This window comes from Sceloporus occidentalis, unplaced genomic scaffold (genome assembly GCF_023333645.1).
Source record: "Sceloporus occidentalis isolate IW3139 unplaced genomic scaffold, rSceOcc1.0.p SCAF_79, whole genome shotgun sequence".
NCBI classification, from domain to species: Eukaryota; Metazoa; Chordata; class Lepidosauria; order Squamata; family Phrynosomatidae; genus Sceloporus; species Sceloporus occidentalis.
The window spans coordinates 1,226,053-1,297,160 of NW_028317059.1; the positions used below are offsets into that span (position 1 = coordinate 1,226,053).

The 71,108-nt window shown below is 41.9% G+C and overlaps 5 protein-coding genes across 5 annotated transcripts; 2 read left to right on the forward strand and 3 right to left on the reverse strand.

Annotated features, from left to right (window-relative positions):
- Positions 1-7,209: 7,209 nt before the first annotated feature.
- Positions 7,210-22,282, reverse strand: LOC149285367 (acylamino-acid-releasing enzyme-like). The gene is made up of 22 exons (XM_089495327.1): positions 22,178-22,282; positions 17,656-17,785; positions 16,265-16,391; positions 15,867-15,957; positions 15,357-15,432; positions 14,533-14,693; positions 14,139-14,276; positions 13,753-13,844; positions 13,620-13,660; positions 13,407-13,528; positions 13,177-13,237; positions 12,521-12,618; positions 12,384-12,438; positions 12,060-12,152; positions 11,847-11,981; positions 9,564-9,647; positions 9,026-9,106; positions 8,854-8,942; positions 8,313-8,503; positions 8,093-8,195; positions 7,878-7,984; positions 7,210-7,315 (listed from the first exon to the last, which is right to left on the reverse strand). The coding sequence occupies exons 1-22, from the start codon at positions 22,280-22,282 to the stop codon at positions 7,210-7,212; spliced, it is 2,286 nt and encodes a 761-aa protein (XP_089351453.1).
- A 2,346-nt stretch (positions 22,283-24,628) lies between these two features.
- Positions 24,629-35,038, reverse strand: LOC149285368 (acylamino-acid-releasing enzyme-like). Its single transcript, XM_089495328.1, has 22 exons — positions 34,994-35,038; positions 33,945-34,074; positions 33,038-33,164; positions 32,656-32,746; positions 32,226-32,301; positions 31,665-31,804; positions 31,281-31,418; positions 31,099-31,190; positions 30,971-31,011; positions 30,732-30,853; positions 30,462-30,522; positions 30,092-30,189; positions 29,955-30,009; positions 29,608-29,696; positions 29,391-29,529; positions 28,812-28,895; positions 28,616-28,696; positions 28,443-28,531; positions 27,309-27,499; positions 27,121-27,223; positions 26,439-26,545; positions 24,629-24,734 (listed from the first exon to the last, which is right to left on the reverse strand). Exons 1-22 carry the CDS (start codon positions 35,036-35,038, stop codon positions 24,629-24,631), a joined length of 2,205 nt encoding a protein of 734 aa, XP_089351454.1.
- A 6,363-nt stretch (positions 35,039-41,401) lies between these two features.
- Positions 41,402-45,113, forward strand: LOC149285369 (nicolin-1-like). The gene is made up of 6 exons (XM_089495446.1): positions 41,402-41,536; positions 41,656-41,841; positions 42,391-42,504; positions 42,709-42,780; positions 43,527-43,631; positions 45,072-45,113. Exons 1-6 carry the CDS (start codon positions 41,405-41,407, stop codon positions 45,111-45,113), a joined length of 651 nt encoding a protein of 216 aa, XP_089351572.1. The 5' UTR covers positions 41,402-41,404.
- Positions 45,114-45,992: 879 nt separating this feature from the next.
- Positions 45,993-56,718, forward strand: LOC149285370 (aminomethyltransferase, mitochondrial-like). The gene is made up of 9 exons (XM_089495429.1): positions 45,993-46,082; positions 47,470-47,640; positions 49,198-49,278; positions 49,953-50,084; positions 51,852-51,930; positions 52,230-52,375; positions 53,033-53,213; positions 53,781-53,936; positions 56,540-56,718. The coding sequence occupies exons 1-9, from the start codon at positions 45,993-45,995 to the stop codon at positions 56,716-56,718; spliced, it is 1,215 nt and encodes a 404-aa protein (XP_089351555.1).
- Positions 56,719-60,252: 3,534 nt separating this feature from the next.
- LOC149285371 (T-cell leukemia translocation-altered gene protein homolog) lies at positions 60,253-63,376 on the reverse strand. Its single transcript, XM_089495453.1, has 3 exons — positions 63,166-63,376; positions 61,510-61,564; positions 60,253-60,295 (listed from the first exon to the last, which is right to left on the reverse strand). Exons 1-3 carry the CDS (start codon positions 63,374-63,376, stop codon positions 60,253-60,255), a joined length of 309 nt encoding a protein of 102 aa, XP_089351579.1.
- Between the last annotated feature and the right edge of the window lie 7,732 nt (positions 63,377-71,108).

Here is a 71,108-nt window from a genome sequence, read left to right on the forward strand (position 1 = left end):
CAACTTGTGTGCAGGACGGTGGGACCACTCCAGGGCCCGCAAGAGGTGGCAAGCCTGAAAGTACAGGCGGGGGTCCGGCAGACCCGCGCCTCCACCCAACTTAGGCCTGCACAAGGTCGCAAACTGGATTCGAGGGCGCCCGCGAGACCATATGAAACGCAAAAACATGGAACGTACCGAAGCGAAAAAGGCCCGGGGGATCTCTATCGGGAGAGACTGGAACAAAAACAAAAGCTTAGGCAGGATAGTCATTTTGAGCGTGTTAATCCTCCCAAACCATGAAATATGTTGAGGGGACCATGCGTCGAGGTCCTTCTGAATAGTAGACAACAAGGGAGGGAAATTATGGCGATAAAGCTCCGACAGGTCTCGCGTAAGCCAGACCCCCAAATACCTCAGCTTCTCCCCACACCATTTGAAGGGGAAGCTCGAACGCAAATGCAGAGCGTCATGCGTAGCCACATTAAGATTCAGGATCTCAGATTTCGAAGTATTAATTTTGAGATTAGCCAAGTCCCCGTAGTCCCTGAACTCACGGAGGATAACCGGGAGCGTGAGCCGCGGCTGCGTGATAACAAATAGTAAGTCATCGGCGTAACCCAGGACCTTGTGCATGACGTTACCAACTAATAGGCCCCGAATATCCCCGTTCTGCCGGACGGACTCCATGAAAGGTTCCAAAGAAAGAATAAACAGTAAGGGGGAGAGCGGACAGCCCTGCCTGGTCCCATTCGTGATAGAGAAGGAGTCAGTTAACACTCCATTAACGCGCACCCGGGCCGAGGGACGGGAATAAAGGGAGGAGACCCAGCGCTGCATATTCGGACCAAAACCCATATGATCCAAGACCGCAAACATAAAGGACCAATCCAACCTGTCAAAGGCTTTTTCAGCATCTGTTGACAGGAGGATGGTTTCAGTCCTGGAGGAGAGCGCGTAATGCATTAAATTCACCGCCCTAAGCGTACTATCTCGGGATTCGCGTCCCGGCGTGAAACCCGTCTGATCAGGATGGACCAGGCACGGGATAAACCGTTGCATACGCGTGGCCAAAATTTTGGAAAACAATTTGAGGTCTGCGTTAAGCAGGGAAATGGGGCGGAAACTACTGCATTGTTCCAAATCCTTGCCCTCTTTGGGGATCAGGGAGATGTTAGCCATCAAGGTGTGCGGATGAATATCCCTCCCCTCCAAGATAGAATTAAAGGAGCACACCATCTGTGGCCCCAGGACATCTAACAGCTTCCGGTAATAAAGCAAAGGGAGCCCGTCTGGGCCAGGACACTTCCCAAGCTTGGACGCCTTAACCGCCACCCCCAGTTCAGCTATAGTGATAGGGGCTTCTATACTATCCGCCTGTTCCGCCGACAACTTCCTCCTCAGCGTTCTAGAAAGATAAGCACGTATCGTATCAGACCGGGCAGCCTGATCAGCAGACGAACGGGAACCAGACAGATTGTAGAGATTAGAATAATAGTCCTTAAAGGCGGACATAATCTCATTGGGAAGCCTGCGGTGGGAACCGTCTGCCGAACGTATCTTAGGGACATAACATGGCCGGCAGCGAGCTTTCAGGGCTCTAGCCAAATATTTACCCGGTTTATCCCCGTGTTCATAATAAAGGGCCCTCAGCTTCAGAAAAGAGCGGCGTGCTTTAGAGACCAACAACGAAGAGAGGTCCCTTCGCAAAAGAACCAATTGCTGGAAGGCCTCATCAGTAAGAGAATCTTTATGGGCCTGTTCCAAAGTCGCAATGTCGCGGTAGAGCCTCCCCAGGTCCGACTCAGCAGCTTTCTTGCGCTCAGATCCGACCTTTATTAAATGACCGCGCACCACGCATTTATGAGCCTCCCACACAGTAAGAGGGGATACGTCCGGGGTAGCGTTTTCCGCAAAATAGTCAGTCAGGAGGGAACGCGTGTCAGTCTGTATTGTCGGGTCCGTAAAAAGTGATTCGTTAAGGCGCCACGTCGTCGCCGCAGGTCGGGTCAGCGCTGAGGACAGAGACAAGATCAACGGAGCATGATCCGACCAGGTAATCAGACCATAACGGGCAGACAGCAATTTGGGGAGATGGTAGTACGGCAGAAAGAGATAGTCAAGTCTAGTATAAAGTCTCCTGGCCGTGGAAAAAAAACTGTAGTCCCTATCGCATGGGTGAAGCGCTCTCCAACAATCTACAAGCTGAAGATCATGAAGCAGAGCCTTCATTTTGTGGGAGACATGCGGGGGAGTGCAGGAGTGCCCTTCGGAAGTATCCAATCTGGGTTCAAGAGCCACATTGAAATCGCCGCCCAGGATCAAGAGACCCTCTTGGAAGGAGCGTAATAGACGCAGAATCTTGGAAAGGCAACGGTGTTGCTGCCTATTAGGGAGATACACATTAGCAAAAGTATAAACAGAATCCGCGATAGTGCCCTTGACAAAAAGAAACCGACCATTAGGGTCAGATATATGAGCCTTCTCGAGAAATGGCGTGTGTTTATCAAAAAGAACCGCGACGCCTCTAGATTTAGACCCCTCGTAATTACTGAAAAACCCCATCGGATAATGGGCATTAAGTAAGGTAGGTGCATTGGGCGACCGAAAGTGAGTCTCCTGAAGATAGACAACAGAAGCCCTATGGTATTTCAGATCCCGCAACAAATGCGAGCGTTTTTCTGGAACGTTAAGGCCCTTCACGTTATAGGAGACGACAGTAAGGGCACGACGTACACAAGGGGGGCGCTGCGCCTGCACAGGAGCCATAGAGGAGGGCAGTATAAAATAGAGAGAGAATAACGGGAAGAAGAGAGAGAGAAAGGGAAAAGAGAGAAAAGGAAAAAGGAAAAAAAAAGGGGGGGGGGACGACGAAGGTTACAAGGAGAGGGGAAGGGGAGAAACGGGGGAAAAGAACAGACAACACTTGGAGTGAGTACCGGGCAGGAAACGGGCCACCCCACGGAATGTAGGACAGCGACCGCGACCACCCCAATAGTATGGGACACTCCCGATGCAGGGGGGAAGTACCAACCGCCCAAGAGAGGACCGAAGGAGTCAAAAGAACAATGAGCAGGGGGATCCCGCCGCCACCCATAACCTGCCGAGCGAGAATTAGATCCCGCATAGGGAGATGAAGAAACAAAAACAAAATAACACAACGTGAACAGCACATGACACAGTAGTATTTACTGGCAAGAGATAGGACACAACCCAGGTAACAAGGTAAATGAACATAGAACAGGAGGCGAGGCCTCATGGCGAATCACCTAACCGACCAAACGGATGACCAGAGAATTGCTTCACAGGAGCAGAGAGAGAGGGAGGAGAGGCAGGAAAAGGGGGGACAAAAAAAAAACCAAAAAACAAAAAACAAAAAAACAAACAAACAAACAAAACAAAAAAACAAACAAAACAAAAAAAAAACAAACAAACAAAAAAATAAATAAAAATAAAATAAAGGGGGAGGGGGGTGTGGGGGACAATAATCACTGAATGCACTCTCCACCGTCCCTCTCTCCCCAGGAGGAAAGAGGCAACCACACATGTGGTGTAGAAAACGGGAGCAAAGGCGACCAAAGGTCCCATGAACGTGAAAAAAGAAAAGAACCCCCCCCCCCAAAACAACCCCCTCCCAACCCCCCAATAAAATGTGTAAATGTAAGTGCGTAAACGTAGGGCCAGCAAGGCAGAACAGGCCAGCGTGGGGCAAAAGAAAATAATAAAAATGTGTGTAGACATGTGACAAAACGTAAGTACGCCGGCAGGGAAGTAAGGCAGTAAGCAAATTATCAGTAAGACGAAAAGCAGCCTCACAACAAGCCGGCCCCACAACCAGCAGAAAATGTATAGCGTAACAGTGGTACCCCGGCCAGAGGGGGATGCGAGAGCAAATAAGGAAGACAAATGTAGTGTTAATAAAAAAAATAAAAAAATAAAAAAAAAAAAGAAAAAACCCCAACCCCCCAAAACAACCCCCCCACCCCAAAACCACCCGCAACCCCCCCCCGGACTGCCCATAACCCATGTGTACAAGAGTGTAAAGTGCAAAAAGCCCGAAGGCGGGCCATGACAACGAACCAAAACGGCAAGAGCCGTGGCATACGTAAGGCGACCACAGCAAGGAAACGGCGCGAAATGCAGCACCACCACGAGGCCCACAGCGGGTCCCAGCGTGGGGAGACCCAGGAATGCAGAAAAACACGTGTACAGAAAAATAAATTAAAATAAAAAAACACATACATTGCAACACGTATCGTGGGATGCCTAAAAAAGTAAAAGAAAAAAAAAAGGCAAACATTGTCCCGAAATGTCAATCCGTAGGGCCAAAAAAAAAAAAGGGGAAAAAACCAAGAAACGGGGCCAAAGTCACTGTCACAAGGGTGCACTCACGGCGCCGGTCACCCGTTACTCCTCGCGCACGAAGGCCCCCGAGGTGGTTCCAGGGCCCGGAGGGGCAGAAGACAGATCTCGTTGTCCCGGAGGGCCTCGGAGTCTGGAAAGCTCGCGGCGACGGCGACGAGGCAAACGCTCCGAGGGACGGCCAGGTAAGTGCAGGTCCGGCAGCCCCCAATCGTCGACATGGAGATCCTCCAGGCCAAGCTCCTCCAAGAACTCGGGAAGCTCATGGTGGTAACGCAGCGTCACAACTCCATTGTTGGTCCGGACATTCAGGCTGAAAGGATAGCCCCAGCTGTAACGGTACCCGCGTCGTTGGAGCTCGCTCGTAAGCGGGCGAAGTATACGCCGAGTGCGCAAGGTAAGGTCGGAGAGGTCATGATAAAAGGATACGTTATGGCCGTCGAACTGCCAGGTGCCCACCTCCCGCGCCTTCCGCATGATGGCCTCCTTCAGCCTATAGTCCACCACGTGGCAAATAACATCCCGCGGCGGGGCCGATGCCGGGCCACGAGGGCGCAAAGCCCTGTGAGCCCTATCCATAGGGATCGCGGTGTCGTGGGGCCGATCGAGCAGTGAATTGAAGAGGGTAGTGAGCACATGAAACACATCTTCCTCCATCTGGGGGCCTACCTCAGGGAGGCCGCGAACCCTGATGTTATGTCGCCGACCTCTGTTATCCAAGTCCTCCAGGCGCCTCCGATAATCCGCCAGATAGAGGGTGTGTTGCGTCGCTATCCTCGCCACCTGGGAAATGTTGGTAGATAAGCGGGAGGTCTCACGTTCCTGGGAGTCGATCCGCTTCTCCAGGCCAAGTAAGTCGGCCTTGAGCGATGCCACCTCCTCCTTCACTGTAAGCTTCAGCTCCGCAATGAGAGTGGCAAAATCAGCCTTCCAGGGGGCCGAGGAAAATAAATATATTTCCCCACTGATGTCACCATCGGTATGATTTCATAGGGTAAATTGGATTGGTCGGGTTCAAAAATAGGGCATGGGCGCAGACTGACCAGATGTCCAAATTACAAAAAAAGTTACCTCCCAAATAGCTGAGGGTGTGTTGCGTCGCTATCCTCGCCACCTGGGAAATGTTGGTAGATAAGCGGGAGGTCTCACGTTCCTGGGAGTCGATCCGCTTCTCCAGGCCAAGTAAGTCGGCCTTGAGCGATGCCACCTCCTCCTTCACTGTAAGCTTCAGCTCCGCAATGAGAGTGGCAAAATCAGCCTTCCAGGGGGCCGAGGAAAATAAACGGAGAATCGTCTCCTGACCCGTAGGGTCCACTGGAGTGTCAGCACCACCGCTCAGCCTGCTGTCCTCAGTGCCCGCCGTGCTTTCAGGCGACGGTGCGTCAAGGCCTTCAGAGGGCCGCGTGGCGAGGTCGCGCGGCGTCTGGAAATATTCCCGTAACGAGGCAGAGGTCGACTTGGTTTTACCCCGTGGGGTCTCTGCGTCTTCCGGCATCTTTTTATTGCGTCCCATGGCGCGGGATGGCTATAGATTGCTAGGGCAAGTCAGGGCCGCGGCGGAGCTCTCCACTTAAGCGGCCATCATCTCCGACGGTCGGCCACGCCCCGCTGGCAACTTCTTATACTCTCTGAAAGTTGGTTTGTTTAGTTTTTTTTTTGTTCTAAGAAAAAAAATTCTGATCGTAGGGAGTGTTGCATGAAACGGGTAGCCTAATATGGCTGCGATCAAAGCAGTATAAGAATGATTTATTTATTTTTTGGATTTTTTTTTTGCCTCTCGTAAGATGGCAGGGTCCTTTTTAAAAAAAGTTTGCAAGAGGGTCTCTCCTCCTGCAGGTTGAATACAGGTACTCCAGGCAACCATGCAAGCCAATGGAGCTCAGCTTTATAATCACAATGGGATTACTAAAACAAGTTTAAAAAATGGTAACAAGTAAATATATTTCCCCACTGATGTCACCATCGGTATGATTTCATAGGGTAAATTGGATTGGTCGGGTTCAAAAATAGGGCATGGGCGCAGACTGACCAGATGTCCAAATTACAAAAAAAGTTACCTCCCAAATAGCTGAACAAAATTATAACATTTTGCGTTTATTGCTTTTTAAAGAACAGAATAGTACATTAGAGATGATGGGCATTAGACACATGGAAAGGTGAAGAAGCTCTTTGATAATCAGTAACAATCTGTCAAAGATGTAAACCATGTCTGTTATATGGGCATCATTTTTTATTTCCTTTACCTTGCAAGTACATGGAGGAATTCAGCAGAATTCTCACATATGCCTCTTTCCCTGATCCCCAGTTTATTGGCTATGCAAAACACATACCCTGGTTGCCATAGAGCATATGCACTATACTCCTCTCCAGCCAGCCCTGTCTCATGAGTGTAATGTCTGAGATTCTCCCCCCCTCCCGAGTATGTGTGCAGAAAGCACTGATTTCAATAAAGAAGCTTTCCAGCCATTGATTGGCTGATTCAAGCTGCCAAAAGTGGCACACACAAAAAACATGGAGGGGGGGTTGTACACTGCAGTTGGAGACCATAGCAGTGCAGGTAGTTATTTACAATTAATAAACCGAAAGCAATGTTTTACTCAAAGTCCTGTCTGTTAAATACAGCTCCAAAAGGCAATAGAAACAAGTATATTCTACCCCATAACAAATTAGACAATGTTAAGCCACAAAGCTACAATCACCAAGAAAACCGGTTAGTTTAAAGCTAACCAGACAAAGCAGATACCATTACTGCAGATTGGTCATATGGCAGATCATTCATTTTCAGTGTAATGAGCTCTTCTTATCCAATCAACGATGCTGAAAATTCTAATTCTTAGACCATTTTGGTTCATGGCACCGGCTGGTAAATCATTCTGTCAGATACTTTAGGATCCATAGAGCAATATTCATGAAACCATCAGATTCTGCATCCACCTTTGATAAGGAATGGTTGTTTCCAGGATACCACAGTAACCTACGGGAGGGTGAGAATGTCAACAATGGCAGATAAATTGGTTTCTAACACTATTATTCTATAAAACTCAGTGGTTCCTCAATCTCAATTTCCGTACCTCCTCAGCCAGCAGATCTTCCAGACTGCTTCTCCAACATCTACTTTTATGTGCATTCATGGAAAATTTGACTGTGTTGCTTGAACTCAGGGATAGGTTGAGAAGCAAGGGGTATCTACACTAGGGTATTTTTGTTTTCAAGACCAGTTCCTTCATTTCAACACAGTATTTCCAACAATGCATATTTTAAGGATTACATTTTATGAGCACAGATGGATCAATTGGCATCAGTGCCCAGGTAGAGTAGACCAGAAGTTTCCCTTCATCCCTGAGTTCTCAAAAGCAATGCATCGTCTAGGGATTTAAAATCTTGATGCAGACTCACCATGTGCACATTAAAGGATTTATTCTTCCACAATAAGATGCTAGCAGTTGCCTACCACTGTACCACACAGTAATTTGACTAGGTATTGTGATTGACCCCAATATGTGGTTCAGATATATATATAAAAAGAGAAAACACACCGTGCAGGTACATCATGGGCCCTCAGTGCTTTGTAATACTCCAGGCCCTGCTTGTTCGGGACTCGTCGGTCTTCTTCCCCTAGCATTAGCAGGACTGGGGTCTTCACCTGAGAACAGAATCCAGATAATGTCAGGGGAGCATTAGATTTATAAAATAATTAGCATCTGTCTTTTTCTTTTTGTGAACAGTAAGTTTTTTGAGGAAGAAGAAATACCTGAGACACAAATGTAATTGGGGATTTATTTAACATGTCACCCCACTGAGCAGCATCCGGAGCTGCCTGGTAAGAGTAGGGAATGCCAGATTCTACCAGACACCTGGGAAAGAGAGAGAAGACTGTCATCCAAGATGTTTTTTGACAAATAAAATATGACTTGACCACTATTGGCAAACATTGTGCAGTGTGGGAAAAGCCATGTAAGGAGCCGTCTTACCAGTCTGGTATATCAGTTGATCCAAACATGGCTGGCAGGTTTGTAACTGGGTTCCGGGCAACACAGGCTTTATAGTAACCTGGATACTGTCCAATCAAATGCAAAGACAGGAATCCACCATGGGACCCTCCACAAAGTACAATCTTCTCTGGGTCTAGAGGATCTTCCCGCAGAGCCTGCTCCACGGCTAACTGTGAAAAAGTTGGAGTGTATAAAGGCATTTATATGCAGGAGCATTCTGACAGATCGAGCAGGCGTTACTGTTACATGTCTCAGTAATAATATAGAGAGATTAGTCCAGCTTCAGTTCTCTGAGACACATTACACATATCGTTCCTACCTTTCAACACAAACCTAACTGTATGAAACAATGCAGAGTACATTAAATAATAGATACACATACATGCAGCTACCGCTAAATAAAAAATTGAAATGCAAAGAAAGGCTTGTTGTGACCTAATGCATAGGATACATAATAAAACAAAAAGACAGAAAAATGCAACAGGTTTATATAACCAGTCATATATTTATGGTAATTTACCTGGACATCTTTCACATCTTGCTCTCCAACATTCTTTGGCAGAGAGAGGATGCTATCCTGTCCAAATCCAATGGATCCCCTATAGTTAACTATAGAACAAATAAAGAGATTCAGCGAGAAATGCTCGTTTTTCTATCACTGGAACGCCTGAAGAACACTGAAACTCACTCACCTAGCAGCACAGCTAATCCCATTTTACACATCACAGCTGGGTAAAGCATCCACTCGCTCACAAAAGCAGAATGCGGACCCCCTATAGAAAAGAAACGGAATGATTCAGACAGATGAAATGGGGTGATGCATACCTAATGAATTAACAAAATGTACAGTGTTTAACATTACAATAGCCTAAAATGTACTATTCGGGAAAGATTTCAGAAACATTTTAAATAAGGATATTAAAAAAAAATACAGGGTTTTTTCAGAAAATTAACGGACATTCAAACTTTGAATCTGCAATTTTGTATTAGATTTGAATGATACAAGACCCCAGTGGACTCAGCGACGCTGGTGCAAAAGCTACGTAGTAGCAAAGACATAGATCAAAATTAAGACAGCAAGATTAAAAGAATAGTTAAATATAGGCAAGATAAAACATTCATTTCTGAAACAGTGATCTGCTCTACTCAACTTCAAAATAGTGCCACACACAAACTAATGTTTTGCCCACAACTAACAAACAAACATAAAAAAAAACAAAAAAAACAAACCATGTGGATATACAACTAGAGGAATTCTGTGCTCAGCAGGGATGTTCCGGGGCATAAGCAAGATAGATTCAAAACCCAGGTCAGCTGAAAGGAAGAAATACAAATATTTAATCATATTAATTATCAATTAATAATATTTAGATACCTGGATATTTGTAAAGTTTTCATATAATTCACCCCTCGTCTTTCGAATAATTTAAATAGTTCTCTTAATCATAGAGTCACGTGTTCAGGTGGCACCTTCTCAATATGATGCTGGGCTGTCCAACAGGAGAGTCACAGCCTCTCTGGAAAAAAGTTTGTGTTTCATGGATTATTCTTCCTCGTTATGATCTAAGTTAACCCTATTGTTAACATGTTAATACAATTTCAAACTAAATATCCCCAAAGTAATTACACTGATCGACAAACAAAAAAAATCTGTAGTTTCAATGAATTCATTTAGTTATGCAAAAAAAACATAATAATCATTCTAAAAAGTGGCATGACAGTTATAAGTTGACGTTTAAGAACGGCCTGAGAGTTGTATTTTAAATATTACTGTTCTGCAGTATACTGTAGATTGCATATTTTTATTATTCAAAAATGTATTATATTAATGGATCAAAGCTTCTTCAAGCCCTGCTGCCAAGTCTACATGAATGAATTGGAGTATTATGCCACAGGAATCCACCCTTTCATTATTTGCCATCCGAGGACTGGTTAAATATAATATAGTAAAGGTCTGTTCTAAAACAGCCTAGTGCAGGGGCGTCCAAGTTTTTTCTGCAGTGGGCCACTTCATCAGAATTGTATACGTGCGCGGGCCGCACTCACTCTTTAATAAAACATGCGGATTAAAATAATTTAAATGACACAAAACCTTTACTTTTCCTCTCACTGATTTCTGGGCCTGGAAAGTTTTGACTACAAATGCAGGATTCTGGATAAGTAAAAATAAAATAGTTCTTTTTATTTTAACGATGCACTAAAATGAAAATTCTGGACCAAAACCGAAAATTCAGGGTTCACTTAGCCGAAACTGAAAGTGACCCCCTCGCACACTTTTAATAAAAGTAAGTTACACACCAAAATTGTACAAAAAATTATATATTATGATTGTTAACAGCAATCTCAGGCATACCCAGATTCCAGCATGTACTGGTTGGCTGGGCATTGTACCGGTATTTTTTGTCCAATTTTAGTGTGTAACCATGCTTTTATTAAAAGTAACACACAATTGGACAAAAAAAAATCAACAATATGACTTGGCATGATAGGAGTGTGATTGCTAACAGCAAACACACTCTTTTTATACCCAGGCAACCAGTAAATGCTGGAACCTAGGCATGATGGGACTGTGATTGCTGTTAGCAATCACACTCCTATCATCCCAAGTCAGCCAGTACATGCTGGTACAGGGTGGCTGTAAGTGCAGACCCCATACTGCTGGCAGCATCAATACACAAGGGGCCAGCTAGCCAGGTTTCAGCATGTACTGGCTGACTTGGCATGATAGGAGTGTGAATGCTAACAGCAAACACAGTCTTTTTATACCCAGCAAACCAGTAAATGCTGGAACCTAGGCATGATGGGACTGTGATTGCTGTAAGCAGATTGCTGTTAGCTGTTAGCAATCACACTCCTATCATCCCAAGTCAGCCAGTACGTGCTGGTACAGGGTGGCTGTAAGTGCAGACCCCATACTGCTGGCAGCATCAATACACAAGGGGGCAGCTAGCCAGGTTTCAGCATATACTGGCTGACTTGGCATGATAGGAGTGGGATTGTTAACAGCAATCACAGTCCCATCATGCCTAGGTTCCAGCACTTACACATCCATGCTATCACACACACACAAATTCATTCATTCACAGATTCATTCCCTCAGACATACTCATTCACACAACCTACCCCACCCCCTTACCTGCTCTACAGCTCTCAATGCCGCTCACAGACTTCAGCAGGGGGCGCGGCCTCCCTCGTTCTCCCCACAGAGGAGGCAGGACTGGAGCAGAGAATAGACCCTCCCACAAGTAAGCAGCAGGGCTCTTGTGATCCTGGCTGCCGATCTCACGCGGGCCGCACCTCGAAGTCCCGCGGGCCGCATGTTGGACGCCCCTGGCCTAGTGGGTATCTCTGTTTTTGTTTTTAACATTTGAGTTTAAATGATTCTTGGGGTATTTGTTAAATAACTTTATGACATCTCCTGATGTAACTCTCCTTATAACAAATTAAGTGAATGTATAGAGAGACATTTTATTAAAAAGAAACACTGTGGTAAAATAACAAGCTGTAACTTACGGTACTTAGAGTTTTCCTGCTCTTGAGGAGGCTGATGAGTTTTAAAGCTCCACTCGATGTCTAGGATAGGATTCTCCTCTTCCAAGGACACCCATGTCATTTCTTCTTCTTTTCCACTGGGAGGTAGGAAACCTACTTTCTGCAAAGAGATCAAGTATTAGTAACACATAATGATGAATAAGGAGATTTCACATTAAAAATAACTCTGCAAACTCACCAGAGTAGGAGGGCAGCTTGGAGATGAAAAGGTGACAACAAGAAGGTCTCTGTCAATGGCCATTAGCTTCCAGCTACCCAATGGAGTACCTGTGGGAAAAGTTACTATTCAAGAGAATGCAAATCATATGGAAGAAATGATGACTGGGAGAAGAGTAGATTGGTTGATCAGGTATGTAAATGTGCAACCACTTTAAAATGGGAATGGACTTTTTAAACTTGCAAAAGAGGGCTGCCCTCTTTACTATTGTGTCTCAAAGGATCTGCTCTTCAATAATCACTTGCAAGGGTTTATTCACGATATAGTTCTAGATACCTTACCTTTGGACAGCAGCTGTGTCACCTTTGTGGACATTATGTCAACAACAAACAGACACTAAATAAAACAGAGAAATGATTGTTATATTGACTCGTAAGCTCCAGACTTTACACTTCACAGACTGACTTCTGGGTCTAACCTGCTTACTGCGCAGCACCGTATCCAATACAACTCTCTGACTGTCTGCAGACCAGCAGAAGGATGCCAGTAATGAAGTGTAGATACCAGCAAACTGCCCTGAAAATAGACAAAAGATTAAGGGCTTCCAGCATCAGGCAGTATAAGGAACACCAGCTCACAGAAGGTACAAATGTCAAAGAAAAGCATCACATGAGGCTGATGGGAGCATCACCTTGCTGTTCTAGAAGACAAACTAATCAGTTTGCGGATGGTGTAATTAGTGTTGCAAATGATTATTTTCTGAGACAATGTGTTTTGTTACCCATAATAATCATGACTCTATACACCACTTTTACATAAGCCACCTAATGCGATATGATATAGGAAAGTGTTGTCCAACCTAGTCTTTAAAGGATGAAACCGTGCTGTAGTTTTTGGGATTTCTCCACTTAACATGCAATCAAACAATTAACATTCTATGTATCATCTTGAAAGCCCAATGGAATTGCAGCCTTTGAAGACCAATTTGAATGTCATTTCTCACAAAATACCTGCTCCAGGTTGTCTTAATTTACAGATATATAGATTATACTAAAGAAGCCGAATGTATGAAATACAGCACCATTTGGTCTTGGTATCACTTAAATTGAAAAACAGTAGAACATCTTTACTTACCATCAGTACTTCGAGGCACAATATCCACTACAGTGGACGTCACTTTGGTGTACCAGTCATACTACAAATAATAAACATAAATAATTTGTGCTTTATAAATAAAACTTTAAAAATACCTATGAATAAACCAATTTTCTTATTAATTCTCAGATGTTTCTAATGTTCAAGTTAACTCTTCTCTTTCCTTGTAACTACAATAAATGACTAGATGTGAGGGACAGGACACTGACCATTATGAGTTGGCAGCACTGCTGGTGAGGTCCAAACTCTTCACACTTTAGATATACAATGCGGCACTTGTCTGGGCTCAGTCTGGGGGAGAAAACAGAAGCTGTGTCCGTGGACAGCGTCTCTGTAGAGGGTACACAATTAAAGATTATATGTTAAAACCAGATACTGCAATATGAAAGTAAACTGTTATAAGACAGACAGATCCTACTCACCACATTGCCCCCCTGTCAGGTCCACGAAAAACAAGGCAGATCTGGAAAGAGAGAGAGCGGAGTTAGTATGAAAACCAGTAAGGGACTTGACAGGTACATTCAAGGCTCTATATTATATCTACTGTATTCTCACCTCCTATTAGGACAATACTTTAGGCCAAGTCGGAAGGGACTGTGCCACCACCCAACAAATACCACACCGGTGTCATCAGGGGACCAGAATGCCTATGAAGAAGATATTGATTGAGATGACAAAAGGACATAAAGAAGAAAAGGTCTTAGAACAACAAATTACTCACAAAGTGTTTATTCACTAGAGAGGGAGATTAACACAAAGTTTTGTTGCCAGTTTCACTTTAGATTATGAAGAGCCCAGAGAGCTTCTGCTTTAACAATAAATTGAAGGGCCCAGTATAAGGGTTTGGTGGGCCAGGTCACTTACTTACTTCTGGTGCACTCTCTAGCCAACCCTCTCTTTAGTGAATAACTCCCAAAAGAGACACAGAATGTATCGCTCACCTGTCCTGGTGATATATTTTCTGGTATTCCTTCCAGTACAGAAATGTTCCCACTCTCTATATCCAGGACACACAAAGCTGGAACGCTTTTATTCACAAGTCCTTCCCCCCAGTCCTCGTGAAGCACAAACTGTTCACCCTGCATAGCATGATAAACACACTGGATTGTATACCTTGCCAATTCAACAAAGAGAAAAGATGACAAAAAACCCAAATAAATGCGTGAACAATTAATTTTAAATATTTCTCAATTACCCTAATTAGAGGTTTTAATGAAAAGTGTCAGATCCTTTCTTCAGTGTTGATCAAGAATGGGCCCAGCATGGTGTGGAAGAATGTTTGGCCTACATATGATAGATTTAGCCAGCTATAAGGGTTCTTTATTTTTCTCTCACCTTAATGGGTTTACTAACTGCATTGTCTTCTTCCTCAGATGCTCCTGCACCCAGCTCTTTAGTGTATGTCTGAAAGAAGGACTCTGCTTTGGGCCGCTTCTTCTCAGCAATGTACAAGAGGTGAGACTCTGAGTGTGACCAGGACAGACATCCAAACTGCTCTGGAGAGGTAAAGGGGACACAGATGCATTTATCAGACACAGGACATGATCATGGACTGCTCCAAGGCAGAAGGACAGAGAGCTACAGTTATCTCAGGGAACAAAAAAAATGCTTTCCCCAAAAATGATCCACAAGTGACACAGAGAGCATATACAGATAAGAGAGAATTGCGACACAGATGTTTATTTATTAAAGTGAGTGGAAAACTTTGCTGGAGAGTTTCATCTACATGACTTCACTATATATCATGAAGGCCCGTGCCCAATGAAATTCTGCTGCAGGAAGAGCTTGGCTGGCATTGGATAATGCATAGTAACATTTGTGAGATATCACCAAAAGGCATTTTGCCTATTAAATGATGCATTACACAGGGCTAGTCCCAACTCTGCTTGTTGGCCTTTTTTTTTTTTTTTTTTATGAACAGTGAGAAATTGAAACCACAATTCGTCCTTTGGTGAAAAGACCCGAGACTCACAAACTAATGTAAGGGGAGACTGATCTTATGGTGGATTGGGGATTAATATACAAGACATGGTTAAGAATTTGAAAGAAGAGTTAGCCCCTTCCTAATTCCATTGACAGAAAATGTGAGAATTACACATCATTGCAATGATCATTCAATTAGACTCTCGTGAATCAAGCACATGTTCACTGTCCCTCACCATCCTCATACACTTTCCCATGTTTATCTAGGGCTGTCAGGTTGATGCTTTTCACTTTGCGATTCTTCTCCCAAACCTGAATAAAGAGAGAGAGAAAAAAAAACAACAAATTCAGCTGAGAAACATAAATGATGAAACAATCACTAAGATACATGAATACTAGCAGTATTAAGTAATTCTCCACAAAAAAAAAAATACACTAACACAAATTGTACAAATTAGATGATATTCCTAACCAAAGGCCAGGAACCTATTTTATAAGAAGTTACCACACATATGTATTGCTTAAGATTCTTATAGATTCTATAGATTCTTATAGATGCTTATAGATTCTAAACTGCAAATCTGACTTAGTTTACATCAGATCTTGAGTTAGATTGTAACTGAAGGCACTATAAGCTTTTATCTTTTTAAGCTTTATGAATTACATTGCATCACTTGGGGGGGGTGCGAGTGTTTGTAGAACTAGTCCTCCCCTCATAACAGACCTGATGGATCCAATTATCTTACCTCTAAAAACTGGGAGTTCTCACCCTTCTCATTCTTGGTCTCTCGCAGGACAGCTTTCAATGCTCCAGAAGGAGACTCTCTGCTTAGGAGCCTGTAGAAAAGGTCCCATATATTAGTGGAATCAAAAAGGTACTATAAACTTGGATAACCTCAGCAGGAAAATTCTAGTCTAGGCTTATTAGCAACCTGTGTGAAAACTACTTCCATAAAGTTTTTCCTTCATTGTTATTACATGCATTGCCAAAATATAGGGTACAAACTTTACTATATTACATTTCTACCGACTTTAAGGTATTGATGTGATCATGCCTCATCCCTGTCTGCACAATACCCATATTACTAATAATACACATATTATTCCCTCTTCTTCTGTGTTTTCAGATATCCCCCTTACTTACTCGCCCTTAATCTCGCAGCCATTCCCACAAGCTCCAGAATACACAACAGTGTTGTTATCGTGGAAGACAATGTATTGCCGGCAAAACCTAATTTGCTCATTTCGATCCAAGTCTCTTTGCGACCACTCTGAAAAAGGACAAAGCATCAAGAAGGTTGGTGATGAAGAACGAAAGTTATTAACATTTCATTGGAGATCATATACAATATGTTAATTTGCACATAAGAGAACATCATAGTAAGGAACCAACTAATCTTACTTCAGTGCAAGCACCATCAACCAAACTATTACACACTTCAAGGCCAACTATTCAAACAGGGTTATACGGCAAAGCTGCTCAACTAAGCTTGAAGCGTACATAAGCCAGGGCCGGCCCAAGACAAAATGCCGCCTGGGGCGAAGTTTAAAATGCTGCCCCCCCACCCATTATCTACCCTTCCTCTCCCTGCCGCCCCCCCATTATCTACCCTTCCTCTTGCCCCCCGTACTTACCTTTCAGCAGTCCCGCGGTGAGTCTCCCTGCTCGGTCTCGGTGCCGGCTTGTAATGCTGAGCGCCGGAAATTACGTCATCTTCCGGCGCTCAACATTACAAGCCGGCACAGAGACCGAGCTAGAGGGCTCGCAGAGGAGAGAGGGGCACTGAGCGGGTACTGACAACTTGGTAAGATAAAACCACTCGGCACCCTCTCTCTCTTCTCGGCTTTAAAAAAAAAAAAAAAAAAAAAAGGGCTTGGGGCGGCAAAAGTGCTGCCTGGAGGGGTTGCCCCACTCGGCTCCATTGTCGGGCCGGCCCTGACGTCAGCCGTCAGTCTACATTAGCAGTGCAAGACCACTTAGCTACCAATCCATTCTATATTATTTAGGGAGAAAGGGACATTCTATGGAACCCCGAGAAGTGCAAAATAAATAATTAAAATAAGCTAAAAGTACATTTTATGGAACTGTAGCTGCTCTTCTCCTGGGGTTTGTTGAGTTCTGACATAAAGATGCCATTACTGTTTCAAAATCACAGGTAGGTAAAGAATAGTTACTTATTACTGTTACGTCGTAAATCTTTTATTAACAGTACCTTGTAGCAAATCTGCTGACCTTATGTTATACTAGGTAGCTACAGCTTTCGTTTCACATACATAATGTTACTCAAAAGTTAGTTCATGCATAAAATGAAACACCCTGCACTTCTGCTGTTTCATATACAGTAAATGATTTATGCAGCGCCATCATATACAGCAGTGCCATTCATTGAGTAAATAGGACATAACAAGTAGTGCATAATGTAACAAAAAGGAAGTGAGGAAACAAAAGGAGAAACAAAAGGAGAGAAGTGAGGAATTTCAGAGGATGGTACAGCATGAGGAAAAACTGGTCTAGAGTGATGAGTTATTCCTTACCAGTGTAGATATTGCTGTATCGGCCCCCATACTGTGTGGTGACATCCGGTCCAATCGTAACACTCGAAAGTGATGGGAACTGGCTGAGGTCCCGATACAATGAGGCAATTTCTTTGGGGTCCCTAATGAACTGTATAGAATAACAGATTAAAAAATAAAAACACGAAGTGCAAGAACCAAATTATAATCGGAGCGCTACAGAGTAGTATTCAGAAATCGAACAGGAGATATGTGCAGGTTAATATTGAAGACCAAGGTGAAATCTTAAAGGGACCACTTAATAAGACAAGTCTCTTGATTATTTTACCGCCGGAGAATTCAAACCTATCCATCAATAGGTGGTTAAATGTTTAAATAATCACTAAACCAACTTTAACGTGGTGAGTGCTTTATAGACGTGACGTCCATTACCGCTATTTCTATTTCATGCAAATCCATATATGTTGTACCTGACAAAGAGGACCACAGGGTGTTGTCACCATGTATCGATGCTGCTGAACCAAGATCTGCTGTTTCAGTGCCAATTTCTTTATCCAAACGATGGCCCCTCTCCCAAACCCCTATAGGAGTATACATTGATGCTCACACTACCACTATGGTACAGGGGCCATGGAGTCCCTAATCACAGCAGATATGTGAACACATGACCTTTAGGTAATAATATATTGTGAATAATGCGATATAGAAAAGGGACCGTTGGTTCCCACCACCCACCACCAAGAGATAAAGAACATTTTGTTGGCACAATGGGGGATAAAAATGGGACATATGATTAGATAGAATTAACAATAGAGAAGGATTATGTGAGTATGTGATCAATTATTAAATAAATCATTCTTTAATCAAGTAAAATTTTCCTCATTCATAATTCTGTCCATGGAACACAAAGGGAGGCGCCGATAGGCTGATGCAATACAAACTAGAAAAACATCTTAAACATATCTGTGTTATTTATATGTAATTAAATCTTCAAATGAAGTAATAAGCTGTTGTTTATTTGCATAACATATGAAAGAGCGCAATTAGAGGTACACACATTCAAAAAGGGGGGTTGTTAAGAGTGTTGTGTTAATATTCATGAAGGGCCTACACAGGCAGATTCCTCCAGCGTGAAGGGCTGAGCCGGCCCAGAATAATGCATCAGTCAATGCCTGAAAGGTCTGAAAACTCTCACTGATTTCACTATACATTATACAGTTACAGCCAAGATCATCCTGCAGCAGAACCTATTGGGGTTGGTCATTCATAATGTATAATAAAAGTCAAGGAGTTGAAACCACAGCTGTTGCTTTAGCAAATAAACTCTATACAGATTAAAATGAAATATAGGCCAGCTCTGAAAGGCTTTCTTTGTCAAACTTTTCACTCTTAATTTATGAGCCCCTACCCCTCTCATCCAACCGCGAGTATAATAAAACGGACAAGAACAAACAACTTTGCTGAGACTCTAAAAACTTTACAATGAAATGCAGCATGTCCCAGTAAGAAACACCAGAATGAAGTGCTAGCAGCTTCCATACGGACGACACCACTAAAAAAAATAATAAGCGAGTGATTAACTACAGAGGGCTTCTAGGCCGATTAGTTGCGACAGCCATGCTACCACTCCTTTAGACCTCCATTAACATAAAGTAAATCCACTTTTTGACCCACTTAAATTGGATAATTACTGTCACCAGCATTTACACCAAAAAAGTACATGAAAATCTATCCATTCTGTCTATGTCTACCATGCAGATTAATAACAAGGTCTCTTCCTCATATCAGGTGTGTGGACTACACTTAAAAAGTACCTAAAAACAGAGGTGATGGGTTTAGGGAGGAATACCAATGGTTAAAATGGGCATTAGGCCATTGACTTATCTGTCTGCCCTGAACAGCAGGGACACGGTGCTAGTTGGGCTGGGTGATGTGGGGGGTTCTTAGTGCATGGGACCCCCTCCTGCAACAAGGGTATTTGCTGACACCAATAAGTATTGGTGGTCAAAGGTCGCAGTGAGTAAGAATAGAAGCTCTCTGCTTCTAAAGAACACAAGGCTCAGAGTTACTGTAAAAGCCAGAAGCAGAGGTACTATATGCAGATTTGTGTATGTGTATATATATATATATATATATATATATATATATGTCAGCGTGTACAGATTTGTATGACTGCATGTGGCCATGTCTTTAAATGCCTGCGTATATCAGTTTAGCAGCACAAGGAAAGAAGCAGATTCCTTTGAGATCTGTCAATGAGAATAAGATGGTTTCCAAGTAAACATGGGGGACAACCCATCAGAAATGATGGTGTGATCCACGCAACAGACACACGAATGGAGGGCCGCTTGCTCCTTTTATACATATCGTTATGGGCACATTTTAACCCTGTATTTTCATGACCTTCTCTCATAAAAGGGCAGATCGGGTCATCCTAAGCCAGGGGAAGGGACGCCACATTTTCGCAAGTAAACACTGAACTGGTTACAGTTTGCTTTGGGCTTTGGTGTCACCATATTTATCACAAAGTCCGACTATTTCGTAAAACCAACATTGCATTGTGCTGCTGGTTTAGGAGGTACTTCAGTCAGAGAGTATATGAGAAAATGCGACATATTTCCTCAACACAGCCACACCACAGTGACCAGGAAGTATTAAACATTCACTGGCCACAAGCCCTAACTTTAGGTTTCCTAGCCATAGAGCAGACAAAGCAGGTGTGTGCCCACAATGAGGTACCACGACAGGCCAATCCATGGCTATCTTACTGCCCGGGATCCTGAATGACCCTCATAAGTAGCCCGGTTTCCATAGTAACACAGCTCACGCCCTGCTGACAAGGGGTACTCACATTTACCGCCGCCATGATGTAAATAGTCCAGGGAGCAATGCAAATCGTAAACCAGAGCTTAGCGATCCTTCAGAAGGCAGCGGAAGTCCCGAGGACACTGATTGGTTGTCTCACGTCCGTGTATGCGAATGGGGCGTGGCTTAATGTACAAGCAAACAGTGGAACAGGTGTTTGAGCGAACGGTTCCCGTTTAACTCTGGGGAATGTGTGGCGGGCACACGTGGTGGCGTCAGGTTTTACAAGTATTGGGCAATAGATGAGTATATATTTATTATTGAGTATTCGTGGGAGTGGGAGGTTCACAAACTGTGCCAAGGGACTAGCTCGTCTTATAAGACGAACTCGTGTTCTGCACTCCGAAAAGAGGCAATGTCACGCATTAGCAACATGGACTTCACATGTATGATTGTTTGTGCTGGTGGGGATGGCAGCACCCCAACTACTTTATAGTCAGACATCTATATGGTTTATTTGTACTTATATACAGAAGTGGACCGGTCACCGGTTCATAACTGCAAACGTATAATTATAAGAGACCCGACAACCAGGTTTATGTCCTGAGTGTTGGCTATCTCTACTTGGGCTTACGGTAGCCTTTTTTTCCCAGGACATGCACATATTTCACATGTTGCTGATGAGGAGGGGGCAGAGACCTTCGGGGCCAGGTAAAACCAATTGGCTACAATCGGCTCCTTTCTCTCCCTAGTAAGTGGCATATACACTGGGGCACACATACTGTCCTCTCACACACACATGCATACTAACACCTCACTTTAACCTTAGAGTCATGTAACATCACGTTATATGACCCTACTGCATCCCCGCATCCCATGAGTGGACTGGTACAGGTCATCTTGGCCCTTTGTGCATAAGGCCCAGGGGGCAATTGCTCCCTTTCCCCGGACCAGTCTGCCTCTGTTGCTGACCAACACATGTAAAGTTGCTGCTCTGTAGTCTCTGCTACATGTGAATTCCTTACTAATTTATACATACTGCAGTATGGAACGGAAAGGTGGAGTCCCATGGAAAACAGTAATGTAGGCGGCATTGACAAATACAGTTTTATGTAATTTTATTCCAATAAACTTCCTTTATCTGCAGACCTGGAGGATGCCATTGTTGTCAGTCATGTGATATCATAGGAGTCCTTCCATGCTCAGAGGCCACACTGATTCTTTATGGCAATGTTCATAAAGTCTATCCTTCCGTAGACTTTCACTGTGATAAAGACGGAGACATTCTATTGTTCATCACATGGCAGTATGATAAGGAGTCATACAATTGGCTGCTATACAGCTGTGTGAAAACATTGTGTTATGTTAAAGTAGGACACGCATTTTTAATCTGAAACTAGTAATAAAAATGGTTTGCACTCTTCTTTAACGTACTGGTCTCTAGCAAGTGAAATGTATGTGAGTCACGATACGGAGTAGGAACCTCAGGAACTAGCGGATCAGTCTGCCGGCCGAATCGAGCAAGAAATCAGGAATGTCTAAAGCTACACAGCCAGCAAGAGCCAGAAGACAAGGGTGAGGTCAAGCCGGGTCAGAACCAGAAAACCTGGAACATCTAGGCTAAATCAGGAACCACAAAGTCCAAGAGCTGACTTGGTCAGAAACATCAAACTTGACGCAAAGGAACAATACTGGAGAGACACCAAACAGGGGCCATGTCAAGTGAAGGTTTAAATACCTTACTTCCCAGTTTATCCAAGGCCAGGTAGGTGTGGAACAGGGTGAAAGGCCTTGCAGTGACGTCACTGGCCTGCTCCAGGTATGCACATGCGTCGGACATCATTTACGTGGATGACCACTACAACAGAGCCAGCGGTTTGTTGCAGGACGCCACCGCTATTCGCCAGGTATGTCCTATGCATTGGTGTCCAGGAAGTAAGGCCAATGTCAGTCAGTGTTCTCAGATGTTCTGTCAGCTATGAAAACGAAATGCCTGAATGCCCAAGGTCATTTGCCTACATGCTTAATGTGCCCAGTAGTAAGCAGTGTCTAAATGCCCACAGAAGAGAACCAGGGCACCCTAACACATTTGGCTTTATTTCCTCTGTTAGTGGACTTTATTTGCATTGTTCTATATGATATTTTACTAAAAATTATCAGTAAGAGGTTCCTCACATCCAGTAGTACCCTTTAATGATTTGATTCCCATTTCCTATTGCCCTTTTAGATAATTTTTATTGATGGAGGAACGTAACTATCCAATGGAATTCCCTTTTGCATACAACTAGAACAGCAAAATGAGCCAAATCACATTGATAACATGTTGGGTTTATTGCTTTTAAATCAACAGAGAGTAGTACCTTAGAGACAATGGCCACTTAATAGAGGGAAAGGCGAAGAAGCTCTGTAATGATAAGCAGTGCAGTAAACAAAAGTAAAGTCTTGACCATGAACACTGTCAGCAGTGCGCCCCAATATAGGGCAGGACGTTCCACATTGTCATGATGTGAATGATGGTCCGGATTAGAAACACTAAACATAAAAAGCATCATTTTTCTTCTTCTTAGGAACCCTTTTTCACCTATTATGTATGTAAGTAAAATTTTAGGCAATGCACTGCTTGATGATTTCCATATACCCATTGTACAGTGCTACAAAATATGGTGGTGTTATAGATAAATGAATAAAAAAAATAGTTATTCTTGGAGGCTAAACATAAAGTCCTGACTTTTATATGCATCTCTCCAATGAAGCAAGGAAAATTGTTATGCCACACATTTCATTAGGCCCTTAAGTCTTAATTATAAAGCATTAGTATAAACCTCATGTAAAAATGTTAAGTTAAAGCTAAGTGTAGGTATAAACATCATATAAACCAGTTAGGTTAAAGCTAAGTATAACCACCAGTATAAACATCACGTAAACTAGACTTGTGCATTTGGATTCGTACAAACTTGTTTTTTAAACGCCAATTGCCTATTTCCTGGGTTCGACAATGAAAACAAACAAAAATCAATTGCAAACAGCCTAAATTTCGTTAATATTCATTCATTTTTTTTTCCTGATTAGTCGTCTCTCCCTATAACATTTTCTGGCATCAGGCAGGCTTAAACAAGTCATGATTAGCATTTTTGTGTTAAGCATTTAGAGTCCAATAAATCTAACGGGTGTTGCTTATTAAGTAAATCCTATCTGAGATCACTCTAACACTAAACCTTCACTTTATAAACCTTACTCAAAACACCAACTTAGAATAGATGCAAAGATGAGAAGAGGAAAAATAAAAATCTCAAGGGTTCGGTGGACCTCAACTTATCTCCGCTGGGCAGTTGTTCCACATATCCTTCACCCCCTCAGTAAAGTAAATCTTCCTTTCATTAAGTAAGACTGTATTACATTAAATAAAAACACACATCTCTGGGGTTCTGTGGACCTCAAGCGTCTTCTGCTGGGATGCTGTTAAACATATCAACCATCCTCTAAGTAAACTAAATGTTCTCTACATGAAGTAAGACCATTACACAAAATGAAAGTGCAAATCTCAGCACTTCAAGCTTCTGCTACGAGTAAAACTTTATTACATTAAATAAAAGTAAACATTTTGGGAGGATCATAATATGCAGATGACAATTAACCCTTTCAGCGTCTGTAAAGAAACCTGTGCATTAATTTACTTCTACAGACAAGCAATAATTATATTATAATTTAGGGCAGCTTCTGTTGCAGGCACTGTGTGCCCTCCCATTCCCCTGTCATTTTTCTCTACACAGCAGAACACTGTTCCCTTCTCCTCCCTGCTCCTTGTGTTGGTTTTTTGAAAAATTTTGTTTCCAAATAAAACAGCATTCGCGAATTGCATCCGAACCGAAAGGGCAAGAAACAGAATTTGTTGCCTGAAAACTAATGAGCCAAAACTGAAATAAAAAAAATTGTCAAAAACATTTTTGGGCCTCGTGCACAAGTCCAATGTAAACCAGTTAGGTTAAAGCTTAATATAAACACCACGTAAACCTAGCAAAGTCCCACTCCAGATCCATGACTGCAGCTTGATCATTGGGCAGTGAGACAATTATGCGTTGCAGATCATTCATTGCAAGCCACTAGTAAAAAGGTTTTTAACTATTCCATTTACAGTACGGAAACTTTGTTCCTGAGATCATTTGGGTCCGCAGCACCAGTTGTTGAATCATTATTCTCTCAGATATTTTAGGATCCACAGAGCAATGTTCATGAAACTATCAGATTCTGCATCCACCTTTGACAAGGAATGGTTGTTTCCAGGATATGACAGTAACCTACGGAAAGGTGAGAATGTCAACAATTGTAGCTAAATTACCGGTAATCAGATTAATGAGGCCGTGGAGCAAATGCTCTGAAAAATACCACTCATCTTATATTCAAGGTCGTTTTATAATCCAACCCCAAATAGAGGTCTCACTATAAGACTAAGATCCAGATCCCCCGCAGCGCTGCAGGAGAACCCTCCTCTCTGGCAGCCGGTGAGCGTCTGCACGATGCGCCTGCCACTTCTGATGGAGCTACTATGACGGAGCTCCAGTGTGACATGACCTTTCGGTGCTCAGACAGAAGCCCCAGCGGAAGTGCCAGGCAGCAGCGGAGGTTGTCTGACGTTCACCAGATGCCCCAACTAGACACCAGGGAGTCTGGAGCACGGGGGACAAGGAGTATAAGGTATATCTGGGGGGCAGATTAGCAGGCCGTGGGGCAGATGTGTATAACTGGGGGGGGCAGGTTGGCAAATAAAAGAAAATAAAAACAAGAAATGCATTTTCTCAATCATAGTTTTTATTAAATATGGAAAAATAGTTCACATGTGAATTAATATTTACTAGTAAAACTTTTTTTTCTATTGGGTAGTCTTATATTCAGGTTTTTAATTTTGTTTCCTACATTAATATTCAAATTTTTTTGGGGGGGATCATCTTATATTGGGGCAAATATGGTATTTAATATAAGGAAGTTTTACTTAATGTTAGGGAGATTTACTTTACTGAGAAGGTAGTGGATACTTTGAAGTGATAACAGTGAGGGAATGTAAACATGCATGAAATAGGCTCTGAATCTAAAACAAGACCAAGGGCCTTTACAGCAGATAAAACAGGCAAACTGTATGGACCAAGTTGGTTTATAAAAAAAAAAATTCCAGGGACACTTTGCCGCCAGGTAGGCACATATTTTCATATTATGGGTATTGGAGCCAAACACACACTTTATAGGCTGGGGAACAAATGTAATCAAACTAATGCACCTTATAAAAACTACCTCTCGAGCATTACAAATATGCAAATGACAACCCTTTCAGTGCCTTTAAGGAAAGATGTGCATTAATTTATGTCAAGCAAGGATTTTATTATAATTTAGAGCAGCTTCTATTACAGGCACGCGCTCCCTTCCACTCACCTGTCAGTTTCTCGTCACACTCTCTCACACACATACCCCCTTACCTTCCATCTCTCCTGTCAATTTCTTCTCAGCACTTGCACAGCGTGAACAGCCGTGACAAGACAGTGTCTGGATAAAATGTGTGAGTAGGTAGGGGGGCAGATACAAGGCAGGAGGAGAGGGCAAGGGCACAAACAGGGCAACGAGGGCAGAGACGGCTGTGCGGAACAGGTAGAGAAAGGACTAGGGGGTGAAGGGCAGGGGCACCGACAGGACTGGGGGGAGAGGGCAGTGAGCAATGACTTATTTTTGGGCAACAAATTTTGTTGGGGAATAAATTACATTTCATTGGCCGAAAACGTATGAGCCAAAAACAAAATGAAAAATTTATCTGAAATGATTTTGAGCCTCATGCACAAGTCTATTATATACCACAGATGCCATGGACATGCCCAGCAAATAAACCAATGAACCAATAATTGTCTGAGACTGATGGGACATGCATGATACCGCTCTAAACAGTAATTTGAATATCTTGCAAATTTCCCCAATATGCAGTACATTTAGTACATTAGAAAAATGTGTATAACACTCACCGTGCTGGAACACCATGGGCTCTCAGTGCTCTGTAATACTCCAGACCTTGTTTGTTTGGGACGCGTCTGTCTTCCTGCCCAAGCATTAGGAGTACTGGAGTCCTCACCTGAGGATAGAATCCAAATAAGAAATACAGTGTAGTCTGGATTGTAGTTTAGTGATAATGGGTTAGTCTGCTAGTAGTCAAAATAGAAAGCTACCCTAGCATGTTAGTTTTGGTGCATTTGGGATGGATCTTTCAGCTTACTTGTGCTTTGATTTTTACTTTTTAACTTTGGCTTGTTTACAAGGGCCCCGATATTTGGCTTGTGATTGGACCTTGAACTTTTCCTTTCTGTAGCTTACCTTATGGATTTCATCAATCCTGACAATCACTTGTATATAGTAACCTAACCTCTGTCCTGATACCTAGTCATGGACACTGGTCTGTGTGTGGAAGTTTTGCCTACTAGAGGTAGACATAAATTGGAAAAAGCTAAGGAGGAAATCATCTATGGTAAGCTTCTATGGTAAGTTCCACTCTTGACATCATGCTACATGCAAAGTTTTGTTGTTTCAGTTTTCATATATCTGCATACTTTTCTAGGCTGTCATGTTTCTATTTTAGTATGCTGAGTACCCCTCTATTTATGTTGTTTTTGCTGACAGCGCTCTTCGATGGAAGTTGGAAATAAGAAGTACCTGAGGCACAAATCTGATGGGGGATTTACTTAACATGTCGCCCCACTGAGCAGCATCAGGAGCTGCCTGGTAAGAGTAGGAAAGGCCAGTTTCCACAAGACCCCTGGAGAAGAGAAAGATGACTGTTAAGACACTTTATTGACAAATAAAGTCTGGGAAAGACTCAGCCATGAAAAGAACAGTCTTACCAGTCAGGTATATCAGATGATCCAAACAAAGGTGGTATACTGGTGACTGGATTCCGAGTAACACAGGCTTTATAGAAACCTGGGTACTGCCCAATCAAATGCAAAGACAAGAATCCACCATGTGACCCTCCATATAATACAATCTTCTCTGAGTCTAGAGGCTCTTCCTGCAGAACTTGTTCCACCGACAACTGTGAGAGTGAAATAGTGAAATAGTGAAAAGGTGTGTGAGCATAAGGAGGAATTAACATCCAGCAAATATCTGACAGGTCCAACGAGTTACTAGTGAATTATGTTTCACGTCAATCTCAATACCATTAACCTAACTGCAGTGGCATATTAACTATTATATATTCAGACCCCCTCAACCTTTCTGTTGTCTCATATGGGGCACCTGTTTTAGGGGGGTGGCAAGAGGTGGTAACGGTGGTAACGGTGTCAGAAGTGGGCTGAGCATGAACACCACCTGCCTTACCTGGATTGCCACCTTGTGATTGCCATGCGTGGAGGCAATGTAGGAGCTGCAATGGAGTTCTGTCCTGCAAATAGCACAAACCTCTTTGGAAGTTAAAGCTCCCTGTGGGTGCAACCTGGGTGCTGAAGTAAGTCCAGTGGATGCAATCTGTGAAAGTCCTCTGGGTGCAATCTAGGCGCTGGGGAAATTCCTTAGGTAGATATTATATATTAAAAATGGGATGTCTAAAGCAGATAGAGTTGGTTGCATACCTCACAGAGATTGCTGGAAATAAAGAATTGTAGTAATTTATAAATGTTTTGCAAATATTTGTATATATATATATATATATATAATGTGTATATATATATATATATATATAATGTGTATATATATATATATATATATATAATGTATATATATATATATATATATATATATATATATATATATATATGTGTGTACGTGCAGTGTGTGTGTGTAGCGACGACTCCACTGCTATTAAATCTGCTATAGGCTCTATAGAAGACAGGGCCAGCCTTACCACGGAGCAGAGTGGGGCAATTGCCCCAAGCGTTTTTTTGGGTTTTGTTTTTTTTTTAAAGCGGAAGGAGAAAGAGGGCACCGAGTGGTTTTCGCTTACCAAGTTCATTTCATCAATAAAATATGTTGTGTTTTACCTGGACATCTTTCACATCTTGCCCTCCGATGTTCTTTGGCAGAGAGAGGATGCTATCCTGTCCAAATCCAATGGATCCCCTATAGTTAACTATAGAACAAATAAAGAGATTCAGCGAGAAATGCTTGTTTTTTTATGAGATAACTGGAACTCCTGAAGAACACTGAAACTCACCTAACAGCACAGCTAATCCCATTTTACACATCACAGCTGGGTAAAGCATCCACTCAATGACAAAAGCAGAATGCGGACCCCCTATAAAAGGGAGACATAATGATTCAGGCAGATGAAATGAAGGATAATAAATTACTAAGGAACATAAGTATGTTCTTTTAATTAAAACGAAAAACAAACAAAAAAAAGAACAAACCATGTGGGTATACAACTAGAGGAATCTTGTGCTCAACAGGTATATTCTGTGGCTTAAGAAAAATTGATTCAAAATCAATGCCAGCTGAAAGAAATAAAAAAAATACAATAACGGATAAGTAAAAAGTCTATCGTACACCTTAAACTATGCAATTCACCTCTTGTCTTCAAGTGATATAAGCAGTTCTCTTGATACTAAAAGCACATGCCCAGATGTTCAGCGCCTAATGTGGACCTGTCCCAATAGTATTGGCTGTTCATGATGAATAGTAATTTGAGAGAGTTAAAAACACAACTCCCTTGCAAACTCTCCTGCCAACACCCCTTTAGTGAAAAAACCCAGTGAGTTTAAACATTAAAAGGTGTGATGTGATTATGGCACCCAAGGACTCATTAGAAGCCCCTACTCTACTTACTCTAACATACGGTGGTGTTACATGTAGATTTTTGGTGTGGACTGCCTTAAGGTTTTTATGGTTACATAATCACGTCCAATCTCGTGATGTACTTCTTACCAAATTTAGGGAGTTACAATCTGTTCAAGAGAAGCACCATGGTAAAATGACTCATGGTAACTTACGGTACTTAAGGTTTTCCTGCTCTTGAGGAGGATGATGGATTTTTAAGTTCCATTCAATGTCCAGGATAGGATTCTCCTCTTCCAAGGACACCCACGTCATTTCTTCTTCTCTTCCACTAGGAGGTAGGAAACCTACTTTCTGACAAAGAGATTCAGCTATTAGTTAGACATAATGAATATGGACATGTCACATTATAAAGAACTCTGCAAATCTCACCAGAGTAGGAGGGCAGCATGGAGATGAAAAAGTGACAACAATGAGGTCTCTGTCAATGGCCATTAGCTTCCAGCTACCCAATGGAGTACCTGTGGGAAAAAGGTTACTATGTAAGATAGAAATGATAAAAAGGGCAAATATCAGGTTGGTTGGTAGGGAAATGAGTGTGTGTGAAAGAGAACAGACTTGAAAATGGGAATTGGCTTTTTCAAATTGCAAAGGAGGGTATCACCCCTCAAACTGTTTCTGCCATTCAATATCCCTTTTGGGTAGTATCGGCATATTTTTGGACAGTGTCCTTTCTTATACTAGTTATCCTATCCACTATACCACTTTGGCTGTCTTACCTTTGGACACTAGATGCGTTACCTTTGTGGTAATTACGTCAACAACAAATATACACTACAAAGAAAATAAAAAATGTGGTTAGATGGGAACATAAGCTCCAGACCTCCCACTATCACTATGGGCTTTGGTGTCTAACCTGCTTACTGCGCAGCACCGTATCCAAGACCACTCGCTGACTGTCTGCAGACCAGCAGAAGGATGCCAGTAAGGACGTGTAGATACCAGCAAACTGCCCTGAGATTAGACCAAATAATGAGGACATGATTAGGTTCACCATTAGTTAATGTCAGGAACACTGACTAATTGTAATGTGGAGCCAACTGACAAATATATGAGCTTGAGAAATAGACAGAAATAGAATGCTAAATGCAATGCTACGGTACTACAAGAGAGTAATGACAATGCAAAACTCCAAAATGGAGAGGAGAAATAAAATATTGGACATTGTATAAAACACAGCATTCTTTGATTCAGTTATAATTAACTTTTTCAATATATGTACTCACCATCAGTGCTTCGAGGTACAATATCCACCACAGTTGACGTCACTTTGGTGTACCAATCATACTGTAAATAATTAAAGATAAATAAACTGAACAATATATGTTACTGTGAAATAGCTCCAAAATGATACAAAAGTAAAAAATAACTATAATTGGTAAACAAATTATCTTTATTGAGATATTTCTAGAGTACCTATGCCTTTGAAAATAAATGCAGTCGGGTAACCTTAATTGACACAGAAGTGTCTAAATATGAAGGGACAGGACACTGACCATTATGAGTTGGCAGCACTGCCGGTGAGGACCAAACACTTCACACTTTAGATATACAATGCGGCACTTGTCTGGGCTCAGTCTGGGAGAGAAAACAGAAGCTGTGTCCGTGGAGAGCGTCTCTGCAAAGGGTGCACACAAAGGAAAAAAAATAGGCGAATGCAAATGATAAAAATAGTAGAGTGGGAAGAGATGCAATATGAAAGTAAGTTGTTAGAAGCTGAACAGAAGCTACTCACCACATTTTCCCCCTGTCAGGTCCACGAAAAACAGAGCAGATCTACGAACAGAGAGACTGGAGTTAGTATGATAACCAGTAACCGGCTTGGCGAGTACATTCAAGGTTCCTCATTGTAGCCCTTCTAACCTCCTATTAAGACAATATTTGAGGCCAAGTCGGAAAGGGCTGTGCCACCACCCAATGAATACAACACCAGTGTCATCTGGGGACCAGAACGCCTATGAGGAAGACACTGAGTGATAAGACATGAAAAAGACAGAAATAAACAATACATAAAAGGGCAAAGAAGTACTCAAACCACAGCTCACCTGTCCTGGTGATATATTTTCTGGTATTCCTTCCAGTACAGAAATGTTCCCACTCTCTATATCCAGGACACACAAAGCTGGAACGCTTTTATTCACAAGTCCTTCCCCCCAGTCCTCATGAAGCACAAACTGTTCACCCTGCATAGTGTGGCAAATAGATAGCATTTAATACCTTGGTAATTCAGATAAACCTTCATAAATGAACAATGAATGAAGAACTGACTGGATCTATCTTCTCATTGAATCTAAAAAGATGTTTTAATAAAAAATGTCAGATTATTTTGTTGCTCTTGATCGGGGATGGACCCTCCATGGTGTGGAAGAATGTTTGGCCTACATATGACAGATTTAGCCAGCTATATGGGTCCTTTAATTCTCTCTCACCTTGATGGGTTTGCCAACTGCACCATCTTCTTCCTTAGATGTTCCTGTCTGAAAGTAGGACTCTGCTTTGGGCCGCTTCTTCTCAGCAATGTACAAGAGGTGAGACTCTGAGTGTGACCAGGACAGACATCCAAACTGCTCTGGAGAGGTAAAGGGGACACAGATGCATTTATCAGACACAGGACATGATCATGGACTGCTCCAAGGCAGAAGGAAGATTGTCTACACAGTTATCTCAGGGAACAAAAAGGGTAATTTTTCCAAAAATATCTATATACCGTATATCCCACATGTTAAAGAAAGGACACAGACTGCAGACGGACAGACAAACAAGAGCATACTCAGTTTGTGAGTCTCTTTGTCACACCACAGATAACATTAGAGAAAACTAATCTGTTGATGGATGTAAGATTAATACACATAATATATGCATATAACCAAGATGTGGTTAACAATCTGAAAGAACTGTTAACCCCTTGTTAATTCCACTGACAGAGACATTCCTGTGGCTGGGTATCAAAGCCAAATGAATTAAGCACATGGTACACTGTCCTCCCTCACCATCCTCATACACTTTCGAGTGTTTATCCAGAACTGTCAGGTTGATGCTCTTCACTTTGCGATTCTTCTCCCATACCTGAGCGGAGAAACAAATCATGAAAATCATTAAACTCCTTTAACAGGCAGGAATTCCACTACGAATTTCCATGAAAAATCCAGTAAAAGAATTAAGTGTCTGTTTTTTTGCAAAGATAACAAAGTAAAAAAAAGGAGAATATGTTCCCTACTAGTTATAGAAATAACTATACAGATCACCGTAAGGGTAAAGGAACTTCAAACAGCATCCTTTGGGTGATCCTAAACTGCAACATAATTATGCAAATTTGAGTCTCCCACTTTGAGTCTCTTGAGTCTAGCTCAATATTATGTGTTTATCAAGTTAAGACCTCCTTTTACTAATTACAAGACCCAACGTATCTGCGTCTCTTACCTCCAAGAACTGGGAGTTCTCTCTTTTCTCATTCTTGGTCTCTCGCAGGACAGCTTTCAGTGCTCCAGAGGGAGACTCTCTGCTGCGAATCCTGTGGAAAATGTTCAGTATATTAGTAGAACCAATCACACTAAACAATATACTATCCAAAACAAGGCTACACTACCAATCTGTTTAAAAAAGGAATATGCCATACTCAATATATTATGATAGCTCTACTATATGATCTTTGTGCCTACTTCACAGAATTGCATCCCTTTGGGAAAGTTTCCCTTATGAATCTCATATTCTCTCTGTGAGACACCAGTGCTCAATTTATCCAATATTCAATATCTCATTATCCTCCCTCTTGCGCTACAATTTTATGCATCCCCTTACTTACTCGCCATTAACCTCACAGCCATGCCCACAAGCACCAGAATACATGACAGTGTTGTTATCGTGGAAGATGATGTACTGCCGGCAAAACTTAATTTGCTCATTTCGGTCTAAATCTCTTTGTGACCACTCTAAAAAAAAAAAGCAAAACGGTGAGATGGTTGGTGACAATAATAATTTATTTACGTTTTGTTGGAGGCCTTTTAAGATATTTCAATCTCCTAAATTTGTACCCAATTAGAATCCATCTAATGTACTTCAATGTAAACACTACCAACCAGGCATTTTCACATGTCAAGGCTAACTATTCAAACAGGGTAATAGTGCAAGGCAGGTCAAGTAAGCCTGAAGAGTATATCAGCCAACCCAGCCATCTATATTAACAGTGCAAGGCCAATTAACAACACAGCAGAAACATACCCAGTTTGCCCAACTATGCTTAGAACGCTAGACCATGAAATCACTCATTCTCTTAATATGATGCCAGCCAGTCAACCATGTAAACTTAAGTAAATTATGGCATATTCCCAGTGAGAGCAGCTGTTCTTCAGGAATATTAGTGGTAAAACAATTTAGAAGTTGTAGTAGGGAGCTAATTTTAAGAGATAAGTGCGAAAGAGAATGTTTAAAGCTGGGCAGTGTGGGGAAGATTATGTTCTATGATTTGGTGGACCAGTCCCAAGTCAGATGCCAGAATGAGACCTGGAACCTGATTAAACATGGGAGCTGCAGCCTGTGTCTGTGGTGGGCAAGTGAGTTTTCAGGAGGGCCCCATCTCTAGTCTATGAGAGTGAAGTAAAGAATTAAACAGGATGCTGCAGTTAGGAAAAAACTTGGAGATGTAGATGGAAAAAAAAGATAGTAAATAGGAGAGGTATATGTCATAGGCACAGCCGTTATATCTTCCTTACCAGTGTAGACATTGGTGCTTCTGCCTCCGTACTGTGTGGTGACATCTGGTCCGATGGTAACACTGGAAAGTGATGGGAACTGGCTGAGGCCCCGGTACAGAGAGGCAATTTCCTCAGGCTTTCTGATGAACTGAAAAGAATAATATGGGATGAAAATGTGCAGAAACAATTGTATCAATCCCTGGGGGTTACAGAGGATCATTTCACAGCAGTATTCATAAATAGCAGGAAAATGCGTGCAATTGAATAATACAGAACAAAGAAATCAAACCAATCAAAGCCATCTAACCATCATTATATGGACAATAATAGGTTAAATATTTAAACAAACCACAGACTTTTACATAATTGATGTAAGTACATAACCATAACTGGAAATATTATTTCAAAGAAACCCATATTATGTTGCACATAGATATGCAGGACCACTAAGATCTACCAATTTCCTTTGGTATGGGCCAAACAAGGCCCTCTCCCGCAACCCTATGGGAGTTTAGAACAACTCTCAAATTCCTACCATAGTACAAGGGCTCTGGACATAGCGGACCTATGATCATATGACTTCAATGTATTGTGAACAGTGTAACCAAGACAAAATGTTTTTTTAGGCATGTGATAGATCAAAGTTGAAAAGAACAAGGTCAGTAATGGTGGAGAGATAGATATACCCCATGGACTGCCTTCACATCCTTTCACCAAATTCTTCCCTAGCAGCTGAGTTCAGGACTAAATTTTAGGACCCAGCCACAAGCAGTGACATATTTGGTCCTAGATTAACAGGTGGATGGGGTTCCTCTGCCACAAAATCATGAAGTAGGTTCCCCTCTTGGGTCACAACAGGGATGGCTGGGGACAGTATCCAAGGAAAGTACATTACTGGCCACAAGCGGCCTGTGCCATTGGTATTGAAGCCTGATCAATGATTACTATACCAGCTGTGCATCTGCAGGGTATTTATTTCATGTCAGAACTCTTTTCCATGGTGGCAGGAGGATCCCTCAATGACCCAATTCAAGGCCTTCCTCGTGTACTCATATCATGTTCCTTACAGCTTCTTTTTCAGATTCACCAGCTTGATCTTCTGTTGACCACATATCCTGCCATTTTGTTTCCTATTTAAACTCTGAGCCTTCAGTTGAACCTTGCTCTTTATTGGTGTAGCTTGATGTGTAGATCCGGCATGTTCCTTGCAGAGCCGGCCTTAGGTGTTCTGGTGCCCTGTGCAGACTACTCCTCTGGTGCCCCCCCCCCATATCCCAAAAAAAGAAAGGAATAAAAACTTGTAACAAAACTCCCCTTTCTCACTATCTATCCCCCTGTATCACTATCTACCACCTCTGCCCCTTCTCACTGACCCCCCCCTCTGCCCCTTCCCCTTACTTACCTTGTTGAGTCCAGCGGTTGGAGCGGGAGGCGTCCGTCTTCCCGTGGTGCGCGCTTCACAGCTGAGCGCCGGAATATTCTGGCGCTCAGCATAAAACGCGGCACCGCGATGGAGTCACGGAGAGTGAGGGGCGCCGAGCGGTTGCTGAAAACTTCACAAGCTCGGCGCCCCTGCCCGGGACATTAATGAAAACATTGGGGTTTTTTTCTTTGTTTTAACTTTATTTAACATCCTCCATGTTAAATAAAGTAAAAAAAAACTGTATTTAACATGGAGGATGTTAAATAAAGTTAAAAAAAAACAAAACAAAAAATACCCCGATGTTTTAATTTAGGTGCAGAGGGGGCGGTGGCTTCGGACCCCGCGGCGGCTTCGGACCCCGCGGCGGCGCCCCGTGGAGTGTGGCGCCCTGTGCGGTCGCACACCCCAAAGGCCGGCCCTGGTTCCTGCACCAGACCTGGCTTATTCCTGTGACTTTGATTCCATCTTCTGATTTAGCTTGTTTATGAGTTTCCTCCTCCAGCAGTACCAGATTATGCTTGTTCCCAATCTGGGCCAATCAGCCATCTCTGGTTCCGTCCTCCAATGTCATCATCTTATCTCCACAACTACGTTTCAGCTTCTACACTGAACGTTATAAAAGGACAGCTTAAAGTGCCACCACGGTAGAGGTAAATGGGCAATTGCTGAACAGGCTGATTGGTGAGATCAGAGATTTCCCTTGTAACCATACCATTTATTTTAAACTAGCTGGCAAAGACCTTCATAGAATCTCTTCTCTGAACGGTGAAACCTTTTAAGGAAGAGCACCAGGATCTGACATCATGACCTGGCACTTAACACAGAAGATGCACAACACGATGGAGAGGATGACCTGGCACTATCCAAGTTACAAAAAGATCACAGAACACACTGTATTAAAATAGAGAAATACTGTATTCATTAGTTAATTAAAAAAGAGAAATTATGCTGTATTGGACCAAGAGAAGATTCCGTTTTTAGTCAAAATTGATACCTTTCATTGGGCCAACACAGAAAAAGATGTAGAGTCACACAAGCTTTCATCAGAGGTCTCTTATTAAGTTAATGGTTAATTCCTAGAATTCCAAATCCTGCCAAGAAACTGTCAAAAAAGTTCAACAGCCCTGCTACAGAAAACAGTTCCTCGATTATAGTGCTGCCACATCCAGGCATGAAACAACTTGTTTCTGCTTCACCTCATTCACACTAATGTGGCCTCAGGGGTGTACATAGAGTATTTGGCACCCGGAGCAGATCATATATTGGCACCACCGCCCCCACTTGTAATGTAATGTAAGAATACTCACATTCACTCACGCTGTCTTACACTCTTACTCACTCTCAATGTCTCCCTACATTCTACACCGACCATTTCTGTGTTCGTATCTCCTAGTAGAAGGTATACCTGGGCCAAGGGAAAGTTGGAGAAGCTGGTGTTGGGGGCTCCCAATGGACTGACATACACATGAACGGGGCGAGCCCCAGAGAGCCGCTGGTGTGAGCATAGCCAGGAAGAAAATAATCCCGATAAACAGGACTCCAAGTCAAACCCAGAGACTTCCCAGGTGTGCTTTTATACATATCATTACACTGCTAGAACAATTTTAGGTATTCCAACTATCATGCACTTGCAGGGGAAACATGGTTCAATTGATAATGTCACTATAGCCCTCACTTTTCACAAGTGCTCCAGGTGGAACAGAAAATCAGGCCACTGTAAGCTAGGAATAACATTTTCACAGTGTCTGAAAAATAACACCATTTAGTTTGCCTGGGACTTATGTTGTGCAACTATTTTGTTGAGTCGCTCTTTGAGAAACATATTTTAAGTCATTTGGATCAGCTGACTGTTGTGAACACGAACAACCAAAATAGACATCAAAATAGCAGAGTCATCAATAAGCATCTGCTTTGGTTAACATGTTCTTTGCCAGAGAGCACCCAAAGTTCTAACTGCACTGTTATTACTCCTACCCACGATCTAGAATGACCCCCACCAGTTGCTTCACTTTTTTGCATAGTAATCTAGTTCACCCCCTGTTAAAAAGGGGTACTTACTTTTGCAGCTGTCATGATGTAAATAGTAGAGGGTGGGAAGATGCAAGTTATCAAGCAGATTCTGGAGATCCTTGTAAATCCTGAAGTCTGTTTTACTGACTTAAGAACAAATGGGATGTGGCTTAATGCGCAAACTGGCAGTAGACCACGGTGTATGCAAAGACGTCCCTTTAACTCTTAGAGTAATGGTGTCACATTCTCATGCCAGAGATTTAACAAGGATTAGGCAAGAGATGCAGCTGACCAAAGCCCAAGATTGTAGGTTAACCCCTTCTATCTTGCACAACATTTCAATTCCCTCGCTGTATTAACCTCTGCTGCTTCTGAATGGAAGTGGTTCGGTTCATCTACCATCCGTCGGTAAAGTAAAACTTCCTTACATTACATCCAAAGTTTTGAGCTTTTATTTTTACATAATGACCTCTTGTTCTAACATTTCTCCTCCTTTGAAATAAACTTCTCTCCTTTATTTCTCATTTGAGGGTTTAAATTTACTGTCACATCCAAAATAGCAGAGCAAACATTACAGAAGCAACAGTAAGTAGACATTTCTCAAGGGTTGTTTGTATTCAGCAGCATTCTGAGTAACAGTGACGCTGCACACGCATGCATGGGCGTAACAGAAACCACAGAGACCCCAAATTTGACAATTGCCCCAGGACACCCCAAATTCACCAAGTAACATGTCCCACGGTGCCACCTTTGCCAAACAACTTGTGAGTGCTATATATGCCCCCAAAAAGTTGGTCTGTGCCATCTAACCCCCAAACAGTATGAGTCATCACTGCCAAACAGCTTGTTTCTGCCATAATTGGCCCAAACAGCTTGCCTTCTTTGCCCCTTGCAACATACACTCTGGCACACATATGTAAAACACACACATTTAAACATGCTAACACAGATACATATGCTTACACTTACTCATACTCACTTACACACATGTACACACTCATTCTAACACTCACATTCCCTCTCACACCACCTATATATACAAATTAATGCTCACACACAAACCCAACGCAGACACATCTGCGCTCACAAACATGTATGCTAGCATACACCTACACACTCATGATTGTACATACAAATGCTTTCACATACAGATTCATGTTAACTCACACTTATAGACATTCATGCTCACATACACTTATGGATACAAAAACAATATGTGCTTGCAAATCAAAAACAAATAAATGTGTCCAATAAACAAACACAAATAGGTGGCGCAAATAAAGAAATAACAGTATATAACTTTCCCTTATGGTATTCACGCTCTCATATGGGTAATATTAGCGATAGAGCCCAAACTTGGCTCTACAGTATGTTCCTGTGGGTTATATAGTTACCCCCTTCTGATCTGGAAGCAGTCTTGGAAAGAGGCATATCATTATATACTGAGCCTAAAGTTGGTACAGTATAACTCACATCAATATATACTGAGCCTGACAGTGGTAAAACACAACTCCAATCATTATATATTTAGACAGAATCAGACAGTGGTACAGCATAACTCTCATTACAATATACTGAGCCAGGTACTGATGGTGGTACACTATACCTCCCATCACTATATGTTGAGACAGACACAGATGGTGGTAAAGTATAACTCCTATCATTATATAGCAAGCCAGACATTGACGATGGTAAAGCATAACTCCCACCATCATCCTCAACCTCAAGGGCTATAAATAGAATAACATTAATATTTTAGAGCTTCTTGATCCAAGGAGAAATCCGATTGCCTCTTGGAGTCAAGAAGGATTTTTTTTCCCCTGATGGCAGAATTCGAATTAGCTTAATAAGGTTTTTTTTGCCTTCTTTTGGATCAAGAATAGGAAGGTTAGGTAGAAGCGTTGAACTTGATGGACTTAGGTCTTTTTTCAACCTTATGAACTATGTAACTATATATATGTAACTATGTAACCTTTTAATTTGCGTTTTGTTTCTTTTTCACTCACACTTTCACTCATTCCTATTCATGCTCTTTCACACACTCACTTGTACTATCTCACACTCTCACCCTCACTCAGTTATATTCATGTTTCACACTCTCTCATGATGTCTCACGCCCTGTTACACTCTCGCTCATCTCTTTCAAACACTCTCTCAATGTCTCCCTACCTTCTCTGCCAACCAATTCCAAGCCCCTATCCCCATTCCTGCAGCTCAATTTCTCTTGCCTTCTGACTTCTTTCTTCTGTCCTCTTCTCCCTGGTACCACCTCTGCTCGTCAGAAAGGAGGAAGAGGGTGTTCGTGGAGGCTCTGCCCCTTTGAAGAAACACCTTGGAAGGCCTGGCCAGGAGAAAGAAGGTGCTCATTCTTTCACATTTCAGATACAGCTTCACTGTGCCATGGAGACTCAGCAAAGCTTGTCTTGCACAAGCTGCACTGAGATTCTGCAGTTCGGTGAAGAGAGGTGAAAGACACATATACTTGCAGGGACAACATTTTGCATCACAAACCGTGAAAGTCCCGGCAAAATCAGAACAGTTGGCAAGTATGAAAAAAGCTGTCCATGAGTGGTGATTTGGCTTTTGCGCCTCTGTCCGGAGCTCCGTTTAAAGGCTGTCTAGTACAGTGGACATTTCCTCCAAGGGGCTTTAATAATGCCTTAGCTACCCACATATTTAACAAATTAAAACGGATAAAGACAGAATTGACAATAAACGCAGTCTATTGGTAGAGAAGGAGAAGATGATAGATGATGAGGAATTTGTAGTAACTGCCCTGAGCAATTAGTATGAACGCGTAACTTTACTGAGTAATGTCCTAAAATGGGTAGAATGACTTAATATCCAGTTTCAGTGGACTGCTTGGATTTCCACCTCTTCAAGATAATATCAGAAATCCTTCCCAGCTGTCGGAGAATATATTTCAATATTTTATGTTCAACTTACAAAAGCTCTTTAAGTAACAGAGTAACCTGTCACATTGGGATCTTTTTCAAGAGTTATATAGACGCTGGTGGTCGCTGCAGAACTGGCAATATTGTGTCTCTTGTGTTTAGGACTCAAAACCGTCACATGACTTCATTTTGCTCTTGTGGCTTTCATCTCCATAGAAATGAAGGGAATCTAGGTATGCTGAGTCGTTGTAGCCATATTTGTTGAGGTCGGATGAATGAGGCTTGCCTAGCAGGCACGGGATAGCATTCAAAGCTTATATTCGACTGGAGAAAGGCTTTTTTTTGTCTGTTAAGGGAGTGATGCCAATAGAACATAAAATATAAGGTCATCTCTTGCAGGTAAGTCTGCCTCTATCTAATCTATGGATCTCTTTATCGCTTATTTATTCTATATATTTTAAAATATTGTTCTACAATAGAATTAAACAGATCAATATTATATATTTAAATCTGTTAGTACATATAAGAGAAAAAATAATAAAACAATTAGTACATAATAATGGTCATGCTATAATTTGGCATGTAAGGCCGTGGGTATTTTATAATGGGTTGCTGGTAGAATACTGGTGTGTTGGTATTTTTGTTTGCACCAAGAAAATGAAACAAAATTGACTCCCCAATGCTGTTGGGATTGTGTGGTTGGCGTAATTGGTGTGTGGAGGCGTGATGTTATGCTCGTCTGCATTATTTGGCAGCAACGTAATATTACCTGTTGTCCCTGTTAGTCAATTTGTTATGTTACATACTACTTGTTATGTCCTGTCCACCCATTATACAGCGCTACGGAATTTGATGGCGCTATATAAAACAATAAATAATAATTACATCACACACATTACTTGACCTTAACTTCACATTAGACCGAGGTCACAAAAAAGACCATTGCACAGCCAATTGACAACCAAACTGTTAGGACAGTGGCCGAGGAAGGATACAGTCTGTCCGTTGGATTTCCCCAACCAGATCGGCAATCTGTACATAGGCAACTAAATAAATTATTATCTTTTCTTAAGGATGATGATCGTTCATAAAATAAAAACTATATGATCTTATTATAGTGTCTGCTGTTATTAAATTTTCAGAAGCTTGGCATGGCTTTGGAGTCTGTTCCCTGTACTATCAAAGCCCCGGTTCCTCTACAGGTAGGAGATGTGAAGACGGAGCAGGCCAGTCCTGGCGTATACGTCATCGATGTCACGTTCCCTAAATCTCAGACTGTTGACGTAAGTTCACCATCCCTGCAATTCCTGCTTTTGTTTAATAAATAATATTATAAGACAAAGAATTTACATCCAAAAGTAGATATAGTCTGATATCATTTGTTCCGTGGAATATCTTTCAGCTGCAAGAAATCACTTTTAAGAATTATTACACAGCATTTATGACTGTAAGAATACAGCAGAGGAGACCCTCCGAGGCACGAGGAAACAAGGCAGTATGGTGTACATGCATCAAGAACTTGTGTCTGATGCCCAACCCTCACATGGAAGAGGGATCCCAAGACTATGTGTCTCTACATAAGAGCCAGGTAATTACTAGATCACATGGGATTGGAGACGGAAGCAGTGATGTTGCCAACAAGAGTTTGATGTTACAAGCTAAGGAGCTAGAGAACACTATGGGGTCTATTTGCAGAACATGGAGTTCTCAGGAGAAATCGTTCTTCAGCTTCACTAAGTGTTATGAATGTCCAGTCCCAGCGAGCCAGCCCTGCATGAAGAAATAGTTTGGCCCCGTATAACACCCCTAATTGTCATCTTGCTATGGTACCCTGGACTGCTCCTGTAGTATGGATACTGTAAAAAAAATGGCAAAACAAGTTTGCACAAAATCACTGCCATTCTCTGGTGTTTTGAGAAAATAATGAGCTAATTCACTGACACAAACAAAAAAATAGTGTAATGTTGCGGCTAACTTGACGCCTTTATCAAGCCTTTGGATATAAGCATGCATTTTAATAATTAGCAATTTTTAGTTAACTTTTTTATGAACATTTAAGGGTTCTGGGCAACCAGCTATTCTATGGGAAAATCCTGAATGAATGAGTGTTTAACACATAGATGACGTTTTTATTTAGATGCTGTGCAACACGGATAATGTCTCAACCATTCGTCTGATCTTACGGCAGCCGTCCCCTGTCTGGCTAAATTTCACTGTGGAAGACTTGCAGATAAATCCCCCAGGAAGGCAGGTACGGAGTTCATGGGATGAAGCATAGACACATTTATTGCTAAGAATTCATGTATTTATAAATCTATTTTGTGGGGCTGTGCATTTTAAATATGTGTAACAAACTGATAAGGGTTTAGAGGGCCATGGCGGGCTTACAATGGGGTGACCAAGTTAGGCTCTGAAGAAGGGCCTTAAACACATAAATGTGTTTTCTGAATTGCAGAGTCCACAGAAAGAGTTTTCCAGGCTGTTGTCTCAACTGCCTCCTAAGGAGCAACTCCAAAACCTGCACAAGGTGAGATAACTGCTGTAAATATTCATCTAGGTCTGCAGGAATGGGCAAGGTACAAAGTAATCACAATGTCTGCTGCTTATCATCTGTAAGAGCGTTAACCTAGAGCAGTGGTTCCCAACCCAGTCCTTAAGGCACATTAGTGGGGCAGGATTTAGTAATTACTACATTCAATGCCAGTAGAAAGATTCAAAATCGGGGGACTGGGCTGGGAACCGCTGATCTAGAGTATCAGGAAGTCCGGTGAGGTTTTTAGGATGGGGAGCTGACCTAGACCTGATCCTGGGCAGTGACCCAACTGCCCCTCAGGACTTTTCTCTGCTGGTGAGCACAGGCATATGGTGTATAGTATTATTATTGTTTCCAAAATAAAGGTGGGCCCAAGAGGCATAATTATCTGGTGGAAGCTTCTAAATTATCTGCCCAGGTCTTCACTTACCTTTCCATCATAGGATCATAACTTGGTATGGTTCCTCAGAACTTGCTGAGGTCAATGTATAAAGTTTTATAGTTCTCCAAACAGGTAATTATAATGAATTTACTGTGAACTCAGGTTTTCTCTAAGAGTGAAAAGATTGTATTTGATGGACTCAACACGAACAATAGGTTCATTTAGCAAATGATAAATATGAATATGAACCTAATCTAGGTTGGATCTTCTCGAATGTTTGGACCGTTGATTCCTTTACCATCATTGTGTGCAATCACACTATATATGTTTATTCAGATTTAATGCCTTTATTCTACAGAGACTTCCAGAACCTGGCAAAGTATCCAGCGAAGTGCAACAAATGTGGGCTCTGACGGAAGTGATGAAGGCCAATCAGAGCACAGCGAGCATCGGTAGATTTGATGTGAGTAAAAGTTTGGCCAAGATGAAGAAGTGCGCCATGATTAAAATCTGTTGCTGTCCTTCATCAACTTGGCGTATAGTATGTAATTCACACATCTTCAAGTTATCAGTTGTCTTATATTTGAAGCTGATCACCAAGAAGGCAAGGAGCTCACTTGCTGCAGTGCAATGTGTGTTGTGACGTGGGGTGCACAGGGCTCCGCTCCTGCCGCAGGGGTATTTGGGGAGGGACACAGACAGACTCCATTTCTGGGGCATGGTCAGTAATAGCAGAATTAGAGTCCTGTCCTGTTGCAGCCCGTAAGAGTGGAAGCTGCATGGCTTTCTGCTGAGTGTGGCTCAGAACTACTGTGTCAGGAAGCTGCAGTTACGGGAAGGTTGGATCTGTTTTTATGGACGTCAGTGGGGATTATTAACTAAAAGGGAGAGTTGGAAGGAGAGATGCGGTTTCAGCACATTGACTTTAATATGCATTATGAAGATGCAACCCCAGTGAGCTTCTTCTGCAGGAAGATCTCTCCTGGTCTATATAATGCATATTTAAATCCACTAGATTCCTTCTGAGTCTCCTTGGATTATGTATTGTATGTACACGGCCAACTCTGCCTTCTTCTGGACAAACCTGCCAGTGTTGGACCTTCATAATGAGCAATAAAGTGGGATGTTGAGACAAAACTCTTCTGCCAGCTCCCCCTTTAGTGAATAGAATGATATATATGTGCGTGTGTGTGTGTGTGTGTGTGTGTGTATTTATGGGGATGTCTCTTTATGAATGTAGGAGTTTGTGGCTTTCAAGCATGTCTGTGTATACATGTATGTGGATTAAGCAACACAGGTACACAAGCAGTGTCAGTGGATCCATCATGTACTGTCTTGTCTGATTGTTACCTAGTTATGTGTGGACATTTAATTAGTTTTTATTAGTTTCATGCAGCTTTGTTGGAACAAAATCTTGTTTTGCATGATGCCCCCCCCCCTCTTTTTTTCTATGGTCCCTTTCATGTCCCTTTAAATATGTCAAGTGGCCCTTTAAACAGTGTCGCACAGGGCCCCAGCAGATTTTGATCACCCCTGATTTAAAGTATTAAAAAAAGAAAGAAGACAAATGCCACTTAATGTTTTATTTTAGCGTTTCTTTCCCTTACTCAGTGTTTTGAGTGCGAAGAACACACTTTGTCTTCGTGCAAACTCCAGTCCTCAATACCAAAAGCACGCAGAATATTGCATATCAGAATAATATTAATAATAATATAATAAACACATGATGGGCCATGTGAATAGGTATTTGACATCTCTAAGTAAAAAATATATATCATGTAAGCATTTAGCATTCCATGTGCTATATCTAAAATAGTATAGAAAATGTATAGAAAATATTCAATGTAGATTGATATTTATATAATTCTGTAAAAAAAATCTATGGATTTTTTTTTTTTTCCAGGTAGATGGGTGTTATGAAATTAACCTTCTTTCATACACCTAACAGAATGGACTTTTCTTTGCGGGTACCTGGAGGGCAGAGATGTTCTTGGGATCAGCTTCAAGGGTCTGCCAGAAGGAAACAGGAGGAAAAGCTGTTTTCTTTCACAATAAACGTCTGAGTTGCTACAAACGATCTGTTTTAAAAACACAGAATAAAATTGGGTTTTTTATATATTTAGATCTGGGTCTACGGTTTGTTTGGACATGATCAATGTAACCAAAGCGCATGCGTGCTATACTCCCTGCCAGCCATCTCTGGTGCTGGCTCATGTAACAGTCCAAGTTCTCTCGTTAATTTCAATGGGATCGCTTTGGTCACGAGGATCCCTTCATTGGCTGACGTATAATGGATTGCAAGCTTTTGAGACAATCTAGGTCTCTTCTTGGTATAATATCCCTGAAGAGTCCTATGTGGTCTCAAAAGCTTGCAATCTTTTAATACATGCGTTAGCCAATAAAGGTATTATCTTTATACATAACCCTCTGTGACCTGTGGATGTCTGTTAATGCAACAAGCAATTAGAAGAAGAATGTATTCTGCATACACAGTCAGACTATGGAGATGTTTGAAGTTCAGAAGGACATGAGGGGAGTGAAGAGATACAAACCTAAGAATAAGCTGAAATAATTAGATTTATCACTGGCTAGACTGATGCACACAAAAATTGCTGTTACAACTCTATACATTCTACATGTGGTAGGGTTAAAAGTCAAACAAATGCCATTAACGCATTGAACCACAAAACCTCTCTCTCTCTCTGAAAGCAGGGGCACTGTCAGCTGCACACCTTCCCGGGGGTGCGACAGTGCGCATGCGCGGTGTCTTAAAGAGGTGTGCTTCATGAGCATGCGCATTGTGAGTGTCTGACTACTGTTTGGAATGCAGTGCGTTCGGTGGATTGGTGCGAGAGTTGGGAGATTGGGGGTACCGGGAAGCAAACGGCAGGGAAGGAGCTACAGCAGCGGCCAGGTACTTAGAGCACGTTGTGCTTGATGACTTTCAGGAGAAGGGCCGGCAAACGCCTGGAAATGTTGCAATGGCCGGGAATTACCCCATTAACATGATCTGCACCCCGATTATTATTAAGTGTAACCCGTTACTAAACACTTAAGGTCTGCGGCTGTTGCTACACGGAATCCAGATGATCGGAGGGTGTGTCGGGGTTTAAAGAGTTAAGCTGCGTGCCGCTAGGCGCTTCAGATGGAGTTGGGTGTTCAGTCCGAGGCTTAGAAATGCAAACTCAGCCCCTGGGGCACCTGATGATCCTTCATCTAGAGGGGATCGCGCGATGATAGAAAAAGGGGTTCACAGGTCGCCCCTAACCTGCATTAGTTAGAAGGGACTAGTGACAGGTGCCAGGTTTCCAGTATCTGGGGACATGCAGGTTTATGCTTCACACGGCTCGGGGCAAAGGTTTCTAAGCAGCCGGACTGTGACCGAGAGAAAGCCGAGGAATTCCATTCTTTTGGATTTATTGGGGTAGACGCGCCGGGGTCTGAGGATTTCTAAGAAGAGTTGGCCAGGCTGCTGAGCCTACCCCGCAAATATGTGAATAATATTGTCAGTGCTCATTCAACCAGGCATGTTGGAAACCGTAGGAAATGTTCAGGACCGGCCCCGATTGTCTTCCCGAGAATTCATTAAATGCTTTAAAATGCCATTGCATTCAGTGTGGCATTAGGTCGGATTGCTAACCCCTTCCTCCATCTGTTTGCAGGGGTGGACTAAGGCAGTGTTCTTCTATCCTTTATTTTCGAGGGTTTGCCTCGAGTCTCAGAGTTTTTTTGTACCATTTTTAGGGTCTCTAAGTGACTTCTCCTTATTCTACACCGCCGTGATATTTGAGACCCCCAATTGGTGGTTCTTTCTAGTGTACATTTAAATAGTAAGTCAAGATTTCCATGAGCTATTTGGGTATCGGTACATAGCACTTTCACGATGGTCTATTAAAGGGTTAATATTTCAAGAGTCTTGAGGTCAGCTCATGCAGAAAGTTCCCGTACGGGATGAGGATGGGTAACTTTTTCCAATACGGTAAAGCCAAGCCAAGTAGTATGATTATTATAGCATAGAGCATGTAATATCATAGATCCCTCACTCAAGTCATCGCTGGTGTCATCGAAGCTTGAAGGACCCCAGTCTACCATTTATGAAGCCTGCTCCCTTTATCATTATAATTAATAGTTCCCCTGCTTATGAATAATATTAATTGGTATTTTGCTTTAAACTTGCATTTGGTAATTTATAGGGGATGTTTTGGCTTGGTTTTTAACAATTATTATTTGTAGTTTGTTATGAAGCTAACTCTGCTGTCTCAGGGCTTCTAAACAAAACTTCCTATTTCCATCGGTTTCAGACAGATGCTCCTCGCCGTACACCTCTCTATGATTTTCACCGTGATCATGGTGGTAAAATGGTGGAGTTTGCCGGCTGGAGCCTTCCGGTGCAATACAAAGATAGTCACATCGCCTCTCACCTGCACACCCGCCAGCACTGCTCCTTGTTTGATGTCTCCCACATGCTTCAGGTAACTTTCTAGCAGGTAGACTTTATGTCGCATGTATTGACTTGGCTCAATGTATCGAGACACTTGGATAGCTTGACGACTTTCCAGGATTCCCACCAAATGGGCAATGGACGGGGCATCTGCTGGCACGGAAAGGGCTGAGCCGGACGCCGGGTTTTGACCTCAAAGTACGTAAAGTCCTTGCCTGCCTCTGTGCAAAACAAAATGCTGATCTCAAGGAGCAGATTGCCACCGGCTTGGAGATCCCAAGCAGTCTTGGAGAGTCAGATGATGGCCTAAGGTGGATTCTTACCTGCCCTGTTATACGTCATGCATTTCAGATCTCACGCTTCATTTTTTTCTTCTAACTTTAAAATTGAATATTTGGAATGCAGATGTAAATACAGATATAGGTGTTCAGTTTGTATATAAAAACTGATTTGTGACTTCATTATGAGCTCTCTTGTCTTACTGACTTACCGTCAATTCATAATAATCGGAAATCCCAATAGATGCTGAATGTTGCAGAAGTGTTCCTGTAATATAAAAGGCTCACTCAAGATCCATTTAGCTCAAGAACTTACTGTGTATCTGTCAATTTTAAATTCAAACTAAAGCTGTTATTAAATCTTTTGGACTGCCGGAATTTGTTGGTCTTTATATTTAATTAACCAAAAATTGTAGCTTTCAGGTTTTACCAGAAAACCCACGATCTGACATTAAGACTGCGAGTGGCTCTGATATTTGGTTAAAAGCTGCTAAGTCTGCGTGTCAAACTCTTCTCATCCGTTCTCTATTCATGTGATCTTTGTCGCCCGTCGGGCACCGTTTCACAATAATAATGGAGATTTTTCCTGCCTGTTTTTGACCTGCACATTTTTAGCACTGGGTGGCAGTGCAACGATTGAGCGTTCAGCACATCTGCTGATCTCTCGCGTTTTAGTTTCTTGCAGAGTTATATAATTCCAAAGAATTTGACTATTAAGTCAGACCCCAACAAGTATAACAGAAGAGCTGCCAAATATTGTGAACGGGGCGCAGAACCCTACGAGGTGTCCACCTTTTGTGCTTCAAGTTCCCAGAGCAGGAGATCTGCTCTCGCATACCTTGACACCAGTACAGACACGTATCCGACTGCTGAAAATACACGTATAGCACTATGGATTCGTTCCTGGTAGGGGGAGCAGTCCTGTAGAAGACCGAACAGATCACGTTATATTCCCAAGGAATAGCCTTTGTGTTTTGGCAGCTGGTTTTGGTCCATCTGTCTCGTGTACAGCCAGACCCTCTAGATTTTATTGATACTTACTGGACAACATGGATTTGTTTTTTGGGGTATCATTTTTTTATGTCTATTTTACTTCTTATAAATATTAAATGTTTTATTTTTTCTATTTTGTTTAAAATTTTTTGGTTTATTAAGACTAAAGCACAAGGTTTTGTTATTATAGAGCACGCAACGTGAGTCTTGTGGCTTCAGGTCTTAAAGTTTATAAACTTATTCGTTTTCATAATTTTTTTTCTGTGTTTTGTCATGTCGGGTACAGGCCTGTAACCAGTTGCTTCCTCTTGTTGCAGACCAAGGTACTCGGGAAGGATCGGATACCGTTCATGGAGAGCCTGGTGGTGGGTGACATTGCTGAGCTGAAGGAGAACCAGGTTCGTAAACTGCTCTTTTAATTGCCCGGTTTGACCGCTTATGATTTGTTTTGCCGTTTTTGAGTTATATAAGAAAATACAATTGTGGTCAGAAGATTGCTGAAAAGACTTGGCTTTGCCACACCTGCATTAAAGTTTTAAATCAGTGGCCTCCAACATGTAGCTCCTGAGCTAGTGGTAGCACTTTGGCTACAGCTAAGTAGTTGGGGAAACTGGCTAAAGCTGGTATACGTATCAATTGACGCACAATAATACGTTAGAAATCCATTTTCCATGCAAAAACAAACAAGAAATTAAGAGAAAACGTTTGTTATATCCATAATGCCTAAAAATAACACATTTTCCCCAATACATTTGTATAGTAGGTCTCAAAATAGTTTCTTAATAAGAAATAGCCCCCATTAAATTAAACGTTGGAAAGACTTGTTTTAATAGTGGTGAGAATTTTTATAAACTTAGCGTTTTGTGACACTATCATGTATGCAAAACTAGCACAAAATCTTTCCTTGCCCAGGTTTGCCGTCTCAATGCATAGATTTAAATGTGTGCCCCAAACATGTTAAGAGTTGCTCGGACCATGCTAAGACCTTGCCATGGATTAATATTATTCACCTTTTGCATATATATGTCGCTACATCGTTCTCACTCTAGCGTTGCTTTTGCCTCATCTCCAGGGCACACTATCTCTTTTCACTAACGAGAGCGGTGGCATCATTGATGACCTCATTGTTACCAACACCTCCGAGGGATACCTGTATGTTGTGTCTAATGCTGGCTGTGCAGAAAAGGACTCTGCGCACATGCAGGTAAGTTTGTTGTTTCTGAAATGTTATCTTGTTTCCTTCCTCTCACTTAATATTTTCATTTTTTTCCACCAGTGTGACAACCATCAGAACCCCTGGGCCTGGTACAAACCTAAAAACAGGGCTCCCCTCCCCATTCTCTTTCCGCTGCCCTGTCCCATGCTGTTCCGATTACCCAGCCTTGTATTGGCAATGGGATTACCGGGCCCTAAGCTTGCAGAAGAGCCACTGGGCCACGATCCTAGGATGGGCACAGGTAGGGATGGTGGGTCACAATGGGCCAATCTCTAATAGTGAGCCTAAGGGCCATTGAGAAGGCCAGTGACAGATTAGGGAGGATGGGTCCTCATTCTTGCCCAGGCCCCATGCATGAGTACCGGCTGTACCCTCTGAAGGCTGCCCTGACCCTGGGTAAAGTTCAAGTTCACGCTCACAGTAACACCGTAAAGTAACACTCACACAGACGCTAACTCCATACACTAACACATACTCTTTATAATATAGTTCAATATTTACCTCTCACGTAGCGCAGAGCCCTGTCTTCAGTGCAGCTGGACGCCTAGAATGTAGATGCTGTCTCAAAAAATCTAGGTAATACTCTGTATCAAGAAGCAATATTATTTGATTCAAGCTTGATAAGCCTATCAATAAGCCACCATGCAAGAAAGATTTACTGGTCCTTACCAAATCTTGACCAGCTTGTTGGAAAATATTTTTTTACCCGGAAATGCAGAATAAAAGATGGTGATTTCAGAACCAAAACCTGCAGATACAGTGAAGATTACTGTATGTGCTCCTAGGAAAATGTACGATGAGGGACAAACCTAATGATATCAAGTGGGAATGGGGGGGGGGGGGGGGTTATCATACAGCTATAGCATGTGATTTCAACTCTGATTTATGTTTTAATATGCCTATAGTACTGTTCATATGCTATGTAGGATATAAGCCATGGTAAAATATCAACCAAAATGTAAGACATGTTCTTTAGGGAATGTGTGACGGAATAAAACATGTACACAGGTGTATAAAAATAAATATATATATATTTAAATTAGCCCACTGTCCCAGCCGTAACAGTTTTAATATCCAACACACAAATACAAAACACACACAATAACATCAATGACCAATACTCAAGTCTTGCCTGCGGGGATGGAGTTTATCCTCTAGAGAGATTGTAAGCTTGTTTGAGCAGGGCCTTCCTTACCTGTTTCTGTAAGTCATTATGTTATATACTACTTTATGTCCTGTCTACCCATTGTACAGCGCTTTGGAATGTGAAGGCGCTACATAAAAAAGAAATAATAATAATCTGGGCTCTCTCCATAGGCCTTGATAGAATTCTCTCTCTCTCTCAAGATCCTCATGCTCCTCAGTACAGGCGCACTCCTAGGGCAAATCCTTACAGAATCGGTCTTCTCCAGAATCTAACATAGTTCCCTAGAATGGGAACGTCTATCCCAAAGATCCTCTGCTTCCTATGATACACTTAGTCTGAATGGATTCTAGAAACCAATTTGCACATAAGTGCTGTTTATTCAGCATGTCGTGGATTGGGGTTCTATACTCGCGCATTCTAAAGCCCATATCTATCAACGGCTCTGATCCGACGCTTTCTTTGTTGTGCATTGGATGTTTAGAATGCAAATTAAGCCAGTTGGATAAATATACATACACACATACATCTATAATGTAGAAATTATCCAATTTATTATTTCTTACTAATAATTTATATATAATAGTAATTTATTCTGTTCTTCTGTCCAGGGCAAACTGCAGGATTTTAAAGCAGCTGGCCGGGACGTGGCTTTGGAATTTATAGATTTCGCTCTGCTGGCTCTTCAAGGTAACGTCACAGGGGCAAAATATTGTGTATTTAACGGGCTTCTGTCATGAACTATCCATGACATTTTATTTCTTAAACATGGTAATTACGCTATGCACCTTTATAATTGATGCCGATGCCACATACCTAAAGAGCCATAGTTGCCATTTTCTTGTGTGTTCCTTTACATTTGATCAATTTCTAGGGAAAATGGGTTCCCTGAATTGAGTAAATACATTTTATTGTTCATTGCGTTCATTGCCTGCTGTTGGAGAGTGACACGCGATTTCTTATTATTCTATAATATATGTGGATTTTAGGTCCTTCTTCAGCCCGAGTTCTCCAAGCTGGACTTGAGGATGACCTCTCCAAACTTCCATTTATGACCAGCGTGATCACAGATGTCTTTGGTGTCCCTCGCTGTAGGGTGACGAGGTGTGGATACACAGGAGAAGATGGAGTGGAGGTACTCGTTTTTATCCTACCAAAGGTGGTGTCTATTTTAGAAAATATCTCATACCTGAGAGGCATTTCATGAAAACAAAATGCCACCCAGTAACCTAAATCAAAAAATTGTACGCCCTAACATTCCATACTCTTCTACCCAGACTCTAGAAAGAGTCTTTGATCCAGTGACATAGTGACATTCACTGAAATCAAGACTTTTATGAGCCAAATCTTAAGACTCTGGTATTTTTGGGTGCTTCTTCAGTACACTGGCTACTAATTGGATGGATTCATCTATTATTTTACTTAAAAATCAAGACATTTAGTGCAGGAGCTCAATTGTGTTTTACGTTGGGTTGTCACGTTTAAATCCTGAGCCAGGAATTATTTCAATGAATATCTAGTGTGAAAATTCCCAAGAATTATCTCCACCCAGGTTGGTCTTTCATCTGCTAATAAGACATATTGAGCACATGTTTACGTCTGTAATATCACGGGACCTGGTCACCTTCTGAGTAGCCCTTCGCATCAAACAGACATGGTGTAAAAAAAAAACAAAAAAAAACCTGAAGACCTTGTGGGCAGGTTTTGGGTGGGATGGGAGCATACTGACACGGACCCATTGTCACCCATGATCTTCACTGGATTCTCCATTCTCTCAACGCCTTGTCTCCAGATTTCTGTGCCAGGGAACAGAGCGGTAGAGTTGGCAGACAGGCTCCTGCAGAATAGTGAAGTGAAGCTGGCAGGTTTGGCCGCACGGGACAGTCTGCGTTTGGAAGCTGGGCTCTGTTTGTATGGCAACGACATTGACGAAACCACCACTCCAGTTGAGGCAAGTCTAGTGTGGACACTTGGTAAGTGGGAACATTAGTTACTCAGACAACACCGTAACTCTATGTCAAGGGAAATTTAAATATAGTGATTGTAATCTGTTTTGTTTCTAAAAGTTGGGTTTTTTGCCCATTGACCAGTGCTGCAAAATGTTATTGGGCCATAAAACCCAATATTTAATAATTATGTGATTAGTTTTTAATGAAGTTAATTTTTCATATGTCTTCCCAAAAATATGGAAATTAACCTTTGATGAAAAAGTAAAAGCAGAACATGCAATGCTTGGAACGCCATCTTCTGCTGAACCGCATTTCCCACCACTATTGTCTATCCTTTCAGTTGGATAACTGGTGGAACTTTCAGTGCAGTAGCAACTGGGGAGCCGCTCGTTGGCGGCATCTCTACTAGATGGCCAAAATGTCTATTTTATCCGCCCTTGAGTTCGCTTCATCAGTGATTGCTCACAACACATTTTTCGTTAGTGGCAATAAATAATGAATGAATGGTGTGTACTATATTGTAGATAGTAGGCACATTACAGAACTGGTCTCAATCGCTCTTTTTTTTTTTTTTTTTCTCTTTTTCTCCAGGTAAACGACGGAGGGTTGCCATGGACTTTCCAGGAGCCTCGGTGATCGTACCTCAGATTAAGGGAAAAGTGAAGCGGAAGAGGGTTGGTTTGACCTCTACTGGACCCCCTGTACGGCAACACACACCTATACAGACCCCCGAAGGACGAGTTATCGGTAAATTGTGTTACCTTCCAGTCATCCCAGCATTGCAAGCTGTATAATATAGAAATTATACCGCACAAGTTTTTTTTTTTTTTTGTTTTTTTTTCTTTTTTTTTACTTTATTCTTTTCATTAAATTGTACATTATCACATGCATGATGCAAAAAGAAATAAGATTAGAACAACGGTTACCATTACATAATAATAAGCATATATATATCTTATAAAATAGCCTAGAGTATAACTTCTTGTCTAGAGTTATATTCATTGATATTTTATATAAAAATGGGTATTACAATAACAATAATAGTACCATGTAAGTCCCAGGTGTCCTAAAAATAGAATTATTTGCAGAAAACACAAAAGAAAAAGAAAATTAAAGAAAGAAAAAACAAGGGTCTGAAAAATTACTAGATTCCAAATACCCTCCAAACATATCTACATTTTCAACACACTACATTCATACTGGAGCTCAAATATATATTTGTTATAGCGATTCATTATATTTATTCTACTTATAGTAATGACCTTGAATATAAAAAAGAGTATAGTATTTGATGTTAAAAAAGTTTACTACGTTCCTTTCGTTTTATCCTACTTCACTTCCCTTTTTTTTTTTTTTTTTTTTTTTTTTATATAAATCAAATTAAGTTAAATTAATTAATGGGAAATTTAGCCAGCCAAGGATTCCATATCTTATTAAATTTGTATATTCTCTGTTGTGCTAAGAAAAATCCCTGTTCCATAAGGCATTGATGCTTTATTTGATTTATAATATTTTCAATAGAGATTGGGGTTTTTTGAAGCCAGTTCCTCGCAATGCTTATTTTCATTGCCAAAAAACATTGAACTACAAAAGCTCTGCGGATAAAAGTTAAATGAGACAGATCGATGTGTAATAAGGCTCTCTCAGGAGTCATATCAATATCTATATTAATAATAAAGGAAATTAGTTCAAATAATTCCCTCCAAGAAGATGTAATTACAGTACAGTCCCACCAGATGTGTCTAAAGGAACCTAGTTCCTTATTACATCTCCAGCATATTGGTGAGTATTTCTGATGGAATTTAGCCAATTTAGTCGGAATCATATACCAGCGAAACATAACTTTATAATGTATCTCAATCATGTTCTGACAGTGAGAAATTTTACTTATTTCTGTTAAGCTGTTTATCCAATGGAGCTCTTCACAGTAAAAGGCAAGGTCCCGATGCCATGTATGCATAATATTAAAACACTTTGGAGATTCAACGTCTTCCATTAGTATATAACACTTCTTTAAACATTTATTGATTATTTCTAATGAGAACAATTCAGTAATCTGGGTACTTATGATCGATAATTTACCCAGGAATAGATTTGATTGAATATAATGCCTAATTCTAATTACATTGTACATTTCTGTGGTACCAAGATTAAATTCCCTAGCAAGTGTTTGAAACGATTTCATGTCTCTTGAGTTTAAAATATCACTGATTCTTTTAGTTTTATAATTGTTCCAATTCTTAAGAGACAGCTGCGGTATATTAAGCATAAGAGTTTCTAAAGGTGCAGTAGGGATTATTTTATGATTTAATTTTAATTTACCTTTCAATATAATCCAGAATTCCATAATACTTTTGATTATAACAGGAAGATTTTTATTCATAATACAAGATCTGGCATTACATCTCCAGATAAGGCATTCTAAGTTACTCATACCAAGTAGTTCCTGTTCAATAAGAAACCATGATTCCTTATGGCAGCTTTTATATTGTAATTTTAATAAATGGGTCAGCATACTCGCATAAACGTATCTCTCTAAGCAAGGAACATTAAAGCCCCCATTTCTTTTACTTGCGTATAGAATTTTTTTAGCTATCCTGGGTTTTTTCCCTGCCCAAATAAAAATTTCTATATTTTTTTGAAATACTCGTATCCATATTTTAGGAAGTCGAATCGGAATCATTCTTAATAAGTACAACCATTTTGGTATTATATATGCTCTCACTATATTCATTCTCCCTAACCATGATACATATAATCCCTTCCAACTAGCAATATTTTTTATTAAATCATCCCGAAGTTTACTATAATTGGTTTCAATAATGCTGGAGAGATTTATCGGAATTATAATTCCTAAATATTCTATCCTTTCCATTCCCCAAACAAAATCATATTCTTCTTTCAGATAAGTGCTAATAGATCCAGAAATATCTGACAAAGTGGCGTAAGTTTTATTTATATTTAGTTTATAATTAGATAATTTACTATATATAGAAATTTCTTGCATCAGTTCTTTTAAGGAGTTTATTGGGTCGTATAAAGAAATCAAAATATCATCAGCATAAAGGTTAAGTTTAAATTCTAGGTCTCCAAGTTTAATGCCCTTAATATCACAATTAGTCCTTATCCTTGCCGCTAGGGGTTCAATAGTAAGAATGTATAACAAAGGCGCACAAGTTTTAACAAAGATACGTTGTTTTCATTATATTATGTCTCCAGCCTGTATCCGAGCTACACTCGAAGCTACCTTTTGTTATAGTACGCTGTCTGCTGCTTCCGATGAGCGTTTTACAGTTTGCATTGTTCTTGCTCTGTATGGCTTATAATGCCGAGTTCCATTTCTATCCCAGGCGAAGTGACAAGCGGATGTCCCTCCCCGTGCCTGAAGCTAAATGTAGCCATGGGGTACGTGGAGCCGGAATACATGAAAGCTGGCACGCCGCTGCAGGTGGAGGTCAGGAAGAAGCTTGTGGACAGCACCGTCGGCAAAATGCCATTTGTGCCAACAAAATATTATATTTTGAAATGAAAACTAGAGACTGACATACTTTGTACCCGAAAACTCTTCTGGTGATTGGCAATAGCTCCCATCACTCTCAGCCATCTGCTGCTGGGGATGATGGCAGTTGTTGACAAACACATGGCTCAGATGTAGTTTGGCAGGTTTAGCAATATGGAACATAAATTTTGTGTATATAGTACCTACCTAAACCAGGAACTGTACGAGAGTATCCGTGTTACGTGCATCTGTCACGCCGTGAGTACGGTGTATGTATCATTAGCATGTCCTGCCACTGTCTGTCCCTGTGGCAAATGGGGCAATAATCCAGTTAGTTGTTGTGGTTGGTGACGTGGAAAGGAAGCCACCTCCTTTCTACCAGGTCTATGAAAACTCAGGCCCTCCCTGCGCTCAGGGAGAATTTTACACACCTGCCAAAAAACAAATCTCAGAACTCTGAGCTTCCTCCCCTTTACCTGCTACCATTTAATGGGGAAATATACACTTCAATTAAAAAAAAAAAGTATGTCAGGTAGCGGATGATGGGGATTAGTATGGTTGATGTGAGTCAAAACTCGTGTCATGGGCAGTTCGCCCAACGATGTAAGGAGCACCTTATTCACCATAATCGTACAAAAACGTACTCTAATCTTAAATGAAACATACACGGTATATGAAATATACATCCCCTTGTGCTCAGTGGGCACCAACCTTATTTGCTTTGTGGAGTCAAGCACTTACTCAAGCTTTATTAGGAAAGGAAACAGTGCGGCTGGCGAGCGACGGCATATACTTCACATACTACATTTTAATTTGTGGAATATATATCCTCTTTAGGTTATACTTTAAACAATTAAGTTTCCAGCAATAAAAAAAAATAACCAGTACATAGGTTAATTAATAAATACTCAGGTTAATTAATTCAGAAAGTAAATAGAAGGGAGCCAGTATATAGAAGTCTTAAATATTAGAGGTGAATTAACCAGAAATCTTTCCTATAATAAGGCTCAATTAACCAGATTAAGTGTTTTTCAGGTAATTCTCACCTTTCCTTCATGTGTCTTTTTCTAGACTGATTTACTTGTAAAAGTTTTATAGCAAATTAAAAATGTACAATCTATGTTGGTGAGTGAGTTCTGGTTCTTTATAATAATAATTAAAACTTGCCTAAAAATAGCATTTAAGCTCTATTTTGCATTACTTCTATTAATTACACACTCCAGCCATCATATGCATTTTAATGATACTGCCGGGAGCCTTTACATTTGTTATGTTCCTGCTGCAAATGCATGGGGGGATTCGGCAGAATGCCCCCTGCCCGTGGTATACTTATTGCCTGTCCGCTCCAGCACTGGATGGGGGAACGCTGCATGCGCATGAGCTGAAAGCACTCCTATTGCTTTCAATGGGAGGTAAGAAAGGAGGGGGCTCGCTCAGGTGTTTTATTTTCCATTTTGAAAAATGCATATTAAATTGCTATAATATGCATTCTTTATTGGGGTGTCAGACACCCCCTTTTATTTTTGGGCTTGATTACATGCCCATGCAAACACTGTCCAGTAAAGTTTCTCCTTCACAAGACCCCCATACATATGAAGAGAGGATTTACTGTAATTTGTGAAGATACATTAAAAGAAGGCAAAAATAGGTCTTTCTGAATTTTATTGAACCACACAAGTACCATTACAGCAATTACCGGCGACAGCCAGTGGTCTACCAGGGAATATTTCACATGTTTTAAGATTAATATATCAGAGATCTAGAGAAGAAACCAAGGGGAAGAACAGCGAGAATGTTAAAGTATGTTTAAGGGAATAAAGCACAACAGTCTCTCAATGAAAAGTGTGAATTAGTTTGGAAATATAATGGCAGATGTTTCATTATTTGAAACTAAAGGTAGCAAGTTAAGGGATTCTGTCCAAAGAAGAAAGATGTCCAAAGTTGTTTCAATATGGCAGATTTAAATGTGCCATGTTTACATTAGATGAAGGTTTAAAGATCTGTAAAAACCTTAAAACAGGTTTAATATGAGCAACACATTTAGCTACAGATCCACAGCCACTCGAGAGCAGAGCAGTTGGTTTACCCTTCGCCTAGGCGGACCAAGTTCCTTGAAATTGAGACGAGATGGCATTTCACTGCAGACTGTGACAATTTATTCTACATTCAGCCCCTCGGTAATAAAACAATGAGAGGCAAACATTAAAATAAAAGATTTTGCAAAAAAAAACCATAAGCTAACAATCATGGCCGCTTACAATCAGCTCATTTACGAGCTCAGTGGTTATAAGGCATGGGGTCGGAGTCCTCTGAATACAGTATGCCAGTGGGAAATGTTACCTTAAAACACAATCAATGTACCCGTTCCTACAAAGACCTGCAACAAATAGATTCCCGGTTGCAGTCTTTAGTAGAATAAGGTACCCTCGATGTCCAAGCTTGTGACGGGCAACAACTGCGCCGTCTGCACACTGCCAATAGCAAAAAAAATTGAATTAAATAGGGGCTAAAACTCAGATCGGTTATATAGTTACATATATATGATATTTTTATAACAACCACATCCAACATCATCAAATTTGCAAACTGATCATTTAGCGCATCTCAAACTTAAGCAAATATTTCAATTATATAAATATCAGATTTTGTGGCACAAACCCAGGATGTATCGCAGGAACTTCCTTAATGCACGGTGAGATTAAAATGGATTGAGGGAGCCCTTTTTAACACTCATACAAGCGCATGCGCAGACGTACTGAGGTCCTCTCTGCAAGAACAACTGCATCAGCCGGGGCAGTTTGATTAACCCCTTAAGGACAATGGGCGGTCCCTAAACCCATTGAAAACAATGCATTTTGAGCCCGTACATGCATGTACTCTATACATATCAGACATGCTACTCTATAGATACCCCAACGCAGGAAGACTACTCCCAGAAAGAAAAAATACGTTTCAACATATGAAGCTACAGCTCATTCCCCAGACCCCGTTTCCAGCGCACGATGCTTTCACACACAGAGCAGACGGATAAAGAATCAGTCTCAGGGACGTAGCATTCTGTCTATACATTCTAGAGTTCTGGGTATACTGATGGGGGACTGTTGTTTTTTGGGATAAGTTATACTGTAAAAAGGTATTAAAAGAGCGATAGAGTGGTTATGCTGAGCTGAAACAAGATGAAAACGGACTTATTACACGTAGCAGCACAAAGACTTCTAGAGAGGCATATGGTAAAATACACATGGTTTGTGCACAGGGCTATAGGAAGAAGGTGGAAAATCCATTTTTGTTCTGAAGTGGTACATTTTGATAACCATGTTCCATGGCGCTCATTTGGCAGCCCTCTCCGAACGAAGTGTTATCCAGTGATCAGGCTCTCGTGAGCCACGTGGAGGAGGGAGAGACTTGTGGTGGTCGTCTTCCGTTTAGCGTCTGCTCACAGCCCAAGGTCTGCCGGTACTTGCCTTCGTCAGTGCGGAGGAGCAGCGGGATCTGCTCCCGGGAGGTAATACGTCTTTACACAGTGCTGCCGGTCACCTGATGTCTCCCGGGGGCCGCGCTCTTTCATTCTCGGTGGGTTTTTAAGGACTCCGTGCTTGAACTCTCCCTATGGGAAATCGGACACCACAATTAATCAATTTGTTGCAATACAATACAAACCAAACACTGTTCTTGTGTCTTATTATTACTTTGTACACTGTTTCTAGTTCTAAAAACAGCAGTTGCCACGTTGTGTTTTATACACAGCAGCTGGATTATCAGATTATACTAAAAAAAAAAAAACTTTGCTAATGCTGAATCTGAAGTATTGGGAGTTTTCTAAAGCAGATCCCAGACTCCTGAGAATCATCTAAAACAGTCTGGCCTCTTCTACCAGAACCCAATGAATATACCTAAAGGGTACACAAATCCGTCACTGCAGAAGCAAAGCCGTAAAGTGACATCACGGTGTAAATCAGGGCTCAACAAATCCCAGGCGCCAGGTCGCCATGGCGACTGAGTATTCTTTCCTGGCGCCTAGGTCAGGGGCGGCCCGCGTGAGCAGCACGGTTTGTGCACACGGCGGTCTTACCACCTCACCTCACGGCCGTACCACATGAATGTTGGTCTGCCGGCCCCCAGACCGGCCCACCGGGTGGGCTGGCAGACCAACGTTCACGTAGTGCGGCCCCGAGGTGAGGTGGTAAGACCGCCGCGTGCACACACAGTGCTGCTATGTAGCAGTGCCTCAGTGAGGCTCTTCGATCCGCCCCTTTCAAGACGTGAAGCTCAAGGGGGCGGGGCTCACAGAAGAGTTCCTCGTGACGGGGAGAGCGGGAAAAAAAGTGAAAATGTAAGTATTTAAAAAAAATAGTTAGGGGTTTGAGGAAAGCGGACCTATATTTAAGGGAGAGGGAATTCCATTGGGACATCATTAATTTTTGTTAGTTTTTAGAAAAAAAAAGTCTGGCTCCTAACTTTTTAAGCTGGCTCCTAGATTCTAAACAAATTTGTCAAGCCCTGGTGTAAATGTTTGTCCTGGGTAAGCAGATGAGACGTTAATTAAAAAATAACAAGGCAGACAGAAAAAATACATTCAATATGATATCCTTTACATTGGAAGACAACCCATAGTAATGTGTGACAATTACATAAATATCTTTTTATTTATTTATTTGTTTATTTAATATACAAAATCCAATATATAAAACATATAAATAGCTTACAATCTTATGACATTCGGTTATATTATACAATGACATATAGCTACGTTTCCCTCGTGCAAATTGCACATACATTATAATTGTTTTTTTACATAGAAATGGCGTGTCCAGCGCTTACCACATGGGGAAATTCGAGGGGTATTCTGGGGTTCCTCCATTTTGCCCCCCCATACCTGTAAACATTAGAAGAGATATTTATTACATACCAGGAACTCGTATTTAGTACATGTGTACAGATTAACAGACAAATAATTCCTAGAGCTCAGGATCATTTACATATTATTATTATTTATTGTTTTATTTTATTATTTATTGTTTTATATCAAATTCCGTAGCACTGACAGCTGTCGGCAGCCTTGCAAACTGGCACAATAGCGGGCACATGTTTCGTACATTCCTACTGGGACGGCCGGCAACTCAGTAACTACAGACTTTTAGCAATATATTTGCTTTATGTGTTTTCTCTTTGTGGCATACGTGGCAAGGTGCGCATAACTATTTACTTTTGCTCCCCAAACTTGCTTTATCCGGAAAGAATCAGCATCCACCGAAAGAGAGGAACAACTTAATTACAAAATTATTATTTATTGTTTCTACAGCGCCATCACATGCAGTGGCACTGTACAATGGGTAACATATTGAGGTTATCCATAAAGGGTAAGTAAAGAGCAAACTTTTACATTTGGTCTGATCACCATAACAGCTGACGGGTTAACCCCGCAGATTATGGCAACCATACTTATATATATTAATATTACTTTATATATATTATATTTATTTATATTACTCCATATAAATAACCCTGAATACTTCGACCAACACATCGATAAAGCAGAATATATTTACCTGGAAACGGCATGATGTGGATTCTAAATGCAAAGTTGACGATTTGGAGGAAAGGGGAGTTTTAAGGACCAAGTAAAAGCTGGCCAGACCTCGCGTTTGAAACTTAAATTTTTCTTACCGAAAGAGATATGTCGCAAGACAAACTTGCTTGATTTAATTATTATCCCTCTGACATGACAGCTGCCACAGCTCCCGACGAAAAATTATGTTCCTTTAATGACTCTATTCTCGTGTAACTATATAAACCTGGCGTCTTATCTTCTAAACCAAAGCGCGATCGCCCTCAGAGGCTGTCGCTCCTCTCGTTTCCATTACTGGTCCGCACAGGGAGCGCTCAAAAAAAGAAACAAGCCCACACTGTCTTAATTCATATATATAATATATATATATATTATATATATAAATCAATAAACAAGAACCAGCAACTTTAACGGTATGATTGTAATCGTGTGAGCCGGACCCTCTTTAGCTAAAGTATCGGTGTGTCTAAGTCTGTTCGTTCTAGTTTTGTTGACCCTATGAATGTAAGGAGTGTCAGAAGCGCTGCGGAAAGTAACACGCTCCATTATTCTACCTCTATATACAAGAGAATGACTTCATGAAGTCCAGCAGCTGTCAGCGAACGTGCCAGCGTAACTGGCCGAGAACTATGGGAGTTGTGTTTTTGTGACAAGAGGTTACAATCCATGCCCTTGGTACACGATGAATCACATCGCTGGTATGATACACACCAGATTTAGCACGATCCTGGATCCTGGTTCTGTTTGCAAGGTGCCGGACGTGCAGCAGTCACATGCTATTCGTCGCTATGGTGATTGCTCCACATTTGGCAGCTTGCTTCACTCCTGCTCTTATTCTATATAGACCTACGTGATTGCAGTTATGTATACAACCGTGTGGTGTGATGTGTGTAAGCGATTGCCCTCACCCTGTCGGTAGTAGATGTTGTTCACGGTAGGTCCATACCACTTCCAAGCCAGCTGTATAGCAGTGACACTCAGGACTATCCAGCCCAGAAGTACTTTGAAGATCGTAGCCCTCATATCATTGCTCTCCCATTCTTTAGTAAACTCGGTGCTCAGGGCCAGCAGGTACCCAAAAACCTGAGTCACGAGCTCAGAATCCCAGGCCTCCGCCATCCTAAAGTCAGCCCGGTTGCAGCGGCACCATCCTTAAGGGACACTACCGGCAAGCGGCCATCTTGGGAGAGGCAAGCATTCCGCAGATTCAACACACAATACGTAGCCGGGCAAATAAATTAAAATAAAGATCAACGATCCGAAGAATTCGCACAACGCTTTAGGACTACAGCCCAATCTAATGCTTTGAACTGCGCTACGATAACGTTATCCGAGAGAGGGCGCCACAGGCAGGAATCGATTAATGCGAATCAGCAGAACGAAGCAAACCACGCCCACAAAGCTAGTGTTACCATTTCAGTTGACTGATGGGGTGTGGTTTCCAAAGGCCATAAAGTTCTAAACAGTAGAGAGAATCTTAAATTATGACACTTGGAACATTACAATAGGGTGCCCGCATTTAGCTATTTTACCAATCGCAGCCTTCATATGCCCTTTAAAGTGGTAGTCGAGAGCCCAGATGCCTACCTTACAAACGCTTGGGCATTTGCCAATTTTCCTACCTCCCAACATACCTGGAAACTTACGGGCTACCTGGAGCCCCTGGTTAGGAGGTCCCGCAAACACGGGTGGGCCATTATGGGACACACTCTATTGTTGGAGGGAAAGTGGGCGGGGAGTAGGGTATGCTGCAATACCGCTCCCGCCTCCCAGAGTTTCACTTTACTGACCCGAAGACTCAGAGAAGCAGCTCCTCACCCGGAGTCTCCCGGAAAAACCAGAGTTCCCAGGAATGCCTCCCAGCTACTCTCAGTGCAGGAAACATGTTCGGCGGAACGTGTCTCTTTGCCCGCGATGCGCTTGCTGCCAGTCACTCATTGCTCTAACTATGGCTTGACAAATGCATATTGCAGGCTACACCCACAATATATCCTCGCCCAGAATGCAAATGGTTTAGTTTTGCTAAAACAGGAATTCCCTGAGCATATTAGTGATTATGGCAACTGAAATTAATTCACAGTTTTCATCCAAGTGGTTCAATGTATTCCACGTGTCCTACAAGCTGTGCTGTTACAGCACAGAACCCAATTATTGCTCCTACATGGGCTCGCCCTAGGCCTGACCCAACCGTATCCACCACGTCCACCATCCTCATTGCAGATTACAGAGATATGATGTCATACCCCAGCGCTTTTTGTCTTAAAGATACATAGCACCTTTTACAGACGCACAAGAGGGCACTAGGAAAAGAGGGCCCTGTTCGCAAGTTTATTCATAAAAATGATCTCGCTTATAAAGTGCCAGGGAGAATCACAGAGCCCAAAGACAATGGGATTTACGTATGAAAAGCAAGTAAAGTCATTCCAAAATTCTGTATTGCTAGGGCAATAAGGACATGTGGATATTGTTACCTTTTTTCAGTGGCCACCAAAGCAACCACATTCTTCGTCTGGTGGCTACCCATACATAGATAAGCAATTGAGCATACATTCATACATCAACATTCACGCTATCACCATACGTGGGAACTGTGTGGGTAAAGCCCTGTCTGTGGGACAGTTTCTTCTTTCTCTAGGAAGGGGAGCTGCCATGACCACTCACAATCCACGTTCCGCCCTCTCACAATGCACGTTCCGCCCTCTTTCTCCTGATCCCCACTCATATTGCCTTCCTCGATGGGAACTGGGGGCTAGCCCCACCCTATGAACAGCTAGCCCTGCCCTCACAAAAAGCCTCTCCCCCAAAGGATGGCGAGCTCCAGGTTGTCTACCCTAAGGAGCCCAGGTACAGCTCATACAGCATAGCCTGTGATAGGGCACGCATATTTCCTTCAGGGCTCTCTTTCAGAATGAGAGTTACCCCTACTACAATCACACCCTTCCCCAAGTGCTTCTTCTCCTTCTGCCCCCACAACACACAACCTTCTAATAAAATGTTAACTAACAAGGCTGTCTTCTCCTGCTGTGTAAGTGTATCATAATATTTTATCAATTTTGTACACTGCCATTTTAATGCAGGGCTCAACAGGTGCCAGGTCACCATGGCGACTAGAAACCACTTCCTGGTGCCCAGGGTTTTGCAGGGCTGCCATCATGGATCCAGCGTAGCAGGTGCCATAAGGCGCTCAGCGGGGTCACATTATGCATGCTACGTGACCCCACCGGGTGCCCCACGTCACTTGCTTCACCGCACACCCATAGGAAAGCATGGTGTGCCGGATTTGCAGTGGCAGAAGGTAGGCAGCGGCGTGTGAGAGTGGTGTATGTGTGTATATGTATAGTGCTGAATTCAGTGTGTGTGTATACCGTAGTATATGTGTGTAAATGTATAGTGTTAGAGTCAGTGTGTGTATGTCCATTGTGTTAGAGTGTTTATTTCTATATACTGCATGTATAGTGTTAGCCAGTATAGATGTATGTGTACAAAAGTGTGGGAGCTATATAGTGTTAAGAGTGTGTGTATTAGTGTACGGCATGTGTGTAACGTGTGTGTTAGTGAGCGTAAGAAGTGTATGGCAAGGCTTGACAAACCCTAGGTGCCAAGTTGGGTAATATATGAAAATAAAAACATGACTGGGGATCAAAAAACAAGTCATAATGTAAGCAAATGTGCCAGAGATCCCTTGGCTCTCGAGGGGCCCATAGGTCAGGATTGCCATTCACCTATAGCGCTATACTGTGCATATGAGGAAATCAATGCCAGATTAAATTCATACACACCATAGATAGCGATCATCAATACATAGATATTGCAACGGCCGATACAGTAACCCAAATTACCTCTATACACACCTAGTCACAGGTAACCAGTCCTAGTACCAAACAATTATTACTAACAGTGCTTACATCACTGCATAAACCTACTGTATACCCCCATCGGTAGAAAGGACAAAGCATTCAATTTGCTTTATATCCCTATATGAAAATATTTTATTAAAAAAAAAACCTTTAATACAGCTCTTAATATAACAAAAAAAATTTATTGAACTGAAAAATCGAATTGTATTTACAATTAACAAAACAAAACAATTGCACAACAAAGAAAATCCGTCCTTTACACTACTACTTCCTCCTCCTCCCACTCTAACAATGAGCGCAAATAGCAACAACAGTATTTATACCACCCTGATCCCAACGTCCGGGAATGCCCGGCCCCTGGGTCTTCTTATTGGTCCAACGCAAGAAGACTCCACCTACTGTTTCCTCCCCCCCCACATAGCCAAGCTAAATTAATATACGGGTTGGGACACGTTATGTTTGAACGTTGCACAGTTGAAAAAAGTAGGCTTGTTCATCCGTTATCCCCCTCAAACACATTTAGTTCATTGGAATATTCCGTTTGCTCGTGACCTAGGTAGTTGAGCGCCAACTATCTCTCACTCCGCCCAAAATGTAATCACTGTGCATGCGCATTGGAAATTTATTTCCTCGTGCCCGCGCCTTACGTCCTCACGCAATCCCACAATTACCCATATTCGTCTAAACATTAGAGTTCTAAGCAGTAGAGCGTCATCTGGAAATTAACGTTTTCTCTCTAAAAATACGTTTCCGTCATTAGCATATAAATATAGAGACCCCTAGAAATGGAAATACTCAGATATCTGTCTAATGTGTTCCACAAAATAATGGCTCCATCACGGGCGAAACACTGATCCACTGGATTGGTGTTTAGAACTCGTTGCTCTATCCTTGTTGTGGCGCTAGGCGTGCTCGCGTAAGTAAGTTTGTCGTGCCCGAGTCGCAGCCGGGCGGGTTCTTCTGCTACAAGGAGCCGGAGTTAGTGTGAGGTAATAACGGCCGCCGCCCGTGGGAGGAAAGGAAATCTCAGCAGCGACACCCCGCATACAACCGAGCCGGTTACCGAGCTCGACGGCGGCTTTTAGCTACCAGACTAATCCGAGTTCCACTTCGAGGAGGCCTCAGGTGAGGGCGTCGGGTTGATGGGGGTATCCGGGCCTTAGCCTATGGAAGCGGGCGGGGTCCTGTTGCTTCTATATGGCACAGGCCCGGTCGAGGCTTGGTGACATCAGCACCCCCTAATCGACTTGTTTTTTCGCAATAAATGTTTGCTATTTGTAAGTATTTGTAATGTATATGCGCTTATATGGAGTCATAAAGCAGCGAGACTTGGGTATGTCTTATGGAGACGGATGTAATCGTAAGTCTTCAGTAGGCCATGTTTACTATGCAGTTGATTGGTGGGGAAATATATACATTCACACACGCTTATATATATATATTGCATTTTTGTTTGGATGTATAGGGGTCTCAATATGTATAGTTTGGAAGAGAAAAGGGGAGACGTGCTACAATAAAATACTTAAAGGACATTAAAACGGACAGGAGGGAATTCGATTTTAAAGATGGAGGAATAAGAAATCATCTAAAACTAGAGGGTTCTAGGTGTAATGTAAAGGAGAGATTGGTGGTTAAGTGAAACAGCCTTTCAGTGGAAGTGGTAGAGGCAGTTTATACATGCTTGGGACTTGCTTCCCGGTATCTAAGACTAGACTAAGGACTGATCTTAGGCTTTAAAGCATTTAAAAAAAAATAATGGGCCAACTAGATGGTTATGTTCTTACCTGCTGTGAAATTCTGTTTCTTTTTGTATGGTTACATGGCATGTTATGTATTGTGTTTTGTGTATGTGTATAGATATATATGTATGTGTGTGTGTATATATATAACTTACGAAAGCCTAGAAGAGCAGTTAAATATTCTTCGGTTCTGTATGTATTGCATTTGGTAGACTGATGACGTTCTCCTTTTGACCGGTAACTTCTGACGGCCGGAAAGGTTTGGTAATTGGGCACAGTTCGAATGGCGCTCGGTTACACCTTCCCGGCACGTTAGCATCATTGCAGAGAAGCACAAAACATGCCTCGTTCCAAAGGACAGCTTTTGTAAGACTGTGGGGTTTGTCTGGTTTAATATATCTGTACATCGCACATTCTTTTCTTACAAAGCTTTATATGGGGGGGGGGGCATATAATATATATCTCCCAGGTAAAAATCAATGCTAGTGATATTTGCAATAGAAAACATAACAGCAGTAAAGGTTTCTCTGAACCGCTGTGTATGCAAGAAATGCGCCCGAGGATGTGAGGACAGACAGGAATCTCGGCCTGCAGGTGAAGAGGTGTAAGAGGAGCCGTCAGGAGAGTCAGAGGGGTGTATCGGTTATATAGAAATGTAAATGCTGTATTGCATGACAAACGTATGACTATAATATGTTTCTTAATGCTTTTCACACTTAGACCTTACATTATAGGTGATATATAGGACGATAAATGTTTAATGGGAAGATCCTGTTATTGGCAATGTTGTGGGTGTACAGAGTTTAATTCCAGGAACAGTGGCCGGCTTTATAATGGACACCAGTCATCAAATAATTCTTTTAAGAATGAATTAGAAGCGACATGCAAACAAGCCCTGTATTGCGTGTCGTGTACCAATATTTCCAGTGCCCAGAACCATGCTTCAACAAAGAAAGTCATGCATCCGTTGCCGTAGGAACATGCCAGATGGCCATCGCCATGGCTGATGATATGCAGACCACTCTTTACATATATGGTCAGTTTATAGTCATTCTAGGAAGGCGATTGTAAATTTGTTTATTGATCTGTTTGATATGACCTCTAAGTTGGTTCCTACTTAGTCAACTAAAGTGTGTTGATACCCCTGGGCAGACCGGTGGAGGTGACTCTCCATGCCGTTAAACTCACCAAGGCTAGAGAGAGAGCATTTTGAGAAGTTTCCACGTTCAGAAACATTACGAGATCCACGCTCTGGCACAGTGATTAACCCGGAACGGTTACTAGCCATACAGACGGCTGAGGGCCGGCAGTGTTTCACGCCCCAGTTTGCAATCTATACAAAATTTACTTTTCTGCCCAGACCTATAGAACCCGGCAGATTATCCTTCAGATTGTCATGGAGCAGCAACGGGGGCAGCTGGGGTTGTGTGGACTTTGTGTTGCGGACACTTCCTTCAGGAGGCTTTTTGTTTATTGAAGGTGTGAAAAAAGATAAAAAGAAGAAAGATGGCAATTCATGAACAAGGAGCCAAAGCTGTGCATGTCCTGACATTGTCAGAGCGGGTCAGGAAACCAAACATACGGGTGGTGCGAGGGTGCGTTTTACTTTGGGTTTGTAGGGAGTAAGTAAAGCCAGAGCTGCTGTTATAATTGCTCGGTTCCTGCGATTTTCGCACATAATGTGGCTTTTGTTATAAATATCTGGAGACCGGCATGAAACGGTTTAGTCTTTAGATGAGGTCCTCCTCTGCACATCAGGTTTCTGTGCTATCCTCCAGCATGCTTTTGTTTTTAGTGGGTGGCTTTCCGCGGGGGCCATTTGTTTCTGCTCATGGTGTGCAAACATGATGGGGCCTGCACAATAGTTTGGTCTTGTAGTGTGGAGCAGTGATTATGGAGGGCGCCAAATGAACTCGCAGTCATTTCATGAAGTAGCGTCCTGAATATAGAAATGACTTGTTTAAAGAACATTGTCGGAAAGTGACTTGAGTCGGTGCCCTCGGATCGTTTGGCGGGCGGCAGTGTGCTATTTGTGATGAGTTACTCAGCCCCAGTTACACCGTTTATAAAATGTCCATAACGTGCGTGACTCTTCAATTACAAAGCAGGCGCTTCTAGTGTGGATTTTAATACCAAAGGACTATTTCTGATATTTACTGCCTGGTGAAAATGATCAGTGACTTCATGGGCAATTCTGCTGTTTGAGCCGACTTAGAGACGTTTGTTTTGATGATCTTTGAAGCACATAAGGCACCCAGATCTAAACTTCGCCACACTTTGCTCTGGAGGAGGTACGATGTAAGTTGGCTTAATGACGTTGGGATAAGGGAGCACTGAAGCCTCGGTCGCTCCGGTTCCTTCGGCTCCCGGGTGCGTGCGAATGGAGTACCTTCCTTGATATCATGTGGGACTTTTCATCCCTTCCTGTCATGTTTGAGGCAGAGTTGGAAGTTTAGTTTTTGTGTTGAAACCGGTTTAAATGTCATGACTCTCATCGTGTGTTGCGTTAAGGACAAATTCCCATGCGCAGTGTTAAATATAGGACAGTTAAGAGCATTCTGCTGGCGGAAATTGTAATTACTTGAAATGTAGTATTTCTTACACTGTATTTTTGCATTATTAATCTGTACCCGGACACGCGCCGCTTTGTTTGCAGCCCGAAAACAAATTAGCGGTCAGGCTGAGCTTTACGGATGGACTTGCTGCCTTAAGTATGTGCGGACAATGAACCCTATTCATAACATTATGAATAAATAATGCGTGAATATGGAGCATCTTTCATCTGGCTATGAGATGCTTGCCCACAATCATTCTTAAATATGCACCATATTGCTGCAACTTTAAACGGGAAAACCTGAATATGCTTACTACAGGGAGCGGGGCTGGTAGCCGCTCCATCACAACACCCATTTCACGGATGTCGTTCTACTGCCGTTTGTATCGGTTTTATGGCGTCTGATACATTTGAGCAGAGTTCATCGTGGGATCTGTCACGGTATAGTCGGCGACTGTTACGGCGTTATTCTGATAATTGCCGTGACGCTGAAGCTTTGTTGCTATTGTAGGCCCGTGGTGGCCAAATCATACAAGGGAGCTCTTCTCGTGTAAAGGATAATCATGGGCGGTTTATTCACGTCTATGCGCTTGTTGATCTTTTCAATCCCTGTACGAACGGCCTGCTTTTCGCTTATTGTAAGCGATGGTGTCGGCTGCATCTCAGACTAAAGCCAGAAAAATCCTGCAAATCTTTCTGCA

Excerpts from the sequence above, each read along its gene's own strand:
- LOC149285367 (XM_089495327.1), bottom strand. The coding sequence starts at position 22,282 with ATGATGTCCGACGCATGTGCATACCTGGAGCAGGCCAGTGACGTCACT. Across the intron at positions 15,958-16,264 it reads GGCTGCGAGATTAAGGGCGA|GCTCCTAAGCAGAGAGTCTC; the intron begins GTAAGTAAGGGG and ends CCTTTTCTACAG. Across the intron at positions 8,943-9,025 it reads GGGATTAGCTGTGCTGCTAG|TTAACTATAGGGGATCCATT; the intron begins GTGAGTGAGTTT and ends TTTGTTCTATAG.
- LOC149285370 (XM_089495429.1), top strand. The coding sequence starts at position 45,993 with ATGCAGTGCGTTCGGTGGATTGGTGCGAGAGTTGGGAGATTGGGGGTA. Across the intron at positions 51,931-52,229 it reads CGCTCTGCTGGCTCTTCAAG|GTCCTTCTTCAGCCCGAGTT; the intron begins GTAACGTCACAG and ends TGTGGATTTTAG. Across the intron at positions 53,937-56,539 it reads CCCCGAAGGACGAGTTATCG|GCGAAGTGACAAGCGGATGT; the intron begins GTAAATTGTGTT and ends TTTCTATCCCAG.
- LOC149285371 (XM_089495453.1), bottom strand. The coding sequence starts at position 63,376 with ATGGCGGAGGCCTGGGATTCTGAGCTCGTGACTCAGGTTTTTGGGTAC. Across the intron at positions 61,565-63,165 it reads CAACATCTACTACCGACAGG|GTATGGGGGGGCAAAATGGA; the intron begins GTGAGGGCAATC and ends TAATGTTTACAG. Across the intron at positions 60,296-61,509 it reads CCCTCGAATTTCCCCATGTG|GGAGAGTTCAAGCACGGAGT; the intron begins GTAAGCGCTGGA and ends GATTTCCCATAG.
- LOC149285368 (XM_089495328.1), bottom strand. The coding sequence starts at position 35,038 with ATGTGGTCAACAGAAGATCAAGCTGGTGAATCTGAAAAAGAAGCT. Across the intron at positions 31,012-31,098 it reads AAATATTGTCTTAATAGGAG|ATCTGCTCTGTTTTTCGTGG; the intron begins GTTAGAAGGGCT and ends CTCTGTTCGTAG. Across the intron at positions 26,546-27,120 it reads CCATCAGATTTGTGCCTCAG|GTGAGGACTCCAGTACTCCT; the intron begins GTACTTCTTATT and ends TTCTATCCTCAG.
- LOC149285369 (XM_089495446.1), top strand. The coding sequence starts at position 41,405 with ATGGCTTTGGAGTCTGTTCCCTGTACTATCAAAGCCCCGGTTCCTCTA. Across the intron at positions 42,505-42,708 it reads TAAATCCCCCAGGAAGGCAG|AGTCCACAGAAAGAGTTTTC; the intron begins GTACGGAGTTCA and ends TCTGAATTGCAG. Across the intron at positions 43,632-45,071 it reads CGAGCATCGGTAGATTTGAT|GTAGATGGGTGTTATGAAAT; the intron begins GTGAGTAAAAGT and ends TTTTTTTTCCAG.